Below are 72,089 nucleotides of genomic sequence, written 5' to 3' on the forward strand. Positions count from 1 at the left end.
TGCCTGGGGACTAACCTTGTATATCATTCAAATCATCTTGGCATGACAAACCAGAATATATATGGTTTAGGGGTGGGGATCTCAACCATTTACAAGATATTAGAACTTTCTTAAATGGCAGGGGGTGGGGGTGACCCCTGGAGACTAACCCTGTATTTCATTTGATGTGCTTTCTCATGACAAACCAGAATATATATGGTTTAGGGGTGGGGATCTCGACCATTTACAAGATATTAGAACTTTCTCAAATGGCAAGGGGTGGGGGTGACCGCTGGGGACTAACCCTGTATAACATTTGATGTGCTTTATAATGACAAACCAGAATATATATGGTTTAGGGTTGGGGATCTCGACCATTTACAAGATATTAGAACTTTCTCAAATGGCAAGGGGTGGGGGTGACCGCTGGGGACTAACCCTGTATAACATTTGATGTGCTTTATCATGACAAACCAGAATATATATGGTTTAGGGTTGGGGATCTCGACCATTTACAAGATATTAGAACTTTCTAAAATGGCAGGGGGTCGGGATGACCCCTGGGGACTTACCCTGTATATCATTCAAACTATCTCAGCATGACAAACCAGAATATATATGGTTTAGGGGTGGGGATCTTGACCACTTAAAAGATATTAGAACTTTCTTAAATGGCAGGGGGTGGGGGTGACCCCTGGGGACTTACCCTGTATAACATTTGATGTGCTTTATCATGACAAACCAGAATATATATGGTTTAGGGGTGGGGATCTCGACCATTTACAAGATATTAGAACTTTCTAAAATGGCAGGGGGTCGGGATGACCCCTGGGGACTTACCCTGTATATCATTCAAACTATCTCAGCATGACAAACCAGAATATATATGGTTTAGGGGTGGGGATCTTGACCACTTAGAAGATATTAGAACTTTCTTAAATGGCAGGGGGTGGGGGTGACCCCTGGGGACTTACCCTGTATAACATTTGATGTGCTTTATCATGACAAACCAGAATATATATGGTTTAGGGGTGGGGATCTCGACCATTTACAAGATATTAGAACTTTCTAAAATGGCAGGGGGTCGGGATGACCCCTGGGGACTAACCCTGTATATCATTCAAACCATCTTAGCATAACAAACCAGAATATATATGGTTTAGGGGTGGGGATCTTGACCACTTTCAAGATATTAAAACTTTCTTAAATGGCAGGGGGTGGGGGTAACCCCTGGGGACTAACCCTGTATTTCATTTGATGTGCTTTATCATGACAAACCAGAATATATTTGGTTTAGGGGTGGGGATCTCGACCATTTACAAGATATTAGAACTTTCTCAAATGGCAGGGGGTCGGGATGACCCCTGGGGACTAACCCTGTATATCATTCAAACCATCTTAGCATAACAAACCAGAATATATATGGTTTAGGGGTGGGGATCTTGACCACTTTCAAGATATTAGAACTTTCTTAAATGGCAGGGGGTGGGGGTAACCCCTGGGGACTAACCCTGTATTTCATTTGATGTGCTTTATCATGACAAACCAGAATATATTTGGTTTAGGGGTGGGGATCTCGACCATTTACAAGATATTAGAACTTTCTCAAATGGCAGGGGGTCGGGATGACCCCTGGGGACTAACCCTGTATATCATTCAAACCATCTTAGCATGACAAACCAGAATATATATGGTTTAGGGGTGGGGATCTTGACAACTTAGAAGATATTAGAACTTTCTTAAATGGCAGGGGGTGGGGGTGACCCCTGGGGACTAACCCTGTATTACATTTGATGTGCTTTATCATGACAAACCAGAATATATATGGTTTAGGGGTGGGGATCTCGACCATTTACAAGATATTAGAACTTTCTCAAATGACAGGGGATGGGGATGACCCCTGGGGACTAACCCTGTATATCATTCAAACCATCTTAGCATGACAAACCAGAATATATATGGTTTAGGGGTGGGGATCTTGACCACTTACAAGGTATTAGAACTTTCTTAAATGGCAGGGGGTGGGGGTGACCCCTGGGGACTAACCCTGTATTTCATTTAATGGGCTTTATCATTTAGAACATTTTCAATTAAAAAGTTTATGTCTATCACGAACGGTTTTCAATTTATAATCATTTGAAAATTTTAAAAAATAAAATCCCATAGGGTTCTATAGTAAAACCCTCTTTTCTTTTTGCCCCTCAAAGTACCCCTTTATAAACCCCATTGCAAAAACAAAACCCTGATTGCACCACTAGACATGTTAGTCTAACATATTGTGAAACCCTAAGTTAATCCGACAAGCGGTTTTGGAGAACGGGTGCGGACAAGTTCAAATTTAAAAGCGGCGGAAGAAGAAGATTGATTGTTGGTTGTTTAACGTCCAGTGGCAAATATTTCATGCATATTCAGGACGAGAACAAGTTCACAATAAATACAATAGGTAGGTTCTGTAATAGATTAAGGGATTAAGGTCGGAGAAATTTAGACTGCCACGGGAAATGAGGGTATATTGGATAGGGACAGAAATTTAGCCTTGCAACAGGTCACCTACGGACCCCTCAAAGAGTTGTTGTAAGGGTTCTTAACGTGCAAAGAGCGTGGCACTCTCTTTACACGAGGCATCGGATTTAACGTCCCCATTCTGACCGGACGTGGCTGCAAATTTGTACATCCCGCACAGCCAAACGGACGCCCCACTTTAGCACGGGTTTTACTGCCGGTCGGAGGAAGACCAATGGTGACCATACTTCTATTCCCCAGTCACCCTTGGGGGGAAGAAGAAGAATAATAATAATAATAATAATAATAATAATAAGAACTGAGCAAAAACAATAAGTCTTCCCAAACTTCGTTTGGAAAACTTAATAATTTCCACTGAAACTACTGGGCCAAGTTCATTAAAGATAGAGATGATTGTAAGCATCAAGAATGTTCAGTAAAGTAAGATCTACAAACACATCACCATCACCAAAACACAATTTTGTCATGAATCCATCTGTGTCCTTTGTTTAATATGCACAGACCAAGGTGAGCGACACAGGCTCATTAGAGCCTCAAGTTCCTATTGAAAACTTATTTAGACTTAATAATTGAAGAGGTGTCTAGTCAAAAACTTAAGCAGCAAGACTTGAAACTTTGGAAAAGGTTAGCTGAAGCTACTTTGACCAGAATTATACTCGTTAACAAAAGAAGAAGTAGTGAGGTAGCCAAATTACTTACCAGCAGCTTCAAAAAAGATGCAATTGACAGAAAAAAAGGTCAAGGGTACTGTAACATTTAAAAATTAAAGAACCTAAGTGAGCGCGCTCACATACCCATCGTCCCCACATTGTCATTGTCATATGTCATAGTTTGGAACCCATCATAGATTTTAGTCCTACATATTTATTTAAGTTCAAGAAAGTTAAATTTATTACGAAATTCTGTTATTCTTTTTCAGAATGTTGTGCAAGAGTGTTCCCAAAATCCAAGGTAGCCAATATGGCCTTAAAGTAACCAGGAGGAACACAATGTAACGTATGTTTCGATTGAATAGAATATCTTTTACTTGAAAGTGGAAGGTGTTATTATAAGTTTAGAAGTATTCAATTAGCAAAAAATAACAAATTTCTGAGACAAAAAGCATATACCAACAAGAATACCTAGTTATTATTAAGATAATACATTGTATCTTTATCCCGCAATTAAAACTTGAGCGTTACATTTGTAGCATTTGCTTTCGAAATGTAAAATATTATTTGTTTTTAGCCCATCTTACATAAATTGGAATGCTAGAAATAGTTTCCCTTGCAAGATTATATGATAATTGCATACATGAGAGTAGAATTACTAACTGGGGCTATGGTGTTAATATGTCCTTTGATTGAGTTAAGCTATTTCAGTTGATATTTTATAGTGTGTCTTTCTATGTTGTGATGTTACACTATTGTTTCAGAAAAGGGTGAAGGTTTGGTACCATTAAAACGTTTAAACCCGCTGCATTTGTTTGCACCTGTCCTAAGTCAGGAATCTGATGTTCAGTAGTTGTCGTTTGTTGATGATGTTCATAAGTGTTTCTCGTTTCTCGTTTTTTATATACATTAGACCGTTGGATTTCCCGTTCGAATGGTTTTACACTAGTAATTTTTTTAGGCCCTTAATAGCTTACTGTTCGGTGTGAGCCAAGGCTCCGTGTTGAAGACCGTACTGTGACCTATAATGGTTTACTTTTATAAATTTTGACTTGGATGGAGAGTTGTCTCATTGGCACTCATACCACATCTTCTTATATCTATATGCTTAACATGATGTTTGGGGGTACTGATCTTTTAAACAGATTATCATTACAGAAACCTGCAAGAAAAGGACCCAGCACGTCCGTTCAACTATAATGACTGAGACGTGTGTAAATAAACTCATCATAGATACCAGAATTAAAATTTTATATTTACGGCAGACGCGCATTTCGTCTTCAAAAGACTCTTAAGTGATGTTCGGATCAAAAAATGTTAAAAAGCCAATGGATTCACTGGATTCGATTCTATCTTCATACTATATACGACAAATTTATTATTCTACCTGTGTGACGTACAAAATACAATTGTCATGTCAGGTATGTTCACACGATTACCTGAAAGAGAATGTCACTTCGGCGTGCTATAACCTACGGTCAAATAATAGGAATTGAGTATGGCATTTGTGGGATTAAAAACTTAACGATTAAGAAAGAAACATAATTTTAATTTAAATCATTATTCAATTTTGTTTGTAATGTTATTGAAAATGCTATACAACATGCTTAAGATTATGACCCCTACTGTAACCAAGTGAATTACGACATTTTCGAACTGTAATAGTATCCAGGGGCGTTGCTAGTCTTAATTGAAGTGTAGGCACAAATCCGCAGGGGGTCTTAGGGCCGCTTTAGGCCCTCAGTGGGCCCAAGACGGAGCCCTTGAAGGGGTTAAAGGGGGACTCTACAGAAAACGGTTTTCAGCATTTCTAGATGTAAAATTTTCGACATATGCAACTATTCCAGTCACAATTTGGTTCGATAACTCTGCATGTTACTGGTTGAATTAGGATTATGTGAAATTTACTGGTTGCCCGATGATTGGATGAAAATTGAAAAGTATAGTTATTCCACCTCCGTTAATATCCAGTCGCATAGATGTCAACCATTACGATTTTCCCGTAATTGTTACGATTTTTGGACCCAAATTACGGTGTTACGATGAACAGTCTATTTGTTACGGAATTACGTTCATTACCTGTCTAGAACAGTTCCCAGTTTATAAATCATTTTTGATAATTGAGACGCCTTAAAAGGGAGACTGGGGAATAAAAATATGGTCACCACTGGTCTTCCTCCGACCGGCAGTAGAGAGTGCAACATACTTTGAACGGTAAGAACCCTTGCAACAACTCTTTCAGGGGTCCATAGGTGGCCTTTTGTAATGCTAAATTTCTGTCCCTATTCAATATACCCTAATTTTTCCGCGGTAGTCCAAATTTTCCCGACCTTCATCCCGGACAGCCTCTATTGTAATATTGAATTAATTGTTTACTTCTCTTTTTGAACAAGCATGAAATATTTGCCATTGGACATTAAGCAACCAACAATCAATCGGGACTACCAGTAAAAAACGATACTCTAATTCTGAATAATAAATGAACGAAACAAGTCTTTGTTTTAACTTTACAATGTCTGGTGTAACAATTTAAAATTCTGAAAGAAAGAAAGAAAACTAGAAAGCCGGATCATTAAGCCTTTTGTTTATAGTATGAAAAATATTTCCATTTAACGCGATGGTCATTTGCTAATCGACTTTGAATCGTAGTTCTGATAAATAAAGGAAATTGTTTTGTCACTGAATGCCACCCAAAAGGGTGACTAAGGAATAGAATTATGGTCACTATAGGTTTTCTTCCATTAGGCTGTAATTCTCTTGCCAAATTGGGTGTCCGTTTGGCTGTGGTGGATGTACAAGTACGCTGCCACGTCCGGTCGGAATGGGGACGTTAATTCATATGCCTCTTGAAAAAAAAGTGCTACACACTCTTCGTTAAGAACCCTTGAAACAACTCTTTGATAGGACCGTAGGTGACCTGTTGAAATGCTAAATGTCTGTTCCATATCCCATATACCCTCATTTTCCAGTGGCAGTGTAAATTTTCCCGACCCTCATCCCGGACAACCTGTATTAAAGGACCTACCTTTTGAATTTATTGTTAATTTGTTCTCTTCCTGAATATACATAAAATATTTGCCATTGGACGTTAAGCGATAAATATTCAATCATATCACTGTGTGCCCAGTTGTTCATATGATTATTGTAAAATTTTACGTTAATATTACTGAAAAAAGACACAAATTACGGAAATGTGAATGCCTCTTTACTGATTGTTCTCAAAGGGGGTTGGCATCTATGCAGTCGAGGTCTTCTTTTATAAATATAAAATAACATAATGAATATCATTTAGAGTCGGACAACACTAATCTACACAGGTATTGTCAAAACTTACATCTTCAAAGGCATTGTCTACACTTAAATAATGATTAGTGCCATGTTTTTTTTTTTTTTATCACATTGATGTTATGACTTAATCTAGCTATGCCCTTGCCCGAGTTCATCCGTCACCGGAAAAAACTCGTCAATAATATTTGTTTTGTAAGTACTTAATTACCAGTCTCAAATGAGAGCAGTGCTGATTGTCAATTTATATGGGAATCTAATTTGCCGAATAATTCGTGCAATATAACATTATAGTTTCTCAACCACTTGCTCAACATTGGAACGGAAATGACGATGCCTCTAAGAGCACGAATGATGTTCACGAAAACCTGAGTTTTTGTCGGAAATGCATCGAACTCGAAAGTTGTATATTTATTCAATCTATTCCCGAAAGCCCCTGTGCACCTCTATACATTTTACTTGGGCATGATACGGGTGATGATGTGTAATGTCGTAAAAGTCACGTGATGACTGCTATAGTTGGACATGTTTCGTTGCACTCAAAACATAAAAATTTACTGGTTATTTTATTATGAAATATACATGAAAAAAGTTCTAAGTATAATTATTTATTTGATAATAACATCTGACTGGTGAATGACTGTCCAGAAGTTTTCAACATTTATATTATATGCAAATGAGGACAATGTAAAAGTTTAACCATAAATCTTAACCATCAAAGTCAAACTAATAAAGTACTAAATTTTCAGGGTAAACCATGTCAAAATCAAAACGTTTAAACGAATTTAAGGCTTCTGTTTTTTCTCACTGAAAATTTGTCAATAATGTCTGTGATATTTACACTTCTTGCTCGGTGAATATGTAAAATGGACAAGTTCGATAGCCTTTTATCCCCCAAAGTAGCTTTTAATACGGCACATAGCGCTATATGAGCGCTCACTAGAAGCTGAAGAAACAGCAATTGTAAGAAGAACTTTAAGAATTGAATAAATGTCCGTATATAAATCCTTATTCGTAGCATTTAGTGGGAAGCTCAATATTGTGTTTAGACCACGGTTCTAAATAATCACTAACATGTGTATCGCCTCCACCTTTAGGAAGCTCAGTTTCCTGTTTAGATCTCTGTTCTTGATAATCACTAACACGTGTATCTCCCCCCTTTTAGGAAGCTCAGTGTCCTGTTTAGATCTCTGTTCTTGATAATCACTAACACGTGTAACTCCTCCCCCTTTAGAAAGCTTAGTGCCCTGTTTACCTCTCTGTTCTTGATAAACACGTGTATCTCTTCCCCGTTAGGAAGGTCAGTGTCCTGTTAGACGTCTGTTCTTGATAATCACCAACACGTGAATCTTCTCCCCCTTTTAGGAAGCTCAGTGTTCTGTTAAGGGGCCTGTTTATGATAATCACTCGCACGTCTATCTCCTACCCCTTTATGATTGATTGATTGTTGGTTGCTTAACGTCCAGTGGCAAATATTTCATGCATGTTCAGGACGAGAACAAACTAACAAAAAAATACAATTGGTAGGTCCCCCAAGGGTGACTGGGGAATAGAAGTATGGTCACCATTGGTCTTCCTCCGACCGGCAGTAAAACCCGTGCTAAAGTGGGGCGTCCGTTTGGCTGTGCGGGATGTACAAATTTGCAGCCACGTCCGGTCAGAATGGGGACGTTAAATCCGATGCCTCATGTAAAGAGAGTGCCACGCTCTTTGCACGTTAAGAACCCTTGCAACAACTCTTTGAGGGGTCCGTAGGTGACCTGTTGCAAGGCTAAATTTTTGTCCCTATCCAATATACCCTCATTTCCCGTGGCAGTCTAAATTTCTCCGACCTTAATCCCTTAATCTATTACAGAACCTACCTATTGTATTTATTGTGAACTTGTTCTCGTCCTGAATATGCATGAAATATTTGCCACTGGACGTTAAGCAACCAACAATCAATCAATCAATTGGTAGGTCTTGTCATGATATAGGCCATCCTGTTAGATGGTCGGGAAAATTTGGACTGCCACTGGAAAATGAGGGTATATTAGATAGGGATAGAAATTTTGCCTTGCAACAGGTCACCTACGGACCCTAAAAAAAGTTCTTGCAAGGGTTCTTAACGTGCAAAGAGCGTGCCACTCTCTTTACACGAGGCATCGGATTTAACGTCCACATTCTGACCAGACGTGACTGCGAACTTGATACATCCCGAAAAGTCAAACGGACGCCCCACTTCGGCAAGCGTTTTACTGCCGGTCGGAAGAAGACCAAGTGACCATATTTCGTTTCCCCAGTCACCCTTGGGAAGGTCAGTGTCCTGTTTAGATCTCTGTTCTTGATAATCACTAACACGTGCATCTCCCCCCCTTTTTTTAGGAAGCTCAAGTGTCCTGTTTAGATCTCTGTATTTGATAATCACTAACACATGCATCTCCCCCTTTTTTAGGAAGCTCAGTGTCCTGTTTAGATCTCTGTATTTGATAATCACTAACACGTGCATCTCCCTTCCCCCTTTTAGGAAGCTCAGTGTCCTGTTCAGATCTCTGTATTTGATAATCACTAACACGTGTATCTCATGGTTCATATAGCGAACTTCAAGTTGGTATGGTACTTAGATGGTGGACAAGGAAGGACATGCCTCGAGTCTTATTTGTCCCTATCCTCGGGCAGGCCATAATGTCTAAAATCGTAGTCTCTAGCATACTTCAAGTTGGTAGATGGTGGACAAAGAAGGACATGCCTCGAGTCTTATTTGTTCTTATCCTCGGGCAGGCCATAATGTCTAAAATCGTAGTCTCAGGCATACTTCAAGTTGGTATGGTACTTAGATGGTGGACAAAGAAGGACATGCCTATGGTTACATCTAACAAAGTTATCTGGAAAAAATGACCGATTTAAAGTAATATATGATACAATTATCCATAACGTGGTCATTTTTTTGTGAAATGATCCAAGAAAGCAGCGGCAGGTTTTGCTGTTGCATCCTAGGCCGTGTTCACACCAAACGTCGTGTACAGTAAACATGTTTACACTTAGTTTTATGTAATGTACTCTAGTTTCACATTAAAGTTGTTCACATCTATACACCTTGTTTAATTGCCTGTACATAATAATCACACTTGTAAACTATATGTCATTTAAATGTTCATCACGTAGAATGTGAATCCTGTATTTTCAGCATATTCGCGAAACTGATACGAAGTAAATAATTCTTTTCTTGATGTATGTTAATGTATGATATATACGAACTCTGAATATGAATATCATAGTTTTGACCCAATAATCAAAATAGGACCTTGTTTGACCAAAATATACCCTTTAGATAAATTGTGCTATAAAATATTACTTTCCTTGAATAATGCCTTTGAATGGTTAGGGAGGTGGGACCGGAACAATGTGCGAGATGTGAACTTTTGTTGACACTGGGTACAAGTGACATTTGGTGTCCCATGCTCCAGTTTCATATGGTCAAACACCCCTTGTTTGGATTGATTACCTTTGCCACAAACATTACATACATATTTAGCTATAAAAGGCATTTGCACCTGTCCTAAGTCAGGAATCTAATGTACAGTAGTTGTCGTTTGTTGACGTGGTTCATAAGTGTTTCTCGTTTTTTATATAGATTAGACGGTTTGTTTTCCCGTTTGAATGGTTTTACACTAGTAATTTTGGGGCCCTTTATAGCTTGTTGTTCTGTGTGAGCCAAGGCTCCGTGTTGAAGGCCGTACATTGACCTATAATGGTTTACTTTATAAATTGTTATTTGGATGGAGAGTTGTTTCATTGGCACTCATACCACATCTTCCTATATCTATAGATAATATATTTTAAAAAGTGCCAACTGGACGGCTTCTCTTTAAGTTATGAAAACACATCCATCTTAATACCAAAATGTGTTTATTCTTTCGTCAATAATTTCTGTTAAAGTTTCGTTATATATATATATATCTTGTCTGGAATACATATATTACCTCTGCCAAAAATTCTAAAGATTTGGTCTTGAATAAGAATAACTCCAGCTTCCTATGTTGGAAAATCGCACATCTGGGTCAATATTACCAAAACGAAGTATCATAGCTTTAGGTAATCTTTATTTTGTCAATTAGTTACCTCCAAATACAACGTTAAGTTCTGCATCATCACCAGCTTCCTCCTTAATGGTTACCAGAAGCTGATGATATCCAGCAAGGCTTATCACATCATCCTGGTATATACTTACCTGATAAGGCAAACAGGATAGAGGAATTACCTCTGTCTAAGCTGGATTTTTATGGTTTATTTTGCCTTACTTCCAACTGGACTTTGAAAAACTTTATGTGTAGCCATACAAACCATGCTGTCAGAAGATAAAGATTGTATAACTATAGTCATATGTATAGTTCATTTTTGTTTGAGGAAAGCATTGTTAACAGCAGTGTTAATTATTAATCCAATCACATCGTGCTTGATAATTTTATATCCCTTCCTGCGCAATAGAATATTGTCAATGCTGAAATGATTGAAGAGAAATTTTAGTCTGAACGCAAATTGTAAAGTGATGATCTGAAATGAGTGCTAACGAGGAAACCATGTGCTTTTGTTGACTTTTGGTTTCATCACTTGCCGCAACTGTGAAATTCAAGATTTTATCTATTAAATTAAACGTTTTAAATCAATCGATTGTGTGTTGCATCAATGAACACCTTTTGATGCTCAAATTCTCGTATGTCTGATGTAACAGACCATGAAAAGTGCAAGTTCAATGTCATTGCAGCAGAAATTCACGCAGCAAAGCCAAGAACACCATATGCAATTTAACAGTCAGAAGCTGGTAGATCAGTGAGAAAATTAAAAGAAACAGGCTTTCACACTTATTCAAAAATGCCCATGCAGTTGTGAAAAACAACAAATCTTTGAGAGACTGTACATGGCTATGTTCACTTGACACTGTAAAGGGCATTGATATAGGCAACTCATACCTAAATAGCAAAGCTTGTGTAAATTTTGCATCAGTAATTTCAGATACCGAAAGAAAAAAAAACCTTTTCTTAAGTTGAATGTTTTATGGATGACTCAACTGACATATCGGGGGATGAGCAAGATGCGGTTTATATTCGATTTTCACAACAAGGGAAGTTGTTGAGAAGTTTTTAGGAGTTGGTTCGCCCAAAAGTAATTATGAAATTATGCTATAAAGCACCATGAGGTATTCATCATAAACATTTTCGATTCCTATGCAAATGATAAAGGTATAAATGGTGCATGTATATTAATTCATTAACGATTAAGATTTTTGCAAAGAATGACAAGTGTCTGCCATTATTTATAAGCTAATTTAAACTGCAAATTGTGTTGAAAATACAAATATTCGACAGTAAAATATTTACATTTGTGCAGTTGTGCTGGTAACCCTGTACCGTAGATCAGTCCATAATTAGTTCACAGTTTGACGCCTGAATATTGGCAGTTTAATTAGGGAAATGTAATTCAAAAGCCTTTTCATCAGACTTGTCGTGTCAACGACTTCACCTCCATAGCCTTTTGCATCACTAGTTGTTCTTAAGGCTAAGTCTGTTCGACGCCTTTGTTTCTAACCTACTCTAATTATTAGAATGAGTGCCAATGAGACAACTAAGGGTCCATCTTGAAAAAAGTTCAATAATACATTGTGAAGAAGTTATTCCTATAGATACAAGTTTTGTAGTAGAGATAGCGAGGTACAACCCCCCCTTGTGTCTTTGATCATGAAATTTAACATGTATATTGATGACTTATCAAAGGGTCATAGAGAAAATTTTGATTTACAATTTTGTCTGACAACACGAGGAAGCAGGGTTAAACCTTCATCATTGATAAAGTCATATTGGTCAAGTTTAGTTTCTGTTAAACATACCGTGTCATACAAAGAAATAAACTCAAATAAAATCAGGGTTATACAATTTTTAGATAAGACAACAGACATTGAGGGACAATATTTTCACTTTATTGAATGAATAATTCACATCATGATTTTCTTTATTAAAAAGAACAGAATGTTCACTATGCACATCATAATGTGTAGAATTTCGACCATCAACACATGAATGGCACGAATCGTCATTTAAACTTCCACTGCACTCCTACAGATCCGAGAGCACTGTAATCAACATCATCAACTCCAATGTTAAACAGGTCATCAGACGATCCAATTACTGCATTGTTTCCATTTTGCATCATACACATGATTTTCCCATCTCGAGTGTGAACATTTTTTACTTCGTCTTTTTTTCGGACCAAATGAAATAACTTGAATCGCAACGGATCATCCCCAAGGGTGACTGGGGAATAGAAGTATGGTCACCATTGGTCTTCCTCCGACCGGCGGTAAAACCCTCGTCAAAGTGGGGCGTCCGTTTGGCTGTGCGGGATGTACAAATTTGCAGCCACGTCCGGTCAGAATGGGGACGTTAATTCCGATGCCTCGTGTAAAGAGACTGCCACGCTCTTTGCACGTTAAGAACCCTTGCAACAACTCTTTGAGGGGTCCATAGGTGACCTGTTGCAAGGCTAAATTTCTGTCCCTATCCAATATACCCTCATTTCCCGTGGCAGTCTAAATTTCTCCGACCTTAATCCCTTAATCTATTACAGAACCTACCTATTGTATTTATTGTAAACTTGTTCTCGTCCTGAATATGCATGAAATATTTGCCACTGGACGTTAAGCAACCAACAATCAATCAACAAATCGCAACGGATCAATTCATCAGAGATATACACATTATTTAATTTTTAAATCTGTTTCAGCATCTTTCGGTTCACAATAAACTGATGTCTTGCAGTACAGTTGACAACACGGACAATAATTTGCCTACATTTACCAGGAGACTTTTTACCAAGGCGAAGAGCATCTGGTATAGGAGTTGCATCAATTTGAACATCCATAGGTTCCCAATAGTTGATGCAATGTCAGTAAAGTTTTCCTCGGAATGATCACGTGTTTCCTCCACACCGGACATGCGCACAATTTATTTGCGGATAAATCAGAACAACGCATCGATCGCGTATTCATTGTTTCTCATACCGGCTTGTTAACGGTTCATTTTGGTCTCTAAATCCATCTTTTTCATCATCATCATTTTCGTATCAACTAGTCTCATGTACCTCATTTTAAGGCATTAACTTTTGTTTTTATAAAAGAAGTATTTGTCTTTTATTTCTTTTGCGAAGAATTATATTTTCTCTCTCAGCTTAAAGCTTTCATTGCCTAAAGATCACCATACAGTGAGCAAATTGTGTTAGTTCTTCCGGCATCTAGATGATAGTTTGGGAATCTATCTGAAATACCCCCAAGGGTGACTGGGGAATAGAAGTATGGTCACCATTGGTCTTCCTCCGACCGGCAGTAAAACCCGTGCTAAAGTGGGGCGTCCGTTTGGCTGTGCGGGATGTACAAATTTGCAGCCACGTCCGGTCAGAATGGGGACGTTAAATCCGATGCCTCGTGTAAAGAGAGTGCCACGCTCTTTGCACGTTAAGACCCCTTGCAACAACTCTTAGAGGGGTCCGTAGGTGACCTGTTGCAAGGCTAAATTTCTGTCCCTATCCAATATACCCTCATTTCCCGTGGCAGTCTAAATTTCTTTGACCTTAATCCCTTAATCTATTACATAACCTACCTATTGTATTTATTGTGAACTTGTTCTCGTCCTGAATATGCATGAAATATTTGCCACTGGACGTTAAGCAACCAACAATCAATCAATCAATCTATCTGAAATAGCCAGAGTGCATAAGAAAAAAGTTACATGCACCATCTCTTAAACATGTTTAATGAAAACCCATACATGGCCAGTAGTGCGATACAAATATCGAATTAAAGGGCTATATCAAAATATATAATCTTTGCAAATCAAACAAAGTCAATGAGCCATAAACCGATGTAGACCCTTTAATTTTTCCGATTTGCAAGCAGACAAAAAATCAATCAATCGTAATGATGTATTTTTATCCTATGTATTATGTTTAATTGTATAATACAATGTACTATCAATTTAGATAATATTTATTATATCTTCCCCTGGATATATAATAATTGATAAATAGGGATACTTAGCCCAATGATGTAAGCTAAGTAAATTGTTAAACAGCATTTGGTGCAATAGAGATGATTTAATTGTTTCGAAAAAAAAGATTACAAATTAGATCAAAATTTTTAATTATGTATATAAAATTCATCTATGTGTTTATTTAGAGCAGATATTATGTTTATAAGTATCGTAGCTAAATTGAATATATTTACCTTTTCAGTCAACCAATTGTGTTTTTTCACGGAACCAATGCCCTCATATGTTACAGCTTTGCCTTAGACCTTGGCCAGAAAATACCGGCTATTAAAACTTTCCTACCTTTTCCACCATGTACATATAAAATATTAGAAGATATAATACCTTTGTAAATTTTCCCTCGTAATGATGCAAATGATGCCTGTTGGTGTAGTTTGGCCTCAGCTTGAGGTTTGCATGAGGCTGTGACCTCCACTGGTATTATGTTCATGGCGTCTTCTTTAATGTTTTCTGGTATGTCACTAATGCCTCCTGTACGTGACATTTTTGCGGCACTTGATATGACGATAGTTAATCTCTGTATATATAGTTTCGTTACATAACTGAATTCCCATCTTACCTAGTAAAAGTGAGGGAATTCAGAGTAAGATAAACACATTATGGAAAGTAAACTATTTAAAGTTACATATTATACACACTTATCTATAAGAAAAACAATTCAAATTTAATGCAAAATGATCAATTGAGAAAGTGGACGTTATATGTTTAAATCTAATGAAATCATTTAGTAGAAGTAACCGACTTTATACGGTCACAACTCATTTAAATATATAGAAAAATGTGACCAATTAAAGGTCACATCTAATATATATTTGTTAAGAATATTGACTGACAATTTATGTCATATCTAATAAAATCATCTATCAAAAGAAGTCGAATTAAATTTAAAATATAAAACAATGTTAATTATGAATAGGCCGATTTAAGGTAATGTCCAATACATTATCTTTAATAATTGTCATATCTAAAGTATTCTGAGATTAATTTTGTAATATTTGCTGAATACACAGAGCTGTTCGATATTGATCATAGAAAACTATTATATTGATCATTTATTTGTTGGCTTATATAAAAACTAAGTTGGACTATTTTGAAATGGAGATTAAGATTTATGTGTTTTATGTTTTAGTGATCTGGTATATATGATGGATCTTTCTTTAGGTAATATGAATTTAGATCATTAGATTTTATGTCTGTCTAACTCTAAATAATATTGTATAGAGATATGATAAATAACAACATATCCAACAGTCTTCAAATTAATAATTTTGAACTTCGTGACTTTGGTGTCTTTTGTCTTTATGATTGCTTTGAACGAAGTCATCTGCAGTTACTGAATAGTCTATCTTTGATCGATCTTCCAATTGTTCTGCTTGTTGAGTAAAGAATCTGAGCGGCACACTGTTTTCTGGAAGTATCTGGTCAGTGATAGTACTTGACGCTAATCCCTGTGTGTATTGCATACCACATTTTTCACATTTGTTGTTATTTAATTTCTTTGTGTAACATGGTTTTGCGAAAAATGAACATGTGGTGTCAGTCTTTTTCGATCTTGAAAAGGCCTATGACACTGCACGTATCGTTCAACTCGCTGATTTTTCTTCAGAAGAAAATATTCGTCGAATTTTACCACTGCATCTTAAACGAATCTCCTGTATCGGTAAATTAAAAGTCTCAACACTTTCTTGTGCGTCTTCTCCAATCTGATATTCTTTTCAGTGCAATGAAATGTAACAGTAATGCTCTTGTCAGTGCTCCCTCTGATACACCAGATGCTGTCATGTAATACTCAAAACCCATCTTCCATTTTGTCCAAGATTGAAGTGTACGCGCTCAAGACACCTAAGAATTAACATACAACCAGCTCTATCTGTATTGTGTTATTTTTTAGTTGTCAACATTCGTGTCTTAGACGGATCTTCACCATTTCTGAAGAAACAGTTTTCCTCTGATGAAAACAACGTTACCCGACAAAAAGCAGCCGTAAGGAGCTTTCATTCTAAAAAAGAGGAAAACGAAACCTCCGGTTAAACGATCGCTGCTTTTGATCTTTCCGAATATTAATCGCCAATTCAGTGTTCCTTGGACATATTAAATGAAAAAACGACGGACGCCAAGTGATGGCTTCGGGCCCCGGTGAGCTAAAAAAGAAATTGTGCAGCATTTGTAAACCAGGGGCATCACGTCTAGTCAATCAAATGAGTACTGTGAATACGTGAAAACAGTCATGTGTGACCAGAACGGACTTATGGAGGCCTAAAAAACCACACAGGTAACCGGAAGTAAAGTTCAGCTTTTCCTCCAGATGGTAGGTAGGATCTTTTTACTTTTAAATCAGTTCATGATACTTTCATCATATATACGCAGTACTCAAATCCGGTATCTTTTAAAAAATGAAGATGAACCACAATGTGTACCTTGCAACTGCAAGTATACTATTAAACATGTTTTAATAAATTGTATTGACTTTGCTGATATTCGGAAGAAGCATTTCAATGTCAATAATATGTATGATTTATTTAATAATGTTCCATTTACAAATATTGTTTCATTCTTAAAAGAAATTGGAATATATTATAAAATATAAAAAATGTTGTTATATTTAAAACGATTTTAATTTTTATCACGTTATCTTAGTGTTGATTTTTATTTGTAAATAATCAATTTGGTTTAGTCTAGAATTTTAGTTTATTGAAAGATCTTTTGTTTGATTTTAAAAATATACCTTAAATTGTTATAATATTCGAATTAGCTCTCGCCGCGATATAGCCTTTCTGTGCTAATGCGGCGTAAAGCAAACAACAATCAATCAATCATTGAATTTAAAGATTGGATATTTCACATTTTGTTGGTTCTTGAATATCTGAGTTGTTTGTTAAGTCGGATAATATTTAATTGTATCTTCATATTTATATTTAAAGTGTTCATCTCTGGTAGGAACTGCTAAGTTGGCGGCTTTCCATTATATTGTCTTCACCAGTCAAGATTTCATCATCAACATGCAGGTCATGAATACAACCACGTAATGAATGTCTCTGTTTATTTAAGAGCCTATTAAATATTTTGGTACCATTAGATCTAAACTTTTACAAAAATCTTCTCCTCTGAAACTACTGGGCCAAATGAAACTACTGGGCCAAATTTAACCAAACTTGGCCACAATCATCATTAGAGTATCTAGTTTAAAAAATGTGTCCGGTGACCAGGCCAACCAACCAAGATGGCCGCCATGGCTAAAAATAGAACATAGGGGAAAATGTAGATTTTGGCCTTTTTCTCTGAAACCAAAGCATTTAGAGCAAATCTGACATGGGGTAACAATGTTTATCAGGTCAAGATCTATCTGTCCTGAAGTTTTCAGATGAATCGGACAACCCGTTGTTAGGTTGCTGCCCCTGAATTAGTAATTTGAAGGAAATTTTGCCATATTTGGTATTATCTTGAATATTATTATAGATAGAGATAAACTGTAAACAGCAATAATGTTCAGTAAAGAAGGTTCTACAAATAAGTCAACATGACCAAAATGGTCAGTTGACCCCTTAAGGAGTTATGGCCTTTTATGATCATTTTTTAACAATTTTTCGTAAATTTTTGTTATCTTTTACAAAAATCTTCTCCTCTGAACTACTAAGATGAACCAAAGTTGTAAACAATCATCGTTAGGGTATGTAGTTTAAGAATTATGTCTGATGACCCCGCCCGCGAACCAAGATGGCTGACATGGCTAATAATAGTACATAGGGTAAAATGCAGTTTTTGGCTCATATATCTAAACCCAAAGCATTTCGAGCAAATCTTTCATAACAAAATTGTTTATTAGGTCAAGATCTATCTGCCCTTAAATTTTCAGACCATTCAGGCATCCCGTTGTTAGGTTGCTGCCACTGAATTGGTAATTTTAAGAAAAATTTTCAGCTTTTGGTTATTATATTGAATATCATTAAAGATTGAAATAAACTGTAAACAGCAATAATGTACAGCAAAGTAAGACCTACAAATAAGTCAACATGACCAAAATGATCAATTGACCCCCTAAGGAGTTATTGCCCTTTATAATCAATTTTTAACAATTTTCATAAATTTTGTAAATTTTTACAAGATAATTTCCACTGGAACTTTTTATTTAGAAAAGTGTCAACAATAGTTAGTTCTGGTAGATCCCTTGTTGAAGTAATATCAACAACAGGAATATGACAACATTGTCCTATTTCAAACTGCCTCCAAACTTGCACTCCACCTTTTTGAAAGAAAAGTTATTTACAGATGTAATCTTTGGTAGTATAAAAACAGTCATATTATGTACAAAAGTATTTTTTACATGGTCATCGGTACATGAACGTACATAAACCGATTCTTACCCCCCCCCCTGTGAAATCTGTGCTGTACGTAAAAAATGGAACGTTTTTAACGACTTTTCCATCCAATTTCACAAGTTTTTATCCCGGCTGAAGTTATGACCATTTCGGAATTTCTACAGGCACAACGGGCGCGTACAAATTGAGATTTAAAGTTACAGTTTGTCTTAAATAAAATATACAAGAAAAAATATTTTTTTAGGGGAGACTTATCTAATGGTCTAACTACAGTGAGCTAATATCTTTCTTCGTATATCGCCGCATTGTTCAAATGTATGTCTTAAACTCATAAAAAGACAGGAAATATACATTGGTTTATGATTTTCATAGGATCGACAAAAAAGGCATCATGATCATATATATACTTTTCTACAAAGTCTATGATAAACAAGGCTCTTTCACTAGTGCAGTTCAAAATCCTGTCCAAATGCCAATAGTATTTCATCTGTAAACGGGGGTCGAATTCCAAATAATCTACATCAAACACTTGATTAATAGCCATTTTCAGTTGCATTTTTCTATCAATATTACTTGCATTACGTGTACATATCATAAGTAAATTGAACTTTACCGGTCCAGTAACATTCTGGTCAAATCAGCATGCCTCGTGTAAAGAGAGTGCCACGCTCTTTGCACGTTAAGAACCCTTGCAACAACTCTTTGAGGGGTCCGTAGGTGACCTGTTGAAAGGCTAAATTTCTGTCCCTATTTCAATATACCCTCATTTCCCGTGGCAGTCTAAATTTCTCCGACCTTAATCCCGGAAGCCCCTATTACAGAACCTACCTATTGTATTTATTGTTAGTTTGTTCTCGTCCTGAATATGCATGAAATATTTGCCACTGGACGTTAAGTAACCAACAATCAATCAATCTATATATTTGTGTGTTACATTTTAATTTTCCCTCAATTATTAGAATTAACTTTTGTGAGTTAACTTGCTCTTGATTGAAAGATGTATGTTCCTGTGCCATTTTTCTACAGTGTGTCAGTTGTTTGATGAAAATTGCTTATTTAGTATTAATATTAAAGGCGTATTTAAACTCAAAATTTTTCGAGTGCAACTGCTGTAGACTTTTTAATACGAATTTTTAAATAAAAAAAATAGATTTTACTTTCTTTAATTACTTTTTATTTTACAAATTCACTGAATTTAATCAGGGAAACTGTTAAAAAGATCTTAATTATATCAGTGATTTTGTAAAATCCCTAGTCAATATCCGGGTTTTTATAAAATCACTAATCAGTTCAGTGATTATACAAAATCCCTGAAATGTCAGTGATTTTACAAAATCCCTGATTTTACAAATTCACTGTAACATATACAAGTAAAACTAACTAAGAGTCCCCTGTCCTCAGCACATAAGACTGTTTTATAAAGGAACCTGTTTTTTTTCACTTGGTTTACATTAAAAGGATTTAGTAGGACTACTAGTTTTTCAGTATGAGATAGATTTGGAAATATAGGATTATCTATTACCATGTCATTAAAAAGTTTTATACGTAAAACATTATTCATTTGACAGTAGAGGAGAAAGTGATTTTCATCTTCTAAGGTTTTACAAGTTGGACATGTTCTATTGTCTCGAGGTATTTTTAGATATCTGCCCATCTCAATGAGCAAATTATGGTCACTAATTCTAATTTTTGTAAATAAACGTATAGTTTCAAAATTTGGATATATTAGATAAAATTCTTGGTCTTGTTTGACTTTATTTTTTTTATAAAGAAACAGTTTGTTATTTTCGTTCAAACTGTTTTATTTTATTTTCCAGTAATTCTGAATAAAAGTTGCTTGTAATATTCTTAATCCAAGTCTGAGTTTGTTTACTTGTTCCATATTTTGACAGAACATTATTTTTTGTATATCAATATTCATTTCTTGTGTTGAAATTTTGATAAAAGTGGACCAAGTATAAATTCCTTGTGAATCAAGGTGTTCACTTAATGTATAACTTTCTTTTAGTAATGGGTTTATGTTTTCAGTATTTAATCTAGCCCAATAAAGAATTGCTTGTGTTTTTATATATTTTTCTATTGGCTGTCTACTAAGTTCAGCTTTAACACCTAAATCAGCAGATGTTTTTTTAGTACCTAGAATATATTTACAGAAATTAACATGAACCTTTTCGAAGGGAGTCTTATCCAAACATTGAAAATTATCTATATCTTTGTTTTGGGATTTTAATCTGCCTTTTGCTCTATAATAAGATTGATATGTATCCATGTATGATATTTCAGCATTATATGTTAAAATTTGTTTAATAAGAGAATCAAAAAGATTACAGGATACATTAACAGAGAAATTCCCCAAAAAGGCTGCATGTGTTTTAATGAAAACAGAGCTTTCCTAACTTTTTTGGCTAAATCTGTTAAACTTGCATTTAGATTTCCATTAATTTTTATCAGAGTGCCCAGCAATTTATACTCAGTAATGTTTCAATTTTTTCATTGTTGAACCTTACAATGTATGGTTCCAGTTTTGTAGTTCTTTGTTCAATGATCATTGTTTTTGTTTTTTTTAGTATTTAGACATAACTGCCATTTATCACAGTAATTTGATGTTATTTTGAAGACCTCCTTTACTTTCGGATAAAATTATAAGGTCATCGGCAAACAAAAGACTTCCTATATCAGAATTTAATATTCTCAAGGGTTTTGAACCTTTATGGTCAACATTTTCAACTATGTCATTAATAAATAAATTGAAGAGTGTGGGACTAATACTGTCCCTTGTTTTAGTCCTCGGTCAATGGGAAAGAATCTAGAATGTTTATCATTATATTTTAAAGATGCTTCAGTATGAATAAACTGTTGTTTTATTATTTCAAACATATGTTTCCCTACACCCATTTTAGCTAATTCATAAAGCATTCCAATTCTCCAAAGGGAATCAAAAGCCTTTTTAAGATCTACAAAACAGACATTAAGTTTTCTTTTATTTTTATGAATATATTTATTAATCAAAGTTTTAAGGATAAATACACTGTCTGCAGTTCTATGATTAACTCTAAATCCAAACTGGGCATTAGTTATTTTTTTTTTCCATAGTTTTAATCATTCTTTGATTTAAGATACTGCTAAATAATTTAGATATACAGTTGATTAAAGAAATTCCTCTGTAATTGCTTTGATTACATTTGTCACCAGATTTATGAACTAAAGTTATGTATGCAGAATTCCATGAAGTTGGATAGTATCCTGTTTTTAACATAAGATTAAATAGTTTTGTATATGCTTTGGTAGTTACTTGACTACTAAATTTAATTACCTCGTTCAACACACTATCTGGACCCCTTGCTTTTCCATTTTTTAAGTTTTTTATAATACATTTAATATCAGAGCAAGTAATAGGCCTGTCTGTCTCCGGGTTATAAGAAATAGTATCTTCAATATTTTTCAGCTTTTGCTCAATTTTGGTATGAAAATCATTATATATTTTTGAAAACTTTCCTTGATTTTGGAAATGTTTTATTGTGCTTTCACTGTCCTTTAATATTTCTTTAAAATCATCATCTCCATCTATATTTTTGTTTTCTAGTGAATTTAGTATTTTCCAGTATTCTTGAGGATTTTTATTCATCGAATCTGAAAGTTGATCAAAGATTTTCTTTGTATATTCTATGTTTTTTTGTTTCGTTAACTTTCTAAAAGATTTGAGTAAACAAAAATATTTATGTTTCAGTGAACAGTTAAAGGGGTTTTGTATTAATTCTTTTCCAACTGCATTTATTGACTTTTTATATTCATATACTTCATTATCTGACCATTTTTGTTTCTTTTAAAGTTTGGTATACCTCTTACATGTCTTAGTGTACAAGATTTTTCTGTTAAGTTGCGTAAAATTAAATCAAGCTCACTAGCTGCCTGATCTATCCCAATTTGATTTTCTCTATATTTCATTGATTGAAAGTTTCATTTATAAAATTTTCAGAAGATAGGGTTTGAATTAATATATTTCTGGAGTTATCGTTCACTTATAAGATATTCCATTTGTCTTCTGGAAACAGATACTGTTTTTCACTTAAATTACATTTAAGAAATATTTCAATTTGTGCATGATCTGAAAGGTAATTGATTTCATTAGTTTTAAAGTATATTACTGAGGTCAGGAGACTCTTACTTACAATAGCATAATCTACTGTACTCAAGCCATTGGGCGAGAAACATGCAAAATATCCCAAAGAATCACCAATGTATCTGCCGTTAAGTATACGTAGTCGTGATGACAAGCATAATTCTAAAAGATTGTTATTCTGTGCATTTAGTATTTTATCTTGGTTATTTCTCTTCAAAAATTGATCAACATCATAATTTTGAGGTAATATATTTTGGAATAATATACATTAAATAGATCTGGGTCATCATTTTCTATAAAATCTGGATGACTGCTAGTGCGGGAGTTAAAATCCATTAAGGTAATTTTTCCTTTGTTTGAATATGTACTTATTTCCTTTTCTAGCTGAGTATAGTCATTTTCATAATGAGTGGAATTTATAGGGGGATATAAACAGAACACAAGTATAAGTCATATGTAAGGCCAAAGAAATTTTTGTCCAATTTAAGCCATAGCCTGTTTTGTGAATTAGTACCTTCTTGAATATGGGAAATCCCTTTGAAATATATTTTTGTATAGTATACTAGCATCCCACCACTATTTTTTTTTGCTTTCTTCTTCTTTTTTCTTATTTTAGAAAAGGTATTAAAGCCAGGGATATTATATTCTTTACATTCTCCTTTCCAGGTTTCTAATAAGATATTTATGTCACTTTTTATACTATTAAGAAAAACATCATCATTTGATTTGTCACCAAGACCATGTATATTCCATGCAGATATAGTTAGTTGCTTAATTAATGAGTTCTGATTCATTATAAATCCAAAATTGAAATATATGGCTGAGAGAGATAATACTGTGTTACAGAACAACCCTTTTTATTTCTTTTCCTTCTAGTTTTTTATTGTATTTCAGAAATAAAAAAAATAAAAAAATAAAAATCTCTATTTCTAATTGTGTATAATAGTTATCAAAGGTACCAGCATTATAATTTAATACGCCAGACGCGCGTTTCGTCGCATAAAGCATTATCTTTTCTGGTTGTTATTACATATCAGAAAACGGATTTATGGATGCATAAATATAATACACAATGATGTACAATATAACTAATATAATACAAAATTAGTACAACTTTACATGTTGAATGGGAGAAAACTTTAAGATAAATATAAGAGAAAGTTTCTTGACAATAAAGTTTTACTATAGAATTTAATATATATCCTTATTATTATCAAGGTAAAATGTATATAGAAAACAATAAATCATTAAGAAATAAAATGTTTATAGATAATAAATCATTATTTTCTTGTTCTTTTTTTTTTTTTAGAAGTTATACCGTGATAACATATAACTATATCTTGTTGTCATGACTATGTAAGGATTTAACTGTTTTACAGTATTGCAAAAGTTGTATTCTAGCTCATAATAATCTATCATGCACCACATTCTTCTTATGGTATACTTCTATTAAACAAAAGATTATTTATAAAAACAAATTTTAAACAGTCAAGTATATATACTATATACAGTATGATTTCTAATTTCTGTTAATATATTGTTTCAACACATTTCTTTTTTAATCGTCAGATTTTGTCGCGATCTTTGATACAACATGATTTAAGGGTTAGAACCAACTAAATTGACAAGTATGTGTTTGTATTACCTCTTAAAATCTATATTTCTTTAGATAATTGGTCTGTTTACGTCTTCGCGGTCAAAGATCAGCTGAATAACTTATAACCGGAAGTTGCTGCATCAAAAGTTATCGGTAGCAAAAGTAAGAAATAAAGATGTTTTATGAACGGAAAATATTCCAAAAAGACACATCGTTTTATATTTCAAATCAGTACTTGAAAATGGATGATTTAAGTGTCGAGGAATTTTTATGCAAATAGGGAGTTAGTTTACAAGTGTATTTCGAAGCAATGGTTTTGACACAATTGGATGTTTGAGATATTGAAGAAGATCTAAAACAAGTGTTCCAGCAGGCAAATATTCAACTGTTACTTGGGAGGAGAAGGCAACTGCAAAATGCCTTAAAAAGTTTGAAGGAAATTTCACCGAATATTTCTCAAATGGGGCTTCAGAAACCAAGTTTAAACAACATTGTTGAGTCCTAAAAGAAACAATGAAAAAGATTCAGAGAAAATTAACATTGGCAGAGGCCGATTACTCGAGAATTATTCTTTCTGAGAGGGAAAAGGATGGTAGAAGGTCTATCAACTGCCACAAAACTGGGCACAAAGCCGACAACAATAAAAACAACAAATCGTGTTCCAATTATCCATGTGCAAGCATCCACTTATGTGGCCAAGCAGACAACATCCTGAGTACCTACAAGAAAAGGAAACAAAACAGAGAGAGATTGTGTAGCTAAAGCAAAAGAAAACTTGACGAAGAATCTTTCATGGGTGTAAAAAAAAACAGATTTCATGTCATCCATGAGAACCAGACTTAGACAAACAAACCCAAAAAAAATATCAGGATGGATTAAAACTTATGAAAGACCTTCACTATCTTAAAATTGGATACAATGGAGTTGTATCAGAAATCGTGGTAATGATTTTTTGGAATTTAAAGACAAACTGAAAGATGTGGCAAAACGATCCAAAGTACGTCCCTCATTCACAAAAAAAAAAAGTTGAAGATGAAGATGACAAAACGTTTTCTGTCGTTCAACAAATGAAATTTCCATTCCAGCAGTTCTATCCTCAAATGATGCCATATTTCCCAAGTTATCCGTGGCAATATCCACCCCCATTTCCATCTATGAGCACATATACTCAGACGTCACCCGCATTTACAAGTGTTTTAATAACGATATTTCCGTGAAAAAGGAACCTTCACCCCCAGTCCACATACATTTCATGTCGTCTATGGATCTTCTTGCTGGTGCAGCTTTCAAATGTGTTACCATGGAGAGTTTCGACACTGCTTGTGATGCTGATGACGAAAGTGACTAAAAACGAAACTAAAAAAAAACTAATACAAGAAATAATTGTAACAGGAAGCTGTTACGACGTATCCAAAACAAAGCTCCAATAATTAGTCATTCCCACGGTCGCCTGGTATTGGGGAAAAGTCCAGTACAAAATGGTTTGGTCTAGTAAAGTGATATACATAAGTGACGCCTAGGGATTATGTCATTCAAATCTTCTTGAAACTATGAACAGGATTATTAATGATTTAGGGCTGGGGATCTGAACCGTTTACAAGTTCTCAAACAGGAAGGAGGTTGGATTGAGAGTGACCCTTGGGTACTAGCCTTTTATTTAATCTGATTTGTTTTATTATTCCGTAAAAGAATATATATGGTTTCAGGTTGGGAATCTCTACCGTTTACAAGTTTTCAAAAACTGTGACCCCTGTGGACATAGGGATAGAACTAAAGACTTTGACAATGGTAGCCCACAGCTTAAATGGTGTAGCCCAAATACATAGTCCTATACAAGAAAAGCAAAAATTTCAGTAGCTCACACCAAATTTTAGGGGCCATTGGCTTGTGGGCCCCAGCTAATTTCATACCCTGGGACTTCCTCTACATTTCATTTGATTTGTTTTATTGCATTTTTCGAAATACTATGGCGAGTCTGGTGTATTAAATTATAATCCTGGTATCTTTGATAACTATTTAGCAAAGTAAGATCTACAAATAAGTCAAATGGTCAATTAACCTCATAAGCAGTCATTGCCGTTTACATTTTTCGTTAAGTTTTGTAAAAATGTACCAAGGTCTTTCTCTGAAACAGCTAGTGTTTACCTAACTATATCTATAATAAAATTCAAGATAATAACCTCTTCTGAGGCCTCATCAGCTATTCTTGCCTTAAAATCTGTTTTGAGAAACTATCTACACTGTAAAAGTTGCATCTTTTCTCTGTTGCAGATTCAAAACCTTTATTTGCACCACTTCTAAAATGTTGGATAATGTTGTGAATGCTCGACTTCCTTCGGCCACAAAGAAGTCAATTCCCTCTAAACTGGTTCATAATTTTGCGCCACACTGAGCAGTAATTCTGTACATTGTACTCTCACTTGCAAGTTAATATTTGTAAAATATTATTTTAGTGTAAAAGTAGATTATAATTTTGATACCAAATACCAAATGATGTTCAGTAGCATTTTTGGTGAAATTTCTAAGGGGACTGCTGATTCGAAATGCCATGTTTCAAATGGTCAGGTGAGATAAAATTTATATACATAGTTCATATTTCTGTTTTTGTTTTCACTTTCAAAAAGAGATTCATGCATTTCACAGCAATCTAAACGGTAGACAACAAATATATTTCACTTGTTAAAATAATATATGCAGTATAGTTTCGATAGATACATGTATACATATAAAACTTTTGAACCAACAATGTCAACCTACAATTTTTCTATTATTCGAAGGAAAATATTGAACAAATCTATTAACTGTTCAGTGTTAGCTAATGTTCCATGTTGAATTGACGCTCTGTTCATCCCTACGTCATCCTTCAGTCTCTGACTCAATTATTGTAATGAACTGAGAAATATATCTGTAATTAATTTTCTCTCTTTACTGGATATGCTGACCACCTGCCACTTTTTCGTCTAAACGAAATGACCTACAATGCTTTTCATCATAAAAATGGTAGCATACGCTATAAAAGAGGGACGAAAATTAAACTCATAAATCGAAAAATAAACTGACAACGCCATGGCTAAAAATGAATATCGCTTATCCAATCAGTGCTAAACGTAAGACATTAGTTTGATTTGTGTTCAAATACTGAGAATTATATTTAATATTTTTATCTTTAATATGTATAATATGTTTCAATTGTATCACCTCTTTGGCTTTTCTTGTCTCAGCTGTTCATATTCCTTATTTTGTCGTTTCCACTAGAATCAATTGAGCTCTCATTTGTCCAATGTCTTTTCGTCATCAATTTCTCAATATCTGCCGTATTGAAAATTATCTTTAGTTCATAGATATCAACAGACAAATATTTTCACTATAAAAACTAGCAAGTGTAAAATAAACAGTACAAAAAGGTTTGTATATAAAAAAAAAGGTTACCTCTAAAAAATCTAATATAAGCTATATACTATGACCAATTAGAATTGCTAAACTTTTCTTAAATTTCATATATCTTTGTTTATTTTCTCCTGATAATTTAACTTTACAAACAATTAAAGAATATCTGTATTTAAAGTAGGTAGTCTGGTATAGACACACAAACAAAAACATGTGAATATTATTTTAATAATAGTAGCAAACTTTTAATGCAATATCAGTACACGTACAACTATAAGCAATTTTGATATGAAAATTGCCATTGAATATAAATATAGACAAATCAATATGGAAAAATGTTTTATAGATATAAAAAAAAGCAATGATAGTTATCCTATGAGGACGCGGTGTGTCAGTGTAAGAGCATCCCGATGATCCGATGAATTCCTGTAATTTGAAAAAAGAAAGAAAAATAAACAAAACTATGTCTAAAATGACAACATGAACATTAACAATAAGGGTAAACTGCTCTCATAATATATATAAATGAATATTTGTTTGTGACAAAATTGCTGAATGCTAGTTTACGTTCATCAACTTTAGTTTGCCTAAACTGAATGTTATGAAATTTATACACAGTGCTATTACCACACAAGTAAAGTGAAGAGTGATTTTGATGGTGTCACTTGGACAGTTCTATAGTTATGCAACTTTATGAAAAATAGAAAAAATGCTGAACTTTGAGTTTCCATTCCCTAACTTAATTAACCTTCAAGCAAATGTTATGAACTTTACACAGAACACTTATTACCACAAAACTAAGATAACATTCAAACTTGGGTAGGGTCACTTTTTCTGTTCTTCAGTTATGCCCCTTTTTAACTTATTATGATATACAAGCAGGGGCATCATCTGTGTCCATGATAGACACATTCTCATTTATTTCTTGTTGTAATTTGATGTTTTATTAGTTATTTAATGACCATTTGTAATATGAAGGTAAACCTTCTGTACTAGTTCAGGGTTGTCTCTCATAAAGTTACACATCTTAGGAGCGCCATCTCGATGATGTTTTGGTTGAGATCAATCCCTATCACACATGCCTCCACTCCAGTTTCTGCAAGTTCTTTAATCTATATTAAAGAAAAGCTTAAGGTTAAAATTTTCTTTAACAATACAGAAATTTATGAATCATTAATACATCTGAATGCTTAACGCATTGAATAATCATAAAACAATATGGAGAGGCTTGCTTCTTATTATATATTGAAAAACAAAACATATTCAACATGTTATTAGTATTTTTCAGGAAAAACTTATCTTTAAGAAAAGAAACATTAACAACAATGGAAATAAAGTTGAACACGAATAAGGTGAATTAATAATTCCTCTAATAGTACCAATAGACATGCTTATTGTGTAGAGACTGATAGATGTTTTGTGTACATTCATTAGATATAAGAAGATGCATCACTGATGAGTCTTGTGTAGACGAAACACGCGTCTGGCGTATTTAATTATAATCATGGTAATTTGATAACTAATTATAACCCCATGTCGATGATATTAAGGCATTGTCTATTTATGCAATTATTTCGGAAGGAATCAAAGACGGCTTCGGGAAAAAAACTGCCTAGTTGTGTCTCGATATGTGAGGAATCGTGAACCTATCACAACTTTTCTTTTGTTATCGTCATCTAAATTGCCTCATAATAGTAAATTTTGTGGTTGATGTGTTTTCAAAGTAAGGAATTGTGCTTGAAAATGATGTTTCGTTGGGTACTGATGGCGCAGCAATTATGATGTTGCATAATAGTGGGGGATGTATGCAGATTCAGAGCAAACATACACCAAATTGTCTTTAACACATTGGGTCGCACATCAACTCAATCTGGCTGGTGTTGAAATAGACCGTTTGGTCAAATTTAGGCAAATGCACACATTTATTCGATTGTTTTTCTGCAACAGGTTACCGTGTTTTCTGCTTGAAAAATATCCAGTCGTTATTAAATTAACTAGAACTTTCAGATAAAGATACCCATTTAGTAAGGTGGCAAGTTGAACCGTTTTTGACTCCTCCCATGTAGCCACATTATTCAAATTTGCAACTGAAAAAAAACACCAATTGCAATAAGAGAAAAAGACTGAGAACTGGCGATGCGACCAATGATCATTAAATCGGACACGGATAGGAATTGAATTATTTGAGTTAAATATGATGGAACACATATTACCTCTACCAACTCAGTGTAGTGATTTAGGTGCAGATTAAAAGACACACGGTTGAACAAGTGATTAGCTCAAAAAGTACTTCACTTTGAAAAAACATTACTCCAACTCACGACATGTATCCGGTAAGACTTACACATCACCATAGGATGGTGGCACATGTTTAGTTGGCATTTAATATTCATCTTCCATACCAAAAAAAAACTCCAAGAAACACTCCACTATATATATGTCAGTAACAGAAAGGAAAAAAAAATCTTTATTTGCTTCATAGTGACCATTAACATTGTCACCAATATTTTTTCTGATTAGTTTTTATCTTGGAGAGATTTTAATGTTCCAATATCTTTACCACTTTCTTGTATGTATGAGATGTTCAATAATATTTTGAGGTAAGACATCAACATATGGAAAAGTTCAAAAGTTAATGGACTCAAATGGCTGCATTTGTCACAAGGGTTAAGATGGTGTGCTCTGGTTGACTTTGCTTCTGAAAATATCTCTCTTGTCAGCTGGTCACCTCTCATCTGATATGTCTGATTGCCGAGTTGTTTTCCTGCTTTATCATGAGCATCGTTCAAATATTTCTCATAGAAGTTTAGTATCCCTACAATATCTTGATAATATTGCTCATTTTTGAAAGGAACAGGTAATATATGACTTCTGACTTTTTTTATATTTAGGACTGGATGTGTACTACCCGAAGGGTGACTGGGAAAACGAAATATGGTCACTTGGTCTTCTCCCGACCGACAGTAAAACGCTTGCCAAAGTGGGGCGTCCGTTTAGCTGTCGCATCCGGTCAGAATGGGAACGTTAAATCCGATGCCTCGTTTAAAGAGAGGGCCACGCTCTTTGCACGTAAAGAACTCATGCAACAACTCTGTTGAGGGGTCCGTAGGTGGCCTGTTGCAAGGCAAAATTTCTGTGCCTATCCATATACCCTTAGTTTCCAATGGCAGTCCAACCAAACCTACACCATAGGCTTTATTGAAAAGCTCACTTGGCCCATGGAGCCAGGTGAGCTAAACAAAAAAAGGAGTTTCCTTGCATAACGCTCTATGTGACGACATTGACAAATGAAATGCCCACTCATGTTGAAATGGACATTGCTCATAAATTGTTTCAAAATAAGTGCTCACAGATTACATCACGACACTATTAAAAAGTGTTGATCCGCTACTTTAACCCAATTTGCATCAGCTTAAAATACAATACAGTGAACTCCTTAATTATCATTAATTAAAACATACTTTCTGTATCTTTCGATTCTTTTCTCTTTTCTATCAATGAGCCTTCTCCACTTGTCCTCGGAGCTATTGTCCAAGATATGTTGGAGATAGCTCTTGAAGGTCTTCCAGAAATCCTCGAGAGGTTCTCCATTTTGAGTTCTAAGTTGCCTCTTTTCATGACAAAAAGATCTCCGAAAAATATTTATGCATACTAACATTTGAAACCAATACAAATACATGCAAGAGTGTTCTTTTAAATACTCATTTTTTCATATGAATATAAACTTAGACATTAATGCTAATCATTTTTCACATTTTTTTTTACTTTTTGGACTATCCACATTTATATGGAATTTTAATATGACGTGCTTCTTTCGCTTTATGAATAAACCCATGCTCTAAATCCAATAATTTTTATTTGCACATGTGTATATTGACTACTACAAAATAATGAATTTCATCAAATTGACGTGCATTTAATATACTTTATTAACTTAAAAACACTTCCAAAATCTTAAATAATACACATGTTGTTACTAATTCATTTATTATGACTGTAATGTGTTGCATTCCGAAATTGACATATTTGACCTAGATACGACAACCGTTCATGCTGGCTGTTCCAAAACACCTCCCTCTGAAAAATCACAGTGCCAGCTGTATGCTTCTTTACAAACAAAAAAGGGAGGTTCATGGAAGAGTCTACACAATCGCTTTATCCTTATACACATCGAATATAAAAATTACCTTAATTGTCTTAATCAGAATCGAAATAATTGATGCAAGCTATACTTTATTGTACTTTTAACATGGGTAGGCATTATATTCAAAAATAATCATGAATACAATGCCTAGCCATGTTAAAACTGCAATAAAGTATAGCTTGCATCAATTATTTCTTAAATAATTGCCAACTGCAAATATCTAAAAGATCATGGTTTAAATTACTTTGAGATCTCTATATTTCTTCATCCTTATAATCCTTATAATAGAATTAAACTAGAAGTCCTATTTAAAACGCTTAGCCAGTGCTGCGCACATTGATCAACTTGTACATATTCAGCTATTGTCACTCCAGAACATTCCCCAAGGGTGACTGGGGAATAGAAATATGGTCACTTGGTCTTCTTCCGACAGGCAGTAAATTAAAACGCTTGCCGAAGTTGGGCGTCCGTTTGGCTGTGCGGGATGTATCAAGTTTGCAGCCACGTCCGGTCAGAATGGGGACGTGAAATCCGATGCCTCGTGTAAAGAGAGTGCCACGCTCTAAGCACGTTAAGAACCCTTGCAACAACTCGTTGAGGGGTCCGTAGGTTGCCTGTTGCAAGGCAAAATTTCTGTCCCTATCCAATATACCCTCATTTTCAAGTGGCAGTCCAAATTTCCCCGACCATCATCCCGGATGTCCTCTATTACAAGACCTACTTGTTGTATGTATCGTTAACTTGTTCTCGTCCTGAACATTCATGAAATATTTGCCACTGGACGTTAAGCAACCAACAATCAATCAATCAATCACTCCAGAACAGAAGAGACTAGAAAATAATTGGAAACTAAACTCCAAATAAAATTTCTCTCTAGCTTTTACATATACTATGATACATGACAAAGACAATTTAGAAAAAAATATCGTCATTCAAGGGCGGAAAAAATACGTATACAGGATCTCGACAAAATGCCTTGTATAAAGCACACATGCTAGTTTGACTGTCCCTCTGGTATCTTTCGTCCCTCTTTTTCGGCCAAAAAATCATATACAGTCAATGTACATGATTTTTAAAATTGCATTTAATCTGATGGGTTTTATGTTTTTTTTTCTTTGTACGTATATTGGATGGTTACCACCTATGCCACATTCAGTATATAAAACCAATTTGAAAAAAAAAACACAAACTAAACAACTAACATATAACGCCCGACAAGCGAAAACGGCCCTTCTAGCAAAAACGATCGGTGAAAAACTAGTTGAGAAATTTCAATTTAATTCCACATAAAAGTGTTCATATGCGTTTCCCTCAGTTTTAGTTTGTAACGCGGATTTGGTTTTTTTGTATCGATTAATGAGTTTCGAACAGCGATATACTACTGTTGCCTTTATTTCTAACGTAAAAAAATAAAAACCCGTTGAAATAGCATACTTTGACGTTAATATAAGTTTGCTGCCATTTGCAAGTTTACTCTTCTCCTGGTGCGTGATAAAATGCAGCCTAATTATTCCTAACACATGGACGTGTTTTGGAAGATAGATATTTCTGGCGTGCACTGACCCTTCATGTGTACATTGCATGTATCGGCATAATCTTTCAAAATGACTACATCTTCATCAATCTAATAGTAGCATCACGTCAGGTTCTTCCAAAGACTGAGTACTGTCCTGTTGTGCAATAAGTACTTGAAGAACTTCTGTTCATCTCATATCAGCAGCTGAAAATGTTGCGAACCATTTAGGTATTCAAAGTTGGCGCACAGTTGCTAACATATCTCTTAAAGATGCCTGCCAATAAGGAGGGGTACCTCGAATTGGATTCATAAATGTATACCCCCGATATGTACTCATCAGACTATTAAGTTGCTTTCTATCTGTCCGCATACTAGCTGTTATTGTATTACCGGGTGTATCTCTTTCAGTACTCTTTCGAAGCGCTATAGATTGATCGATTCATTGTTGGTTGTTTAACGTCCAGTGACAAATATTTCAATACATGTTAAGGACGATAACACGTTAATAACAAATACAATAGGTAGGCCTTCTACTAGTAAAGGCTATTCGGGATGATGATCGGGGAAATCTGGACTACCGGTATATTGGATACGAACAGAATGAAGCGCTATAGATACTTTTGACATTACTTGCTCTAGTACTGAAATATCATGTGCGTAATAAATCAGGTAATTCTCTAGGAAGTCTAGCATGCTATCAAATGAACCAATGATACTTCTGGAAACTGTACAGGAAAATACATCGCCTCATTGCCTTCTTCTTGCATCATGCTCACAAGTGTACAGCCTCCACCTGGAGCAACACATGTCATCAAAATGTTGATCCAGTATTTCCTGTCCTATTCAGGCTTGCATGCAAGCATGTATGGGATGGAAATCCTCTGTCTTTAACATTCTGATGTTCTTCATCCTGTTGGTCTGTATCACTCTACTGCGTCGTGATGTCCTGTTCTTTTAACATTTCAGGATTGTCTTGATGGTTTTCCTTTGCTTCTGTTAGATCTGCAAACTCCGGAGATGACCCATGATATGCATGATTTAATGACTTATCATTTCAGTATAGGTTGCCGTCTTTTAAATATTCAAGAGCTTTGCATGTACTGATAAATTCATACTGGCTGTAACCTATGTATGATGGCTTCCTTTTCAATGAAAAAGTTGTGTTTTGTGTTTCACAATTAGAACGAGGAAGAATGTATGCAGTAATCTCAATGTCTGTTGGTAATGACACACATGGGCCGATTATGCCTCTCTGGTTTCCCTTTGGAAAACACAGCTGTAATAACTATGATCACTGAAAAAAATTAGAAAAACAAAACATCTGCTAGTCATTATGCAATAAACTTCATAATTAGGTCCGACCTGTTCAAATATCTAAGGGGATTTTACTCGGATCATGCGAAAATGATATACGAATTGCCCATTTGAAAGGGCCAAAAAATTACTAGTGTAAAACCCTTCAGACAGGAAAACAAACCAACAGTTTTCATCTACAATGTATATCATTTTCTGCAGAAGTTGTTGATATCATCTTTGCCAAGTATAAAGAAGATACAACAGAGGTTTTAGGTGTATACGGAAGCCAGAATGTTTACGTGAATGATTTACAAACTCTCTGCAACAAGTTAAATGACCAAGTATGTATTTATTATAATTTATATCATGATATGCTTTTTTGTAAAATTAGATTTGTGAAAGGGGGACAGCATACATATACCTTTGGATTAATACAGAAATTGAACCAATTCCTACTGCTAAAATCATTTCTATTGCTTTTCCTTGTAAATACACTATATTATTGATCGATGTTTCTTTTTACAGTGTTTCAGGTAGAAATAGTGGAGATAAATGTACATTTCCTAATTGCAGAAAAAGAACCAGGACAATCTAAAGGAAAATTCTTAAAAGAAATGGCCAAATAAGATGCTCAAATACAAAACGAATGGAACACACAACAGTCAACTTTGTGTTGATTAACTGTTCTATTATGAATATATATTCAAATAAAGGCCATCGAAGTAATGATAAATATATAGTGTTTCTGTTTCAGACAAATACAATTCATGTTTCAATTTGATTGAATAAAATTGAGAATGGAAATGGGGAATGTGTCAAAATGACTGAATTGCTTTCATAAATAGTCATGACAAAATAAAACGAACTAACATGTGTTTGTTAAATCACTAACATACATCCTTAATTAAGTTGGTCCTACTACCATTCCTAGTGAAATGTGTGATAAAAATTGCTATTTAACTGCATTTTGTACTTTTTGTATACTAGTTATTTGAGTTTTTAAAAAAGATTTAAGAGCAGTTCCAAGTAAACTGTATTCCTCTAAAACTAACAAGGCCGGAAAGAAACCAATATTTGTGGTTACTGGAAAGGAGGTAATGGCCAGGTACAGCCCACCAGAAGAGATGAGTCTGACCCAGATAGGACACTATTTGTCCCCGTCTTAGTCAGACTCATCATCAAATGGATTTCAAACCAGGAAAGAACTTGGCAGGCTCTTGGGTTTGATAGAGAGGTCTCACGGAGAAAATAACCATGTCAACTTGACATCGGCATGGTCAATGTTGACAAATGGTAAGTTTAACTTTTGCCTTTTTGTAGGAGTTGGATGGGGTTGTTTACTGAAGGATCTCACATTGCATAGCTTCACTTATCTTTCATTGAAACATTTAAAATGAATTTGTTAAGTTGAAACAGTCATATGGTAGTTATTAGTTTTCACAATAGTGAGAATTAGTCAAACTATGGTTTTGGATTGATGACAGTTTACGTGTGTGTCTTGGCGTTTTAGGGTCCAGAACTAATTCCCTTGCAGTAAATGAGGGACACATAATGAAATGTGTATGAAAATGAGTATTCTTTTTAGTAGTTATGAGGTAGTTACATGTATCTTTGAACAGTTTCTTAACTGTGAAATGGGTAGTGAATATCATAAACCACATACCCTCAAATTTTACATTACTATCCATAAATATTCACTACGACTCTACTACCTTGGTGTAACCACTTCATATGTTTTGGTAACTTGCTGTGAGTGCTCATTCATATATGAAATAAAAAAAACACAGATTTTTGAAATATATATTTGGAAGCTGATATTCTCTTTACTGAATATTTAAAAAAAAAATGGATTACAGTTTTAACGTCAATTGCTGACAGGACTATTCCTAAGATCTCGGCAAATCCGAAACACCCCAGCAAACCATGGTTTGATGACGCTTGTGATGAAGCAATAGGTGACCGCAAAAAAAAACCGGTTCAATCAACAACCAACGACGGAAAACTTAGGTAATTTCCGTATTTCTCGCGCTAAGGCTAGGCGGACTTGCAGGCAAGCCCGACGAACATCCTGGAAATAATTTGTCTCGGGAATAACATCTCGCACTCCGATGACAAAAGTTTGGAATATGGTACAAAAAATAAAAGGTAAAAATTCTAAAGCCACTGTTAAACATTTAAAAAATGGCAATGATTTATTAACATCTGAAAAGGATATTGCCAACAAGCTTGGTGAAGATTTTAAAAAAGTTAAAAAACAAAAAGGAAAAAATAAAGTTGAACTTTAAATAAAAAAATGGTGAAAATTATAAGAACTCACAACATCTCTATCAAAAGCCCATGATACAGCTTATGGGCCTGATAATATTCACTACCAACTCTTCAAACACTTGCCAGATTCCTCGCTGGAAGCTCTTTTGCAGCTCATAAATAACATCTGGGAATCTGGTGATTTACCATCAATCTGGAAGCTTGCAACCGTCGTGCCTATTCCAAAACCAGGTAAAGATCACACGGATCCTATTAATTATCGGTCAATTGCTCTTACTAGTTGTGTCTGTAAAACACTCGAACGGATGGTCAATGATCGCCTTGTTTGGTTCCTGGAATCAAATGGGCTTTTAGCCAATTTCCAGTGTGGATTCCGACAAGGTCGCAGTACTCTTGACCATCTTGTACGATTCGAATCATTTGTTCGTAATGGTTTTGCGAAAAATGAACATGTAGTGTCGGTCTTTTTTGATCTTGAAAAGGCATATGATACTGTATGGAAGTATGGTATTTTAAAAGATCTCTTTGATATGGGGTTGAAAGGCAATATGCCAAATTTTATTTCGAATGTTCTGTCTAACAGACAATTTAATGTTAGAGTCAATTCAACCTGTCTGATCTTTATGATCAAGAGATGGGTGTCCCTCAGGGCAGTATTTTATCTGTTACATTATTAAGTCTTAAAATCAACAGCCTTGTTGAAGTTTTAAAAAGTGATATTAAAAGTTCATTGTATGTTGATGACTTTTTAATATGTTAAAGAGGCAAAAATATGAATAACATAGAAAGACAATTACAGTTAGGTTTTGGAAGAATTGAAAAATGGGCCTCAGAAAATGGTTTTAAATTTTCCACTTCAAAAACGGTCGGGATGCATTTTTGTAACAAAAGGAAATTGCATCTTGATCCAGAACTCGCTTTGTACGGCAACCCAATTCAAATGGTTGATGAAACCAAATTTCTTGGGTTAATTTTCGATAACAAGTTTACCTTTCTACCCCATATCAAAATGTTAAAATTGAGATGTTTAAAAGCATTAGATATTTTAAAAGTTGTCGGCAGCACTGACTGGGGTGCTGATCGCAACATTTTACTTAATTTATATAGATCTCTAGTTAGATCTTAACTAGATTATGGCTCTGATAGGAAGTTCTACATACAGATGTTCGATGCTGTGCATCACCAGGGTTTGCGTCTCTGTCTTGGCGCCTTTAAAACCTCGCCAGTTGAGAGTCTGTATGTAGAAGCTGATGAGCACTCACTCTCTAACAGAAGTTTGAAGCTTGGACTTCAATGTGCTGTCACACTAAAAGCCTATTCAGATAATCCTGCCTACAGCTGTGTTTTTAATGCAATTTATGAAGATACTTTTGCAAAACATGAAAACAAAATTCCTTCGTTAGGTATACGTTTAAAACCACATTTTATAGCTACTTTCAATTTAAAATCTGTTGCTCAAGTTGAACCTTGCAAATGTCCTCCATGGGAACTTCCCAAACCAAAAATGATATTTGATCTTCGTGAACACAATTAAAATATAACAAATCCTCTTTTAATACAACAACACTATGCTGAAATTAAAGCCAATTATTCAGATTTTTCAACTGTCTATATTGATGGATCAAAAGATGATGACAGAGTTGCATCTGCTGCTGTCTTCAGGGACAGAGCTGCAACTCTACGTTTGCCATCTGATGCATCCATCTTTACTGCTGAAGCAGAATCAATAATTTTGGCTTTGAATATTAATCCAAATTTATTATATGTTCTGATTCACTTTCATGCTTACAAGCTATAAAAAATACTAAAATTAAAAACCCAACAATTCTCAAAATATGTAATGAGGAATTTAAAAATTCTTCTTAAAGAAATAATATTTCTATGGGTGCCGAGTCATGATGGAATCTTTGGAAACACAGCTGTAGACCTTGAGGCAAAGAATGCTTTGGGTGACCCTTTATCTAACTGTGATATACCATATACTGATTTTAAATTTAATATTAGAGAATACGTTTTTAATATATTGAAAAATGAATGGAGTAAAAAAGATGATAATAAATTACATGAAATTAAACCTAATTTAGGTAAACCTTTCAAAATTGTATGTGCAGAAAAGTTCAGTGTGTAATTTCTAGATGTCGTATTTGTCATACTAGAATATAGCAACTGCAAGTATACTATTAAACATGTTTTAATTAATTGTCTTGACTTTGCTGATATTCGTAGGAAGCATTTCAATGTCAATAATATGTATGATTTATTTAATAGTGTTCCATTTACAAATATTGTTTTATTCTTAAAAGAAGTTGGAATATATTATAAAATATAAAAATGTTATTATATTTCAAACGATTTTAATTTTTATCACGTTATCTTACTGTTGATTTTTTATTTGTAAATAATCAATTTGCTTTAGTCTAGAATTTTAGTTTATTGAAGGACCCTTTTGTCTGATTTTAAAATATGCTTTAAAATGTAAAAATATTCGGATAAGCTCTCGCCACGATATAGCCTTTTTGTTCTAATGCGGCGTAAAGCAAACAACAATCAATCAATCAATCTTTACTGAATATTTTAAAAAATCTTGCACTTCAGGTGATGTGGACTATCAGATAAAATCTCTAAACTTTTTAACAGCGGCTGTTCTGGACAAAGAAAAAATAAAAACCAATATATGGAACAGTATGTCTGGAACATCTGCCCAAAGAATTTGGTATTTTGAGAAAGTAAGGTAAAGTGGAACATTATCTAAAATCTTAAATAAAAACAAGTACATGAAATAGGTTTCGGATGTTTAGAACTAAACTTGAAAAGCCAATCAAAGTGGCCCTTGTGTGAAAAAAAAAATGACATTGTACCAATTTTGTCTCCATTGCAAGTGAAATATGAACACATATCAAATCCACTCTTCGTTGATTATATAAGCAAATTGAAAAAAAAAATATTGTCAAATTCAGCAATAGGTGAAAGGCTCGATAAACCGGTTTTTACAGTGTTACATTTTTATCTCTCAATTTATTACATATGTTTATTCATTTGAAAGAAAAAATGAAAACTATCCTACAAAATTGCCGGCATTTATAAAATACGTCTTTCATGCTTCTACAGTGCATGGATATTTATCATAAGTTTGTGTAACTTGAAATACATTTTTGTAAAAAAGAAACAGTTGGTAACCAAGTAGAAAGTTAGATTAACATCGATTTTTTTTTCTAATTGAGTAGGGAGGTGATAGATCTGGTAAATGCAGAAATCGATGACACGGATTTAAACCAGGCCATGCATGGCAATGTGTTCGAAGGATTCTTGAACATTTTTAAAACCTTCCTACCAAGCATGTAAGTATATTCCAAATAAACATTTTGGGGGATTATATAACGTGTGACCACCCATTTATAAAGTTCAGCATTGAGAAATATCATAAAATTTTTAAAATTTATTTAGATATTGAGAAAATTGCATACTGCAATGACCAGGTAAAACATAACTTAACAAGTACTAAATTTAGAATACCCTTCAAATAAGATACCAAGTCTATATCTAATGCAACTGAAAAAAGGTCCTAATTTCTGAATGATGTGAATTGCCCTCCAAATGGATAAAACTATAAATTATCGCTCTTTCACCTTTGTCTGTATTAGACTAAACAGTTGTATCAATACATTAACACTTCGATAAGTAACATCTCTTGATCTGAGATTCTGATATTCTATCAGTTGATCTATGGTCATAGGTCTGTTCTATGTTCCTTTGGAATTTCAACCAAAGATGAAGAACTGGATCTTCAATCACCGTATTTGATACTTTAACTACATAAGTGTCCTTACACACAACGGTATATTGCTTGGTCTTCAAAGTGCTCCACGAAACCTCTTTCTAAATTATTAACATCTACTTTATCAGCAATCAAAGACGGGCTTCAAAGTTATTGTGAAACTGCCAATTCTAGAGGTGGCGTGAATCAGATGTTGATACTAAAAAATTCCAAAGATCTTTGAGTACATACTTCAAAGTTATTGTGAAACTGCCTATTCTAGAGGTGGCGTGAATCAGATGTTGATACTAAAAAATTCCAAAGATCTTTGAGTACATACAATCTAACTCACTTTCATCTTGCAATAGTATTAAAACATTTGACTTTTCTACACTTTACACAAGTCTTCCACATTCCAGACTAAAATACAAATTGAAAGAGTTGGTATTGCTTTGTTTCATAACAAAAGAATGGCCAACGTAGATACAAGTATCTTGTCTTAGGGAGGGATAAATCCTACTTTGTAAAGGATCACTCTGATTCAAACAAAAAAATCTCTGAAACTGACATTATCAAGATGCTTGATTTTTTGATTGACAACATATTTGTTACCTTCGGAGGACGTGTTTTTCAACAGACTGTCGGCATTCCAATGGGAACCAATTGTGTCCCTCTTCTTGCCGACTTGTGTCTTTATTATTATGAGGCTGGCTTCATACTGGAACTTCTTAGGAAGAAAGAGAGAAGTTAGCAATGTCCTTTTACTCTAATTTCCGCTATATAGATGACGTTCTTTCACTAAATAATTCAAAATTTGGTAATTATGTTGAACGCATCTATCCCATCGAACTAGAGATAAAGGATACAACAGATACAGTTAAGTCGGCCTCATATCTTGACTTACATCTAGAAATTGATAGTGAGGGTCGGTTGTAAACAAAACTTTACGACAAAAGAGATGATTTCAGCTTTGCATTGTGAACTTTCAATTTCTAAGTAGCAACATTCCAGCAACACCTGCATACAGGGTATATATCTCCCAATATTCCCGTGCTTGCATTTCCTATTGTGATTTTCTTGATAGAGGGTTGCTGCTCACAACGAATCTATTAAACCAAGAGTTCCAAATGGTGAAGTTGAAGTCATCCCTTCGTAAATTTTATGGACGCCTTCACTAGTTGGTTGACTGTTTAACCGTTTCACAAATGATATCGGATATGTTCCTTACGTCGTACCTACAATCCTCTTCCCTTTCATGAAAGTGACCAACTGAATTAAGACTGTTTACCGGATTTGTTATATCATAAGCAACACGACGGGTGCAACACGTGGAGCAGGATCTGCTTACCCACATCCTGCACCCCATGCTTGACAATTTCAACAAGTTCTTCATATAGGTTAACATGACTGGTTTTGTTTGCATTTGAAAAGTTTTTCTTGAAATGGTTAGAACAGAAGACTGCTAGATCTTGATCGACTATATTGTTGATTAGAGACAATATTTCAGATTTCAGTTTTCTGATCGTCCAGTTATTTGCGTCATTAAAATTGATTTCATCTTGATGAGTAATGAAAATAGGAACCTGGTCCTTAGAATTCCGTCGTAGGAAAGCTATATAGTTACTCTTACTATAATGTGTAACATTCATACCCCGTTCACACCATGCAATTTTAAACCGGGTTCGATCCGAATTAATTAATCCGGATTAAGTTCCATTAGTGTGAACACGTTAAACTGGGGCGAACCGGGATTAAAATTACCCCTCATCTGAGGTGGAGTTAATGTGGGGCGAACCCGGACTAGTTCCCATAGCGTTACGTGACGTTTTCTGCCGTTTGTCATTGCCAATATCAGGATAGCCATGGATGCCGAACAAGATAATATTTCAAAAAAAGAGAGGTCTAACCTGAAGTGACCAGGAGACGAAGGCTTTACTTTCAACGTGGGGAGAAGGTAAAATTCAGTCAGAATTGGACAATTCAACAAGAAACACTCGTATATTTTCTACAATTATAAGATCAATGGGTGGTTTGGGGTATCTTCGGACGGCACCGGAATGTAGACAAAGAATTAAAACTCTTAAAAGAAACTACTTTAATGCAAAGAACAGCAACACATTGAGTGGAAATGGCAGAACAACTTGTAGATATTATGATGAACTTGAGGACATTTTAGGAGGGCGCCCGGCAGTAACTCCACCAAAAGTTAGAGACTCCTCTGACAACCATAGCTCGAGAAAAAATTCTTGTGTTGAATGCAGTGAGCCGGAAGATGAAAATGGTGATATGGACAGTATTTTTCAACAGCCATCAACTAGCAGTTCTTCTGCATGTTCTGTGACCATGGTACCAGCAACCGTTTAACTGATTACAGACGTAAGTATAAAACAATACGGTTGTACATGTAGTATATTCCACTGATATTTCCCCCAAGGGTGACTGGGGAATAGAAGTATGGTCACCATTGGTCTTCCTCCGACCGGCAGTAAAACCCTTGCTAAAGTGGGGCGTCCGTTTGGCTGTGTAGGATGTACAAATTTGCAGCCACGTCCGGTCAGAATGGGGACGTTAAATCCGATGCCTCGTGTAAAGAGAGTGCCACGCTCTTTGCACGTTAAGAACCCTTGCAACAACTCTTTGAGGGGTCCGTAGGTGACCTACTGCAAGGCTAAATTTCTGTCCCTATCCAATATACCCTCATTTCCCGTGGTAGTCTAAATTTCTCCGACCTTAATCCCGGTCGCCCCTATTACAGAACCTACCTATTGTATTTATTGTTTTTTGTTAAGTCCTGAATATGCATGAAATATTTGCCACTGGACGTTAAGCAACCAACAATCAATCAATCAATTCCATTGATATTTTATTCCCATTATTCTGCATGTAACACAGCGAAAATTCATTAAGGAAGCGAACAGTATTCGTGCGTTTGTTCAGAACAAATATAGCGAATAAATAAGTTTAGCTTAGTCACAAAATTGTTTATAAAATTTTTTAAAGAAAATAAACAAAATGATACAGGCAACAAACAAATATTAGTAGCCCGATGTTATGCATTAAATCCCGTTATTGACGAAAGAAAAGATGCTACTTCCAGCTCAGGAATCAGTGACGAAAGTGTGAATGAAAACGCCGTCGGTATCACTGCTGTAGACCCATTTCTTCAGTTGAAAACATTAAAGAAAATTGGTTTTAATGAACTAATTTTGACAGCAAAAGGCAGACAGTGGGAAACAGACTTACGAATGATTCCTCCCCTTAACTTTCACCAATGTACGAGTATTTGGTTGTGAGAACACAAAAATAGGAAGAGGGAGTCATGAAAGGAGTGAGCCACAAGAAAATGAAATCATATCAGTTTTTTAAAGAAGGACATATTAAAACCTATGAAATTGCTCGGGGATTTGGAAAAGTATGGGTAAAATCCAAAGTTGTGGCATCAATGAAACATGAGATGTACAGAATTATTGTGGTCTGCAAAGATGATGGTGATGTTTTATATGGAGCTTGTGAATGTCCTGTAGGGTATGTTTAATATACATAAATAAAATAAGACTCCTCTCAAATGCCCTTTTCTGATTAATTTCTTTTTCCAACAAGTGTAAACATTGTGACTGTAAAGGTACATGTATGTAAAGTGTGTTTTACTTTGTTTCTACAGTACTACATTTTTCAATTTGCTGTACCTATTTTTTTTTACACTGGCAGTAAACATGTATTTATACTTACACTAGTTAAGATCTTTTATCATGAATTAAATAAAATGTTAAAGAAGGTCTTGTAAATAAGGGAACAACAATTTCACTTTAAAAAAGGAGGGTTCAGAAAATATTCTAAATAATTAGTATGTGATCATTCTAGTGACGTACAAAATGGTGATCTAGAAGTGAAGTGTCCAATCTGTAAAGTTAACATGAGTTTAGATGATGTATGTTCAGAAACTTCTTTTTATTTAACCAAATCTCAGAATGGAACTATTACTTTGAAAAAAAATGCTAATTTCTTTTATCAAGTTCAAGGTCAGATATATGTCGCTAATTTGAAATGGGTGGACTTTGTTGTGTGGTTTGGATCAGAAAGAGAGCTGTTTGAACAGCGCATTACTTTTGATTCAGAAACGTGGTTTCAGGGTTGTTTACAAAACCTTGACTTATGCTACAAGTGGGCATTAGTTCCAGAGCTTTTAACAAGAAGAGTAAAGCGCAAACGTCAATTAATCAGTCAAACAAGATGGAAAACATTAAAAAATGAATTGTCAATTGATATGAATAGTTACAACATGTACAAGGTCTTTATATTTACATTTTGTACAAGCACATGATGAATGAAAAATATAAGTACTGGATACGAGTTCCTAATTTTCGTCTTTTTGTTTATCATTATCAGTGTCAGATTTTGGCGGAACAAGTGGCGGTAAAAACCCTGTTAAAAATGACACAACTCTAAATATCTGACTTGCAACATGGCTTAAACTTAGAAAGTAATACACCATTCAATATATGATAGTTTTTAATTCGGCCAATGGCCCTCTCTACATGGATTCTCACAGAAGCTATGTTTATTGTGTCTTCAACAGCTTGAGCAGATAACTGTTTGTTAGTCCCTTTAAATGGTGGAATGTTTAAAGTAACACCTTCATGCAGAATGTCAGTAATCTCAAATCCCCTGTCTGCCATAACATTGTCTCCTGGTTGAAGTAAATCAAGTAAGCCACTATGTTTGGTGATTTCTTTGTCCGAAACTCTGAAAAAAAGTAACATTACCAGTCGGACTAACACCCACTAAAACTTTATATGTATTATGGTGTTTGCAGTTAGACCACGTCTGTGATTGTGCAAGCATTGACGAAGGAATTTCCACAAACACTTCTGTACAGTCTATGATAATCCTAGTAGTAAGGTACAAGTTAAATGATTTTGGCATTGTATTTAACACCTTTTCTTGACTAGGGAATGGGAATATCAATGGCAATTCAACGTTTAAAAAATTTATCCAAGATGTGAATATTTTTGAAAAATGACTTTGTGAAATTTCAAATCGTTCAGCAAGGTCTCTCACAAATAATCCTACTTTAAAACGAATGAGCGTCATAAAAAATTCATCTCGTAGAGTCAGTTTTCTTCTTGGACCAGGTCGCCCACCTTGGGTTTGATAATGTTTATAATCGTCAGTTGTGTCATTTTGTCCTCTCCAATACTGTAGCCTGGATGCCTTAGATTCCAGATATTCAAAACAAGCCATAAATGTTCCATAGTTAGGAAAACCAGTATAGAATGCAATTGCATCATTGTCATCGTTTATTTTTTCCAAACTAAATCTTTTTTTCTCAAAGTATTCTAGTTGCTCTTGCAAATCATAAATATTTTTGGATGCAATTTCCAATTTCTCATTAAGAGACTTAATTTTTGTTTTTAATAGTTCAACCGTTTCTTGAATATCAAGACTAGTCAAATTTTTCTCCAACATTATCATTGTAAAGCTATAGTTGTGTTCAGCAGGAGAAACTGTTAAATCACTTTGATCATGCATTCTGTCTGTGTGGTTTTTGTATTCAAATACAAGTTTTCATCTGCCTTCTTTGAATCAAGCTGGAAAAAAAAAATTACAGGCTCTGTGAAAATTATGAGTGATTTGGTTGCCTCCCCCCCCCCCCCCCAAAATTGCAAGTTAAATTCATGTCCTATTAGGAGAATTATATGTAATGTACATGATATATGCAGCATTTCCTGACAAAAAAAAGCAATAATAAAATCCTCGCAATAATTTCGGAACTTACAGTAGTTATTTCTTGTAAACATTTATCATTTCTGTGTACTTTATCTATTTTTATCATGTTGAAGTTCATTATCTTGATTATAAATAAAAAAGATGTGATATGAGTTCCAATGCGACAACTCTCCATCCAAGTATTTAAATTTTTTTTGTAATAATTATAAGTAATTGGTAAAAATACTGCCTTTAACACGGCGCCTTGGCTCACACCCTATATGAATGAATCATCTGCTTATATTACAGATACTACTATCTTAGTTATATATCTTACTTATATTTAAAGTTGTTAAAGTAAAACTTGAAAAAAGAAAAGCTTAAAATTATGATCATTACCTCATCGTCTTTGATTGGCTCACACCAGTAAAGGGTTTCAGATTGTACGTCATCGTCATCTCCAGAATCTGTATTAGTTCGTGTCATCACTTCAAAAGGTAATCTTTTTTTTTTGAGATTTTCTCTTGGACTTTAAGTTAGCCCAATCAAACACTGTTAGCTCCACATCAGGCTTCAAAGACAATCTCTTTCTTGCAAGTGAGATAGTGATATTTTCACTTCTGAAGTGATTTTGACAAATAACAGTGTTATTATTAAATGAAAAACCATCTCGTCCATCATGCCTCTTGATAAGACTACAACACCGGTCTCTTTTATGCTTGTCAGAAAGAACAGCTTTTGGAATATGGAACATATGATTGATTGATTGTTGGTTGCTTAAAGTCCAGTGGCAAATATTTCATGCATATTCAGGACGAGAACAAATTAACAATAAATACAATAGGTAGGTTCTGTAATAGAGGCGTATGGGGTTGAGGTCGGAGAAATTTAGACTGCCACGGGAAATGAGGGTATATTGGATAGGGACAGAAATTTAGCCTTGCAACAGGCCACCTACGGACCCCTCAAAGAGTTGTTGCAAGGGTTCTTAACGTGCAAAGAGTGTGGTACTCTCTTTACACGAGGCATCGGATTTAACGTCCCCATTCTGACCGGACGTGGCTGCAAATTTGTACATCCCGCACAGCCAAACGGACGCCCCACTTTGACGAGGGTTTTACCGCCGGTCGGAGGAAGACCAATGGTGACCATACTTCTATTCCCCAGTCACCCTTGGGGACTGGAACATATGAATTCCTGATGGCACACCATTTTGCAGAAAGGCAAAATTAAAAATCCATAAACACTACACTGCTTTCCCCTTGATCTTTTTGTGACTGATGTAGCCATGTTTTATCTACAATAAAAATGTTTAATCTCCTAAATTGCTATACCAAATGTTATATAGACAATGTGCTCTTTTAAACTATAAATAATAAATTTATCAAATACCCAGTATTTAGTTTTAATCAGCAAGTAAGATGGGTCAGAAGGACAAAACATCATGCACATGATAATTTGAGTTGATACACCCCCCTTTTTTACTTAGTGCCAAATAAACAGTTTATGCCTAAAATGTAAGTAGTCAAACATAAACGACAAGTATTTTACACATATTCATACTTTAAAATCATGATTTATTTTCATTATGTTGTCAAATCTGAACCTTATATGAATCTCTTTCTTTTTTACAAACACACGTGTTGTACTGCTGAAATGTAAACAAATGAATGCACACACGATTTTTCATTCATCGTGTTGATTTTATAATTATTTCCAATAAATAAACTTACCAGATAATGCTGAAAGTAACTAAAGTCGCTGAAAAATTATGTTTTCTCCTGATTCAGTACGTTTAAACAGTCGAAAATGCAGTATTTTGTTGATTATCGGTGTAGTTGTTTTTACACCCTAAGCCTCGATTTCGACTAACTTCCGGGCGATTATAAACCTCGGAGCAGTCCGGAGTAACAACGATACGAAAGGGGTCTATTGGCAATCATACCACATCTTCATATTTCTACATTTCTATGTATACATATACTTACAAAACGCTATGTTTGAAAAAAAATGTGTCAACTATAAAATTTCAACATAAACACACACTTTCAATTAGACGTATTTTACATAAACATTACATACATTATCAGTTCTTCTATTACTGTCTGTTGACTCTGCATCATATCACAATATTCCTTCATTGTGATACATGAAGGACGACGTAACAAACTTATTTAAAAAAAGACTTCATAATTTTAATACCAGAAGTCACTTACACAAATATGTAAATGTTTATAGTCTAATCCATGAATAAGAAAAGCTTATTGGTAACAGTACTTGTTTATGAGCTGAAATCACATTTCAAATCACTATATCCCTGTGTTTCAATGATTTGAGATGAAGATTAATTGGAATTACTAGTACACGATCAATCACTTCCGGTAACATTCTTCTGAAGGTCTTCCACAGTTTTTAGAATTTCCCCCTCACCTATTACTGTTTTGGTGAACGATTTTAAATTGGCCGATTGTTGAACACAACATGTATTGTTTTAAGAATACAGTATGCCTGTATCAATAATACCTGGAATTTTTAATTGATGGTATAAATTAGTTAACTAAGTGACAAAAGTTCTTTGATAATATCACAGAATTCGTGATTTAAATTATATTGTTGACTTAGTTGTGCTGTTCCCATTAAACATTTATACATTTCCGGTTTGGGAAAAATTGAATTGATAATGCAGAGTTCTGGGCACAAAATGATGTTAATCTGTTTCTAGTAGGATATCAGTCAATGGGATTTGTCTTACCATACTGTAATATGAGAAGTAGTTGAGAGTGTCAGCATATTAATTATACCAAACTTTATGTTATCAAAAACATTCTTAAATGAAAAGCCATGCAGTGTTTTTTTTTCCATTTTATAGATGAATTTTAATAAAAGGATATACTTATTTGGTAGACGAAACAAATCTATAATTAAGGTATTTCCTTTCACTATAAGGAAAGACCTTACTGTATTTCTTCTGATTATTATTATTCTTCTTTCCGCTCAACTGTAATGACATTTCCCCAAAAAATTACGCGACATGTTAAAATGATATTAGGTATCTAGTATCGGTTAACCAAAAGCTATCTTGTGGTAAGGGCACGACCCCGTTATATTTCCTTTATAGCGGTTATCTCCCCTAACACTTAAAACCTTGTTATCATTCTAACTCAATACGTTTGGATCGAAAAGATTCAACGACTCGTTGGTAGGTTTTGCCCCTTTCAAAATTAACCAATGTCGGTTGGCAACTAAGACTCAGAAACCGTAAGTTTTAGCCACTTAGGATCTTCACCAATGATCATCATTTCACGTGACCATGAAAATTGACAAAAGGTCAAGGTCGTGACATAGATTTTGACGTTAGTTTGTTATCGGATTTACTCAATAGCCGTAAAAGATGGCTGATGAACTATAACAGAAAATGTGTGTCTTGGCAAGATCTACATTTGTTATGTTGGGTTCATAGTTATTGGACCAACTTTTATGAACCAAGGGCACCAAAACTGTTTTTCGGTACGAAATGATTGTTTGCTTATAACTCAAAAGAGGTTAGAGATAGAAAAAAACATTGAATTGCAAAAATGTTCATCATAATAAGATCTATAAAATTAGGTCAAGGTCAACGGTCAAGGTCCCTAGCAACGACATAAAACACCTAAGCAACCATATATTTTTGAACGTTAAAGGCTATGAATAATATAAATATAAAATTTTAATACTGGAAATGACATTTTTGTCCCTAGCAACGACATATAAGTCCTTGGCATTCACTTATTTTTTTTTTAACTTGAAATACTATGAATAGTATATATGACATTTAATACTGGAAGTATTGTTTTTTGTCCTTAACAACCACTTGTTATGAACATAAAAATCGTAAGCAACCATTTATTTTTGAACTAAGAAGGCTATCAATTAAAGATTTCTAGAAGCCGAATTGGTTATACTAGAGTGACACACGAGTATCTTTTAAACAATGAAGATGAACCACAATGTGTACCTTGCAACTGCAAGTATACTATTAAACATGTTTTAACTAATTGTATTGACTTTGCTGATATTCGTAAGAAGCATTTCAATGTCAATAATATGTATGATTTATTTAATAATGTTCCATTTACAAATATTGTTTCATTGACATTCTTAAAAGAAATTGGAATATATTATAAAATATAAAAAATGTTGTTATATTTAAAACGATTTAATTTTTTATCACGTTTCTTAATGTTGATTTTTATTTGTGAATAATCAATTCGCTTTAGTCTAGAATTTTAGTTTATTGAAAGACCTCTTAATTTGGATGAGGAAAGGCTTGGTGTTGGGCACCACAACCCTTAATTGCACTAATACACATAGCGACAGTTTGGAAATGAGCAATCTTTTGTTACTGTTAATACTTTTGCATATTTCATTTCCCTCTATGCATGATGAAGTATATTGGAATAGTCTCACTGTTGTCTATTAGCATTCTTTAACAATGGTCCAGATGCCTGAGGTTTATTTCCCTCTATGGATGATGAAGTATATTGGAATAGTCTCACTGTTGTCTATTAGCATTCTTTAACAATGGTCCAGATGCCGGAGGTTTATTGTTTACTGATTAAGGCCCTAAGGAAACTGGCTGTAAAATGTCAGTGCCCCATCTTAAAGTATGCTGCGTTTGAAACCTACGATCTTCAATACTTTTTCAATGCGACGAATACCTGTATTGATGGTTAAACCGACGTCCTCTGTGTCTTCCTCGATAGTTTCGAGATCCTCTGCTTCTGTCCAGTTCTTTTCTTAGGTCATCTAGTTCTCTTTTCAGTTGAGATTTCAGATTTATCCTTAGTTCCAGCTTGATGTTCCTATCTTCTTTCCTGTTTTAGGCATATCTGAAGCCTTTTGGTATTCAGCAGTCCATTTTGATAGAATGGGTGAGGGGTACAAGAAATGATTTTACCAGAAATATGAACATTCTGTATCACTTTTACTCTTTTCGAATGTTGGCCTGTTGCAAGGCAAAATTTCTGTCCCTATCCAATATACCCTCATCTTCCAGTGGGAGTCCAAATTTCCCCTACCATAGATAGTCTATACTTGTGTGGACGTGGCGCGCGTCTGGCGTATTAAATATTTAACCTGGTACCTTTTGTTGGGTATTATTTTCTCTGTCCTATAATTTCTCCCATTTATTTGTATTGTAGTCATGTCATGCAACGTTGTCATTTTAATGTTAGAACTAACATTGCCATTAAAGCAGGTGTTTGGCATGCCAAAAAACCAGGTTCAACCCACCATTTTTTTTTTCTTAAAATGCCCTGTACCAAGTCAGGAAAATGGCCATGGTTATATTATAGTTCATTTCTGTGTGTGTTACATTTTAATGAAAACATTTTGAAAACAAACTGACAATACTTTTGCAAATAAACAAAAAAGAAAATACATACATGTACAACGGTACACAAAACACAATCTAGAAAACTTACGACTGAGCAAATATTGATTTAGATCGTATACTATTATAACGGGAAAAATAGTTATAGTTACTTCTTTTTCATACAAAATAAAAGGAAATATGAAGTATGTGTAAATGGGACAGCAACCAAACAACACACAAAAAAAGGAAGAATAAAGTTATCTTACTACAGTATTCATACATATTTAACTACTTATATTCTATATAAATATACCCTTTTCTTGAAGGATATCTAATGAATGTCTTTTCTTGTAGTATTAGATTTTGCAATCTACGTCTTTATCAGCTATCCAACTGTCAAGGCAACTATTTAAAGGGCATGTTAACACTGTATCAGGCACCCCAAAGGATGGGGCATACAGGCTTGAAATAACTGCTCACATGGTACGGAACATCATTTTTATACTTATCTTATTTACTGTATTCTCCTACATTTATGTATCTGCGTTCGCCGTGCAAGATCAACATATAGCGACAAAACCCATCAATTTGATGTTTGGAATATGTTCAAGTCCTTCAAAAAATATTCTAGCCATCAAGCCGTCAAAACTTGTAGCTGAAATCAAACCATCGATCCTATCGACTTGCAACCACATTTGATTGTGCTTCAGGCAGGCTGACGATGACCCAGACAAGATGGAAGAGACTTGGAAAAGTTAGTTGTTCCATGTCTTAAACAGGACACTTCTTTCAAGGAAAGATCATCACTAAATGCGGACAACCTCACGGAGTCCAAAAGCACCAAGAAAGAAGAAATGACTAAGCAAAGACAGCCAATCTGATACCGCTTTTGAAACTTATTATTTGGGATATACGCCCTCTTGATCTTTTCTGTCCCGCTTGGGCCTTGGAGACCACTCAATGAGGTTAAAAAATTGCCCAGAACGACTGGCATTTAATTATTCATCGATGGTTTCCCAAACATTGGACGGAACCAGAAGACTACTGCTAACGGGAAACTATCATTTTCTACAAAATGTATCCCCCAAGGGTGACTGGGGAATAGAAGTATGGTCACCATTGGTCTTCCTCCGACCGGCAGTAAAACCCTTGCTAAAGTGGGTCGTCCGTTTGGCTGTACGGGATGTACAAATTTGCAGCCACGTCCGGTCAGAATGGGGACGTTAAATCCTATGTCTCGTGTCAAGAGAGTGCCACGCTCTTTGTACGTTAAGAACCCTTGCATCAACTCTTTGAGGGGTCCGTAGGTGACCTGCTGTAAGGCTAAATTTCTGTCCCTATCCAATATACCCTCATTTCCCGTGGTAGTCTGAATTTCTCCGACCTTAATCCCGGACGTACCTATTACAGAACCTACCTATTGTATTTATTTTTAATTTGTTCTCGTCCTGAATATGCATGAGATATTAGCCACTGGACGTTAAGCAACCAACAATCAATCAATCTACAAAATGTACAAAGAGCACCGGCAGATGGACTGATTATGAAAAAAGTTATACGGCTTTGGATGTCTGAACTGAAGTCGCTTTCCTTGCCAGCAATCACCAGCAAGTACCCTACACTAGCAAATGTTAAAATATGTGATATCTTAGACTATTCGTCAGGATGGAATTCCAACTAATGGATCAACAGAAATGTACTCAGTCACTAGAAGATCTTGACTGGACAGGAAAGTCGTGAAATATAGAGAAACAATCGTGTCATGAATGCAGTAATGTTCGATCGCAGGTTCCACAAATTCCTATCGGAGATCATCATTGTAATCAGGAATAAAATCTTCTTCTTCCTCAATTTCTGCATACTTTACTGCCTTTTGTACAATATCTTCACATAAGCAACACGACGGTTGCCACATGTGGAGCAAGATTTGCTTACCCTTCCGGAGCACCTGAGATCACCCCTAGTTTTTGGTGGGGTTCGTGTTGTTTGTTCTTTAGTTTTCTATGTTGTGTCATGTGTACTATTGTTTGTCTGTTTGTCTTTTTCATTTTTAGCCATGGTGTTGTCAGTTAATTTTCGATTTATGAGTTTGACTGTCCCTCTGGTATCTTTCGTCCCCCTTTTTCTTCTTTTTCTGTGATGTTGGTGGGTTATCCATGGCAACCACATCCCCGGATAAGGAACTGATTCACTTATATTCAATGTCGAGCATGTGCCCTATAGATAACTGACCGAAATGAATATATGAGGGGATTGATTGATTGATTGTTGGTTGCTTAACGTCCAGTGGCAAATATTTCATGCATATTCAGGACGAGAACAAGTTCACAATAAATACAATAAGGTAGGTTCTGTAATAGATTAAGGGATTAAGGTCGGAGAAATTTAGACTACCACGGGAAATGAGGGTATATTGGATAGGGACAGAAATTTAGCCTTGCAACAGGTCACCTACGGACCCCTCAAAGAGTTGTTGCAAGGGTTCTTAACGTGCAAAGAGCGTGGCACTCTCTTTACACGAGGCATCGGATTTAACGTCCCCATTCTGACCGGACGTGGCTGCAAATTTGTACATCCCGCACAGCCAAACGGACGCCCCACTTTAGCACGGGTTTTACTGCCGGTCGGAGGAAGACCAATGGTGACCGTACTTCTATTCCCCAGTCACCCTTGGGGGTAATATATGAGGGGAAAATAAACGGGTATCACTAGGAAAAGGCAAACAAATTTAGATTACACTCCCGAAATGTGCTTCCAGTTGAAAAACAGCAGTAAAAGAGCTTTAGCTTTTGTTTGACTTCAGTTGTGCAATCATGTTTCAAGGCTGTCTTAACTAAAAGGAGTCTTATTTCCCACATGCATTATTTCATAGTGATATAAGTTAACTTAATTGTTGTATTCCTGAATTTTGTATTCTATGATTATTATATGACTACATGTAGGGTGTGAGTCATAAATGATCATGATTATACAAAATAACCAAAAGTTATATTCCTATATTCTGTGTTGACTTAATTCCATTTTGCAGCATGCTTGATCTTGAATCTTATTTTTTTTTAAATTTTATTTGAATACTTACAGTGTACAGTAAAACAGATCACTCCATTCAAACACTGTAATCTCTAGCCAGTCAACACTGAGGTTGTGAGTTTGAGGATTTACTATAGATTTAAATTGTGCTGTTTGAATGTTCGTATACAAAGTTAGCTAAAACACATGTGCTCTTAGTAACAGATGTAGAAAAAAATATGTTTGTATTGAACCTACATAAAAATATATGCAAATGGACATGATTTCTTATGTAGCTTAAGTCTAAACAGCAGTTATTCTTATTTCTTCATTTAATAAGGCCTCTTCCTTTGAACGGTGTTGTGGAGTATGTTACATTTAGTCTGAAACAATCCAATGGCATCTTATAGGAGTTACTGTCCCTAAAATGTTTAATTATAAGGTCAATTAATTATTACTGTAACTTGGTTCATTATAAAGCAATATGACCTTTTACAAAAGGTTGGGTGACATATGACCTTGAAAATGACAACCGGAAGTGAACTTGAGAAATCAGGAAGTAGCCATTTTTGCACTTTTTTCATGAAAAAGTACTTTGAATTCATATATTTTGTAATTTAAATACATTAACTAATCACACAAGACTAGAAATGACTTTTGATCAACCGGAAGTAGTAAAATTTCTCCCTTATTTCACTCAAAAGTATATCGAAACCACTAATGTATCGCATCAGTATCAAGTAACTAGCTTCATTTCAAAATTTCTTTCATGTGGAAAGACCTTCAATTCTTCTCGGAACAATTGGTTTTAAATTATAGTTATTTTTTCAACCAAGAGAGAGCAGCTCAACAGGCACCACAACTGCCAAACCTAGAAAGAGAAGCTCAACAGGCACAACAACAGCCAAACCAAGAAAGAGAAGCTCAACAGGCACCACAACAGCCAAACCAAGAGAGAGAAGCTCAACAGGCACCACAACTGCCAAACCAGGAAAGAAAAGCTCAACAGGCACCACAACTGCCAAACCAGGAAAGAAAAGCTCAACAGGCACCACAACAGCCAAACCAAGAAAGAGAAGCTCAACAGGCACCACAACTGCCAAACCAAGAGAGAGAAGCTCAACAGGCACCACAACAGCCAAACCAAGAGAGAGAGAAGCTTAACAAGCACCACAACAGCCAAACCAAGAGAGAGCAGCTCAACAGGCATCACAACAGCCAAACAGAGGCAGAAGCTCAACAGGCACCACAACTGTCAAACCAAGAGAGAGAAGCTCAACAGGCACCACAACAGCCAAACCAAGAGAGAGAAGCTCAACAGGCACCACAACAGCCAAACCAAGAAATAGAAGTTCAACAGGCACCAAAACAACCAAACCAAGAGAGAGCAGCTCAACAGGCACCACAACAGCCAAACCAAGAGAGAGAAGCTCAACAGGCACCACAACTGCCAAACCAGGAAAGAAAAGCTCAACAGGCACCACAACAGCCAAACCAAGAAAGAGAAGTTCAACAGGCACCACAACTGCCAAACCAAGAGAGAGAAGGTCAACAGGCACCACAACAGCCAAACCAAGAGAGAGAGAAGCTCAACAGGCACCACAACAGCCAAACCAAGAGAGAGCAGCTCAACAGGCATCACAACAGCCAAACAGAGAGGGAGAAGCTCAACAGGCACCACAACTGTCAAACCAAGAAAGAGAAGCTCAACAGGCACCACAACAGCCAAACCAAGAGAGAGAAGCTCAACAGGCACCACAACAGCCAAACCAAGAAATAGAAGTTCAACAGGCACCAAAACAACCAAACCAAGAGAGAGCAGCTCAACAGGCACCACAACAGCCAAACCAAAAGCAACAACAAAATACGCGAAAACCTGGAAAAGGGAAGGGACCACAACAGGAGCAGCTACAGGGGGCACTTTCTCCAAGGAAACAATTCGCTATATTGCCAGAAGTCAGACCAGTTGGTCAAAATGATAAATGTGGAAAATGCGGGAAGAAGTGTTCTCCTTTTCTTCTTTGGATCGAATGTGACAATTGCAATACCTGGTACCACAAAAAATGTACAAATTTAACTACCGCCCAGTACCATAAACTACAGAAAAGTAAGGAAGACTGGACTTGCAACTGCAAGGAATGAAGCAAATTACAGTGGTTTGTCCTTTTACAATACCATTTGTTTTACTTGTCAATTTTCTTAAATTCTTAAAATAATTCCTTGTTCATACCGTTGTCTGCCCAACTGTCAATCGTTCATCAACATGTAGTTAACTCAAAAATGCATTCACAAATTTTCATAAAACTTTGATGAATAAGTTCCCTTTTAACTATTGAAATAAGCTCCCTTTTTACTATTAAAAAAAGCTCCCTTTCATTTTTGTCAAAAAGCGAGACATAGGTATGCTGTTTCTGGCAGCGGCGGCATCAACAATGTATTAGTTTGTGATTAGGTCTACTTTATGGTGAACCACTGCTGGTAAGTCAATGATATTTGGTATGCAGTTGTATTAGTATTGGCACCTCTCAATGCCATCAGCCATGGAGATTATTTCGCCCCGCCCCCTCATTATGGTCTATTGACTTTGAGACTTTTGCTTAGTTTTCATGTGTTAGTTTGTGATTAGGTCAGTTTATGGGAACCAGTAGTAGTAAGTAAATGATAATTGGTATGCAGTTGTATAAGCATTGGCATATCTCAATTCCATTGAGAATTTTTGGCCCCGCCCCTTCAGTGATAGTCTATTGACTTTGAAACTTTTGCTTAGTTTTCATGTATTAGTTTGCGATTAGGTCGGTTATGGGGAACCACTAGTTGTAGGTCAATGATATTTGGTAAGCAGTTGTTTTAGCATTAGCACATCTCATTACCATGGAAATTATTTGACCCGCACCCTCAGTTATGGTTTATTGATTTTGAAATTTTGCTTAGTTTACATGAATTATTATTTAGTGTTTAGGTTTGTTTAAAGGGAACTTCTTATGATAAGTCCATGGTATTTGGTATGCAGTTGTATTAGCATTGCCACATCTCATTTCCATGGAGATTATTAAGCCATGTACCTTCAGCCATGGTTCATTTTGAATATTTGCAAAACTTGATGTTTAAGTGTTGCTATTTTAATTTCAACATTTGCATTATCGTAATTATCTCTGTGATAACAGTTCATTCATTCATAAAGATCTGATATGAAATTCTGGAATCCTGGAAATTTGATGATCATTGACACATAAATATTTCTCATATCTCAGCAATTATTTGACTCTGTTCTTTCAGTCATGATTGATTGATTGATTGATTGTTGCTTAACGTCCAGTGGCAAATATTTCATGCATATTCAGGACGAAAACAATTTAACAATAAATACAATAGGTAGGTCCGGTAATAGAGGTCAACTGGGTTGCAGGTCGGGAAAACTTGGACTGCCACGGGAAAATGAGGGTATATTGGATAGGGACAGAAATTTGGCCTTGCAACAGGCCACCTACGGACCCCTCAAAGAGTTGTTGCAAGGGTTCTTAACGTGCAAAGAGCGTGACACTTTCTCTAGACGAGGCATCGGATTTAACGTTCCCCACTCTGACCAGACGTGGCTGCGTACTTGATACATCCCGCACAGCCAAACGGACGCTCCACTTCGGCAAGGGTTTTACTGCCGGTCGGAAGAAGACTTGTAGTAACCATATTTCTATTCCCCAGTCACCATTGGGAAACAATATATATCTATATATATTTTAAATGATATTTTAGCAATTTTTGACCTGCTAGTCAAAAACGTTTTATTAAAATATACTTTTTCACTTTTTTGGTCTTTAGGAAAATGTTGTTTGTGCTGTACTTAGACCCCTCTACCAAGAAATTTGTTTTGCATGCACACGTATAAAAATTGCGGTTTTTATCCAACTCAATCATAGGTTTGAACGTTGTTTTCAATTTAGACTTGTATATATAGTTGCTTACATCCAAGTCTTTCGTTCGTTCGAAAATTAAATGAAGTATATTTTATGCTTTTTTCACGTTTTAAATATGATTGATTGATTGATTGATTGTTGGTTGCTTTACGCCGCATTAGCACAACAAGGCTATATCGCGGCGAGAGCTAATTCGAATATTTTTTACAATTTAAAGCATATTCTTAAAATCAGACAAAAGGTCCTTCAATAAACTAAAATTCTAGATTAAAGCAAATTGATTATTTACAAATAAAAATGAACATTAAGATAACGTGATAAAATTTAAAATCGTTTTAAATATAATATCATTTTTATATTTTAGAATATATTCCAACTTCTTTTAAAAATGAAACAATATTTGTAAATGAAACATTATTAAATAAATCATACATATTATTGACATTGAAATGCTTCTTACGAATATCAGCAAAGTCAATACAATTGATTAAAACATGTTTAATAGTATACTTGCAGTTACAAGGTATACATTGTGGTTCTACTTCATTTTTTTAAAGATATTCGTGTGTTATTCTAGTATGACCAATACGACATCTAGAAATAACACACTGATCTTTTCTGCACATAAAATTATTGAAAGGTTTACATAAATTAGATTTAATTTCATGTAATTTATTACCATCTTTTATACTCCATTCATTTTTCAATATATTAAAAACATATTCTCTAATATTAGATTTAAAATCGGTATATGGTATACCACAGTTAGATAAAGGGTCACCCAGGGCATTCTTTGCCTCAAGGTCTACAGCTGTGTTTCCAAGGATTCCAACATGACTCGGCACCCATAGAAATAATATTTCTTTAAGAAGAATTTTTAAATTCCTCATTACATATAAAATTTTGAGAATTGTTGGGTTTTTAACTTTAGTATTTTGTATAGCTTGTAAGCATGAAAGTGAATCAGAACATATAATAAATTTGGATTTATCTGAAGAAGCAATAAATTTCAAAGCCAAAATTATTGCTTCTGCTTCAGCAGTAAAGATCGATGCATCAGAAGGCAAACGGAGAGTTGCAGCTCTGTCCCTGAAGACCCATCAGTATAGACAGTTGAAAAATCTGAATAATTGGCTTTGATTTCAGCATAGTGTTGCTGAATTAAAAGAGGATTTGTTTTATTTTTATTGTGTTCACGGAGATCAAATATCATTTTTGGTTTGGGAAGTTCCCATGGAGGACATTTGCAAGTTTCAACTTGAGCAACAGATTTTAAATCAAAAGAAGCTAAATGTGGTTTTAAACGTATACCTAACGGAAGAATTTTATTTTCATGTTTTGCAAAAATATCTTCATAAATTGGATTAAAAACACAGCTGTAGGCAGGATTATCTGAGTAGGCTTTTAGTTTGACAGCATATTGAAGTCCAAGCTTCAAACGTCTGTTAGAGAGTGAGTGCTCATCAGCCTCTACATAAAGACTCTCAACTGGTGAGGTTTTAAATGCGCCAAGACAGAGACGCAAACCCTGATGATGCACAGCATCGAGAATCTGTATGTAGGACTTCCGTGCAGAGCCATACACTATAGAGCCATAATCTAGTTTAGATCTAACTAAAGATCTATATAAATTAAGTAAAATGTTGCGATCAGCACCCCAGTCGGTGCTGCCGACAACTTTTAAAATATCTAATGCTTTTAAACATTTCGATTTTAACATTTTGATATGGGGTAGAAAGGTTAACTTTTTATCGAAAATTAACCCAAGAAATTTGGTTTCATCAACCATTTTAATTGGGTTGCCGTACAAAGTGAGTTCTGGATCAAGATGCAATTTCCTTTTGTTACAAAAATGCATCCCGACCGTTTTTGAAGTGGAAAATTTAAACCCATTTTCCGAGGCCCATTCTTCAATTCTTCCAAGACAACTGTAATTGTCTTTCTATGTTATTCATATTTTTGCCTCTATAACATATTAAAAAGTCATCAACATACAATGAACCTTCAATATTACTTTTTAAAACTTCAACAAGGCTGTTGATTTTAAGACTAAATAATGTAACAGATAAAATACTGCCCTGAGGGACACCCATCTCTTGATCATACAGATCAGACATGGTTGAATTTACTCTAACATTAAATTGTCTGTTAGATAGAAAATTCGAAATAAAATTTGGCATATTGCCTTTCAACCCCACATCAAAGAGATCTTTTACTATACCATACTTCAATGCAGTATCATAGGCTTTTTCTAGATCGAAAAAGACCGACACTACATGTTCATTTTTCGCAAAACCATTACGGACAAATGATTCGAATCGAACAAGATGGTCAAGAGTACTGCGACCTTGGCGGAATCCACACTGGATATTGGCTAAAAGCCCATTGGATTCCAGGAACCAAACAAGGCGATCATTGACCATCCGTTCTAGTGTTTTACAGACACAACTGGTAAGAGCAATTGGCCGATATATTTATATAAATAAGGCCGTTAAAAGTTCTCGTTTGAATTGTTTTACATTGTCATTTCGGGACCTTTTATAGCTGACTATGCTCATTGTTGAAGGCCGTACCATAATTATGACGTCTTGAAAGGCTATCTATTATATTTTTTTCTTTCTTTGACGCCTTACATCGTCGCAGAAGGGCGTCAAGGCAAAAATTTAGAATTGCCTTCCCAGACGTCATAATTATATGGACTAGAAACCTTAAATTCCTGCTATGAGGACGAGATACTGATAGAATCCCACACATTTGTTTGTGGATTAATAAAATATATCATTGCGTGTTGTGTGATTGATTGTTGGTTGCTTTACGCCGCATTAGCACAACAAGGCTATATCGCGGCGAGAGCTAATTCGAATATTTTTTACAATTTAAAGCATATTCTTAAAATCAGACAAAAGGTCCTTCAATAAACTAAAATTCTAGATTAAAGCAAATTGATTATGTACAAATAAAAATGAACATTAAGATAACGTGATAAAATTTAAAAACGTTTTAAATATAATAACATTTTTATATTTTAGAATATATTCCAACTTCTTTTAAAAATGAAACAATATTTGTAAATGAAACATTATTAAATAAATCATACATATTTCAAGATACATTGTCACTTTCTTTTAAATGAGTTTCTTGAAGACAAAATGCAGTAGGTAAAAATGACTGAACTAGAAGCGTCAACTCGAGAAGATTTATTTTAAGACCTCGGCAATTCCATTGGATGATATTAGTCATGATTTGTTAATAGACGGGCGAATGCTATCGAGTTTGCCAGCATTCTTATTTCGCTCACCCTGAGATTGTAATCTTTCGGGTGGCGGAACACTTTCGATTTCCATTTCTGATTCGTCGTTAAGTGTTGAAAATCTGTTGTGTGAGGAGAGTCGTCGATCTCCAGGACCATGCGCAGCTGGTTTTACTCCGCCTCGACCCCTACCCCGCGACCTCGAATCAGAAGACTTCTGAGAGGATGTATTTGCTGGCTTATTTGGAACATCCTTCTGTTCTGGAGAACGAAGAGGAGACGGGGCTTTAGAAGACTTTGTACTGGATGTAGAAGATAAACTAGTTTTATTAGATGCAGATGAAGGAGGACTATTGGAGATGGAAGAATCATCTATGTCACTGGGAAGATCCCAGACAGATTCACCGCCCCAACTGTCTGATTTAACTGTATCTTTTTTATTTGATTTCTTTTTTTCATTTTTTTTTAGATGACATTGAGCTCTGTAAGGAAGATTGAGTTGACTGAGTACTGGTTTTAGTAGGTGTTGGTTTTCTTGGAATTAATATTTTATCGTTAGGTTCTGTTTCAACAGGCAGCATTGTAAATGTCTCAGCATCAATTGGCCAGGTCATGCGAGTTTGTGTATGCTCGTGACTAAATGAGCGGACAACTTTGCTGGCGTACGATGGTCTGTTCGAAACAAGGAGATCATTCGAAACAGAAGCTATCTGTTTAGCTTCTGGGTAACTGATGTTTCTTTCTGTTTTAATTTTGATAATATTTTTTTCTTTAAGGTAAACCGGGCAGTCCCTAGATGATGAAAAATGGGATTCACCACAGTTTACGCATTTAGAAGATTCAGAGCTACAGGTTGTTCCCTCGTGTCCTTCGTCAGAACACTTGAAGCATCTCTGCGTACCACGACATTGTTTGCTTCCATGACCAAACTTTTGACAAGTGAAGCATCGAATTGGATTAGGGATAAACCTGTCAACTCTGATTCCGAAGCAACCTAAAGTAATAGATGGAGGAGGAGTTGGAGTTCTTAATGTCAAAAGATATGTATTTAATTTGATTATATTTCCATTCTTTTTTATTTGAAATCTAACAACATCAGTTACACCTTGGCTTGAAAGTTCCTCACAGATTTCTTCCACGGTAAGGTCACCAAGGTATTGACTTCTGTCTCGAATGATCCCCTTACAGCTGTTCAAACTGTTGTGAGGAGAGGCAGAAACATGAAAGTTTGTAATTGTTGTCAGTGTAAGCAAATTTGTTGATTGACTTTTGTTGGAACATTCAACCAACAAATTGCCTGATCTCATTTTTGAAACTTTTTTTACAGTACCAGCAACGCTTAGAATTTGTTTGTGAATCACAAAGGGAGATATTTTGGAAATTGGTTTTTCATCTGTTCCTTTTATTACAATAAATCTGGGCCAACTGTCATCTTCGTGACAGGGCACTGAATCATCACATTTTCTTTTTTTATGTATTAAAGCTGATTTAGAGGGTTGGTTTTGTTGTGCCATAGGAAATGAGAAAGATTCACCATTCTTGTCATCCACCCACCTCGGAGTGCCTACAAGGGCGATGCTGTGTTTCCGTGGCGAGCCGGGGTCAAGTGCTAATGCTGAAAACGAGCTCCAAGTATAACATGTATAACGTAGCTGATCCCCAAAATTAACACCCAAGATCCACTGCGGAAAGCACCAGATGTTCCAAGAATAGTATACTCAAGCAGAGCGTATCCATCAAGCGAAATAGAAAGCGTACCACTTGATTGACCCATGAGCCATCGCCTTCTTCAGTTATCCGAAATATAAATAGCTTAATTTAAAACACATGTGTATATAATGAAAATTGTTACAAGAAAGCTTATTGTTGAGGATTAACTGAAGGGCTCGACATGACCAGCCGATTGATCGAACCGGGTCCATCCGACCTCCCGTTTAGATGATATTGGAGCCAAAGCAGCTTATTGAACTATAGTCTCGTCCGTTCGGGTATTTTCTGACCGTAAGGAGTCTGGCTACAGCCCTCATCCGCAAGGATCTCGTCAACCACCGACACGGGTAGCAACCCACGGCCAACGGGTTGGAGAGCCTATTTTATTCAAAACATCGGGCAACTCGTACGATGTTCGGATCACTTTAGTCTGGTCTCTACCCTTCGACCTGTCCAGCATGGGTAACCCTACCAGGAGACGAAGCTCCAACTGGCATAGCTCTTGGGGTCACTGAGACACGCAAGCCCCCCGACCACGGCAAGGATAGCGATCCACCGGGGGGCGTGTTGTGTGATTAATGTATAAAGTAAGAGGTGATTAATCCAGGCGGAGTAAACACATAGACTGACTGAGAAGATAGGAGTCTCCATATTCATTTGCGCACAAAAAGTCCGGTGCTAATAACACAAAAAGTCCGGTGCCACTAATTTTTCAAATTAACCATCATTTAAGACCTTAATAGTGCATGAAACAGTTCCGAAAGGGAAAATGTCTACATTTAATGAATAATAACCAAACATTTACTTGGAAAAGAAAACAGCATGCTTAAAACACGCTTCAATTAGACATCTTTCCATGAAAAATGTTTGTTTTCAAGTTCGGGTACCACGTTGGTGGAAACAATTTGAAATAAATCGTAGCTTCCCACGAATATATGATTAGCTAGCCAGCAAAATAAATAATTTCCCCATTCCGTGACATCAAGCTTATTTGGAAATATCAATTCTGCTTTAATACAAGTTGAAAGAAATAACCACTTACGCCAAATGTTGTCATCTGAAAACGCGATAAGTCCGTTGCCGAACCCGATTAGTGCGGAAACGCCGAAAAAACCCCGATAAGTCCGTTACCATTCTACACCGTGAGAGAGATTATTGTCGGTACAAAACAGATTGTTCGTGACTTTCTTTTTATGACATATGTATTGTTCGTGACTTTCTTTTTATGATATATGTATAAATTGATATTAGTAACTTATATTGTTTGAGAACAATACTTTCATTACAATTTCTCTATACCTTAACTGACTTCTCCCGGCCTATGTTTTATTTAATTTCATTCGTTTGTCCATCGATTAAATCACGATAATAATATGTAATATTCTTGTTTTTCTTTAAATTTCCAATTGTTACGTCATGATTGATTGATTGATTGATTGTTGGTTGCTTAACGTCCAGTGGCAAATATTTCATGCATGTTCAGGACGAGAACAAGTTAACAATAAATACAATAGGTAGGTCCTGTAATAGAGGCCGTCCGGGATGAAGGTCGGGGAAATTTGGACTGCCACGGGAAAATGAGGGTCAATTGAATAAGGACAGAAATTTAGCCTTGCAACAGGTCACCTACGGACCCCTCAAAGAGTTGTTGCAAGGGTTCTTAACGTCCAAAGAACGTGGCACTCTCTTTACACGAGGCATCGGATTTAGCGTCCCCATTCTGACCGGACGTGACTGCGAACTTGTACATCCCGCACAGCCAAACGGACGCCCCACTTAAGCGACAGTTTTACCGCCGGTCGGAGGAAGACCAATGGTGACCATATTTCTATTCCCCAGTCACCCTTGGGGATGTTACGTCATGAAAAAGCAAACATATAATGAAGATCTGGTAAGATTGCCAATGAGACAACTCTTTACAAGACACAAAAGTTAACCTTACAGCCTTCAACAATGACCAAAGCCCATATCGCATAATCAGCAATAAAAGGTCCAGAAATGACAAATGTTAAACAATTCAATCGAGAAACAAACCAATGCGGCCCAAGTTATACACAAAACAATAAACCAAAAAGCAAATAGGTGACTTAGCAACAAACGACACCGAACAACAGGTTCCTGACTTCGTACATGTTCATACATACAGAATGTGGCGGTGTTAAACATGTTAGCGGGCGCCAAACTCTCTCCTAACCATTTTCATTATGTTGTGTCAACTAAAAACTAGATGAAACCATATTTAACTACTTCCTTTTAACCCACAGTAAGCTGCGATAATTGCATTTTCAATATGTCCTTACAAAGTTATCAATTATTACTGAAAATTATTAACAAAAAAGTAATAATTTGACATAAATTAGAATATATTAATTAATGTGTCATTTGGACTCTTGTAAAGCGTTGTCTCATTGGCACTCGTACCACGTCTTCTTTTTATGATTTGATTAATTTGGAACTTTCTTTGTAGTTGAAAACAGCAATTTCTATTCCTAGAAATAAAACAATCTATTGTAGATATTAATTTCTCAATAACAGTGTTTCGTCATTAGCAATTGATTGATTGATTGTTGGTTGCTTAACGTCCAGTGGCAAATATTTCATGCATATTCAGGACGAGAACAAGTTCACAATAAATACAATAGGTAGGTTCTGTAATAGATTAAGGGATTAAGGTCGGAGAAATTTAGACTGCCACGGGAAATGAGGGTATATTGGATAGGGACAGAAATTTAGCCTTGCAACAGGTCACCTACGGACCCCTCAAAGAGTTGTTGCAAGGGTTCTTAACGTGCAAAGAACGTGGCACTTTCTTTACACGAGGCATCGGATTTAACGTCCCCATTCTGACCGGACGTGGCTGCAAATTTGTACATCCCTCACAGCCAAACGGACGCCCCACTTTAGCACGGGTTTTACTGCCGGTCGGAGGAAGACCAATGGTGACCATACTTCTATTCCCCAGTCACCCTTGGGGGGCATTAGCAATTGCTACTTGTTTAAAAATTGTCCACGTTCTGAACATGCATGACATATAGTTGTCACTGGACGTACTTTTCAAACATTTTACTATGTACGAAGTTTCAAATAACTGTTTGATCCTTAAATTTAACTGTCTTGAGTGGAGAAATATCGTAACACACTTGTTGCCTTGATGGAATCTATGTTTTTCGGTGGTTTCCTTTTTCTGGTGATGAAAACATGTCCGGACTATGGATGGAAATCTCAATATGTTCTCTCACAGAACGGTAAAAGGAGTCCGGAAATATTCGTAGTGATTAAAATAACAACTAAGTTGGTCACCTTTGACCGCAGTCGAATGATTAATTAAGTTTTGGTTGTTTAACGTGCAGTGGCCAATATTTCATACATGTTCAGGACGATCGGAGACGAAAAATTTAACCGATCAAGATGATTGATTGATTAATTGTTGGTGGCTTAACGTCCAGTGGCAAATATTTCATGCATATTCAGGACGAGAACAAATTAACAATAAATACAATAGGTAGGTTCTGTAATAGAGGCGTCCGGGATTAAGGTGGGAGAAATTTAGATTGATTGATTGATTGTTGGTTACTTAACGTCCAGTGGCAAATATTTCATGCATATTCAGGACGAGAACAAGTTAACAATAAATACAATAAGTAGGTTCTGTAATAGGGGCTTCCGGAATTAAGGTCGGAGAAATTTAGACTGCCACGGGAAATCAGGGTATATTGGATAGGGACAGAAATTTAGCCTTGCAACAGGTCACCTACGGACCCCTCAAAGAGTTGTTACAAGGGTTCTTAACGTGCAAAGAGCGTGGCACTCTCTTTACACGAGGCATCGGATTTAACGTCCCCATTCTGACCGGACGTGGCTGCAAATTTGTACATCCCGCACAGCCAAACGGACGCCCCACTTTAGCAAGGGTTTTACTGAGGAAGACCAATGGTGACCATACTTCTATTCCCCAGTCACCCTTGGGGAGGATCAAGATGATTGGTGTAAATCTAAATAAATGATAGACCGAAGAGAAAGTCCAGAAATATCTGGAGTGTCAAAATAAAAATTTTGATAGGTTACCTATGACCAGAGGTAAAAGTCCAGTTTATGGGTGGAAATCTAAATAAACTACCTCAGACTGCTGAAGTCTGTGGTAATCTTGTGAGTGTCAAAATAACAATTTCGCTAGGTTTCCCAATCATTTTGATAATAATGAAATACTACTACTAGTATGTTAGATTTTTAAAATTTTTCAATAACCAGGTTTAGCATGCTAGTAGTTGAACATGTGTTTTTTTTTATAAGTTCACCTTATTTCGTTCTATTAACTTGTGTTTTGATGTAAGCCCCTGGTCCAAAAACCAATTGAGCCAAAGAAGATCTTCAACAATTCAACTAGTTAGACTACCAATATATCTAAAACACTCTTCCCCTTTTCTTTTTAGCTCACCTGTCCCGAAGGCCCAAGTGAGCTCCCTTGGCGTCCGTCGTCGTTACATTTTACAAAAATCTCCTCCTCTGAAACAACTGGCCTAAATTTAACCAAACTTGGCAACAATCATCATTAGGATCTAAAAAAAATGTGTCCGATGACCCCGTTTGCCAACCAACATGGCCGACATGGCTAAAAATATAACAAAGGGGTAAAATGCAGTTTTTGTCTTATATGTCTGAAACTAAAAAGTAAAATCACAAAAATACTGAACTCCGAGGAAAATTCAAAACGGAAAGTCCCTAATCAAATGGCAAAATCAAATGATAAAACACATCAAACGAATGGACAACAATTGTCATATTCCTGACTTAGAGCAAATCTGACATAGGTAAAAATGTTTATCAGGTTAAGATCTATCTGTTCTAAGATCCCTAGACGAATCAGAGAACCTTTTGTTGGGTTGCTGCTCCTGAATTGGTAATTTGCAGAAAAATTGGCAGTTTTTGGTTATTACCTTAAATATAATTATAGATAGTATACAGCAATAATGTTTAGCTAAGTATGATCTACAAATAAGTCGATATGACCAAAATTTTCAATTGACCCCTTAAGGAGTTATTGGCCTTTATAGTCAATTTTTCCGTAATTTTTTGCAATCTTTTAGAAAAACCTTCTCTACGTAATCTACTGGGTCAAATAGAATTAAACTTAGCCACAATTTTCAATAGGGTATCTTGATTCAAAAATATATCCGATGACTCTGCCAACCAACCAACATGACCGCCATAGCTAAAAATAGAACATAGGGATTTACTATAGAAGTCTAGGGGACAATTGTAAAAAAAAACGAATTCAAATGGTCAATACTTGAAAACTAATTTAAATAATGATAAGGGGTCTTCGGTAACTATTGTAAGTCTAGTTACAAGTAGAATGACCTGCTTTGAATTTAACTACTGGGCCCAATTTAACCAAAAATGGCCTCAATCATTATTAGGGTATCTCAATGCTATTCATTATAATTTAAACCTTATTTTACATGATTTCCAAAACCACAATAGATACAGGTAAGCGACAAAGGCTCTTGAGAACGTCTAGTTTCGGGCTGCGAGCATCATACGGGTCTACTACTGTACAAACCCGAGACATCTACTCTAAAATCCTCTGGCCAGTTCCACAACAATCCCCTGACCAGGTCTACAATATTATTGAATACAGCATGTATGTCATAAAATAAATAAAATGTAGGGAAAGCTTCATCGTCGGCATAAGAAATCCTCAGAAATGTATGATTATTTCAATAATACAATTACGGCAAACTAAATTAAAACCACCAAGAGAAGGGTTATTCTGGTCATGTAGGCTTGTGGGCTTAAATCGATCATTTTTTTTTATATAAATAATTGTTTCAGATGAAATATTCAATCGGCCACTTTCTCTCTATGTGTTATAGGAGCAGATGAAGTTTACTTTAAAGCGGAGAAGAAATGTATATCCTTGGTGAGATCAAATACAAAGATGATAATTTTAGGAAAATATTTAGACCAGTGGAACAAAGCTAGTTTTTTTTAGTTTTTTTACAATCATTTATGATGATATATATAAAATAGGGAGATGTGGTATAATTGCAAATAAGACTATCAACCAGATTTCAAATGAGGGGAAAAAAGAATTAGTTCTGTTGGTTATTTTTGACATTTGCATTTTCAAAATACCATTTACAGTTTAGATGCACAATATTAAACAAAATGTATAACTTCAGGTAGACATTCTGATATTACTCAGTTGGGTGCATGCACCAAAGACAGTTCTCTCAGTCGTATATATTTCCTGACCAACAGATTTCAAGAGGAGCAATAAGTAACATCACTATTGTAGGACAACAAATGTGTTATAATGGAAATGCTGTTGTTTATAAGCATAAACATGAAGGAATGGCTGATTTTTAAACTTATTTGTCAAGTTTCACATTTAAATCTGTATTGACCTGACATAATATTGATTGATTGATTGTTGGTTGCTTAACGTCCAGTGGCAAATATTTCATGCATATTCAGGACGAGAACAAATTAACAATAAATACAATAGGTAGGGTCAGTAATAGAGGTGTCCGGGGTTAAGGTCGGCGAAATTTAGACTGCCACGGGAAATGAGAGAATATTGGATAGGGACAGAAATTTAGCCTTGCAACATGTCACCTACGGACCCCTCAAAGAGTTGTTGCAAGGGTTCTTAATGCGCAAAGAGCCTGGCACTCTCTTTACATGAGGCATCGGATTTAACGTCCCCCTTCTGACCGGACGTGGCTGCAAATTTGTACATCCCGCACAGCCAAACGGACGCCCCACTTTAGCAAGGGTTTTATTGCCGGTCGGAGGAAGACCAATGGTGACCATACTTCTATTCCCCAGTCACCCTTGGGGAATAATTCAATTGAAGACAACGAGAAGACCAAAGACACTGTTGGGAAAATTCGTGACACACGGTAAGGTTGGTATGAGGACCGATTTCAAGCTGCATGTACAAATGGAGACAATTAAATAACGTAAATTGACGAGTTTACTGTATAAAATCTAACTTCGTATAAAAAGAATTATGATATAAATATTCACAAATTTAACATTTGGAAAAATAGGGATTCTAATTTTGAGTTTTGAGAGAAGCAGTTATTCCAGCAAAACAACCACGAATTTACATTGATCAAAGAAATGTTTCTGTAACAAATTGTATGTCTTAAACCCGAAAGTAACCAATGAAAATCGCGGTTTCGGACATCATTTTGAATATGTTCCAATGAATATCTTCCAATATGGATGGCACAAAAACATTTTTGAACTTCGAAGTGAAACTGGAACTGGCAACTTAATTATTCAATAAGCATCCCAAAACATGCAAGACGAAAGTTAAACTAGATTGTTAGTATAAAAAAATAAACTGCAAAAACCAAATCCGCTTTCTAGATTTTAGTTTTTAAACTTCTTAAATTACTCATTAGCCCATAAATGGGGTTTAACAAGATAAGTAAGAGGAACAAAATGAACTAAAATAAAAACAGATGCAAAGCACAAAAATAAAATCACTATTTAGGCATGTGTGTAAAAAGAACACAATTTGTATACTTTATAATCAAGAACCTTTCGTTACAGCTTGTTGACAGTAAAATCATTTGGAAAATGAAAGGACTGACAATTGAATGAATAATGACATTCTAAGTAATGAAACAACACAAAATGTTTGTTATCAGAGATTTCTGTCCAGGTTAGCAGATAGACCGTGTAATAGAAGATTCTACCCCCATGACAGAGACATTATAATTACATAGACAGAACCCTGTCATGCACCAGGTTTTCTGTAATCTGAAAAAAGAAGAACTTAATATACACTGTTATGATTAATAAGGTTTATCACTTATAAGATAAACCAATTTAATGAAAGAGATTTGATTAATATATTCATTTTCCATAAAAACATATTTTATTATTCGGATCCGCATCTCGCTTCCGGCTTATAAACATCACGTGACTTCAGCCTCACATTTGAACTAGCCGCTCTAGATTTAAAGTGAAAGTTTCAAAAGACAATCGTCAAAAAATCTTCGACATCCGCAACTTATAGATTTCTAATCAGATATGAAACCACCGAAAAGGCCTCGTAATGTTCCCAAAAAGGTTTCACAGCAGCCTGCAGGTCCAGCAAAGAAATATAGAAAAGGCAAAGTGCCGTCAACACGAGGAGCACTTTCAGAATCACAGAACACGACAAGAATCGTACAAGTTTCTAGAACAGCGACCGGTTCTAATTTGTCAATTGCTAGTGGTCC

General features: G+C 35.4%; 1 protein-coding gene across 1 annotated transcript; it reads left to right on the forward strand.

Annotated features, from left to right (window-relative positions):
- Window positions 1-52,690: 52,690 nt before the first annotated feature.
- Window positions 52,691-57,640, forward strand: LOC127700166 (salivary glue protein Sgs-3-like). The gene is made up of 4 exons (XM_052203587.1): window positions 52,691-52,723; window positions 55,798-56,141; window positions 56,208-56,943; window positions 57,605-57,640. Exons 1-4 carry the CDS (start codon window positions 52,691-52,693, stop codon window positions 57,638-57,640), a joined length of 1,149 nt encoding a protein of 382 aa, XP_052059547.1.
- Window positions 57,641-72,089: the final 14,449 nt, after the last annotated feature.

Source organism: Mytilus californianus, unplaced genomic scaffold, assembly GCF_021869535.1.
Source record: "Mytilus californianus isolate M0D057914Y unplaced genomic scaffold, xbMytCali1.0.p SCAF_49, whole genome shotgun sequence".
Lineage (NCBI taxonomy): Eukaryota > Metazoa > Mollusca > Bivalvia > Mytilida > Mytilidae > Mytilus > Mytilus californianus.

What these genes read in the sequence shown, in the direction of transcription:
- LOC127700166 (XM_052203587.1), top strand. Translation starts at nt 52,691, where the DNA reads ATGACCCAGACAAGATGGAAGAGACTTGGAAAA. An exon ending in GATGGAAGAGACTTGGAAAA is followed by an intron (nt 52,724 to 55,797) that starts GTTAGTTGTTCC and finishes TTTAAATTATAG; the next exon opens with TTATTTTTTCAACCAAGAGA. An exon ending in CCAAGAGAGAGAGAAGCTTA is followed by an intron (nt 56,142 to 56,207) that starts ACAAGCACCACA and finishes GCCAAACAGAGG; the next exon opens with CAGAAGCTCAACAGGCACCA.